Here is a 71,484-nt window from a genome sequence, read left to right as displayed (position 1 = left end):
AAGCATGGGTCATAGTGGAGGGAAAAGAGGAGAATGAGAAGGAGGAGAAGTCCTCAAGGATCACTGGGTCCTTCTTTTCTTTCACATGGGTCCTACCGATCCTATAGATGTCAATAAGGATAGCTCTACATCGTGGTCCTGCCCGTCACTAGTGCCATGCGTAGGTGTCATCTCCCGGCCGTGGCGCTCCACTCTGTCCTGGTGGACATTGTGGTGAACTAACATGCCTATCAGTGCCCGTATGAGGGTTAGGTAGAACAGCACCGGTACGCCCAATGTTGTTCCAGATGTGAATCCCCAGGTATGGCTCATCATGGCCATGGGTTATATCAGGGCATGCCGGTCACCTCCCTAGTGTCAGAGCTTTGACCCAGGCCCATTCATTTGGATCTAGAGTGGTTGGCAGCGGTATGGGTCTCCGTCGGACGAGATGGATCCCTCGGCCTCAGGGTCAGTCAAGATGGAGTCCCCCCTAGATGTTGGCTGAGGTAAAGCACAAACCCAAGGGTCGAGCGAGAAGGAGCCTGCCCCTAGAGGTCGAGCGAGGCAAAGCCCACCCTCAGAGGTCGAGCGAGGCGGAGCCCACCCTCAAAGGTCGGGCGAGGCGGAGTGCAAACCCAAGGGTTGGGCGAGGCGGAGCCTGCCCCTAGAGGTTGAGCAAGGCAGAGCCTGCCCTCAAAGGTTGGGCAAGGCGAAGCACAAACCCAAGGGTCGGGCGAGGCAGAGCCCGCCCTTAGAGGTCGAGCGAGGTGGAGCCCACGGCCTCGGTGTTGGGCGAGGAGGTGTTTATACTAAAATTTGGAAAGAAGAACACAGAAACTTGAAGCTTCCAAGATTATGTCATCAAGGAATCCATTGCATAAAGATTGATATCAGCTGATTCAGATGCAGTACTAGGATCGGCTCTCTTCGGATGACATCAGTAGATAACGTCAATGAGCTACGGTTGGTGTCGGGAAAAACATGTCGGACTGTACAAAAAAGGAAAGATTAGGGTCCAAGTTATCTTAAGTTAGGAATGTTTTCTCTTATACCAAAGGTTGTAATGAGTTATACTTGAGTAGGATTCATGTTTAGGTTCCGGGTATAAATATTGGACCCCAGCTATTGTAAAAAGACATCCAATCAATCAATACCAATTACTTTTTTTGGCTTCATGCCAACCCTTAGGAGTAGAAGTACTATAGATCTCGATGAGTTCTTCAACAAGTAGGGCTGCATCGATCTGGTCGACCTCTAGCTTGTCTATAAGTACTGTCATGGCTTATACTTCTATTTATAAGGCTGTATCGGTTCGGCCGACCTCTTGCGAGCTCTAGTATAAGCTAGTTATCGATCCTTATCTAGTTCAAGTATGGTTGCATCGGTTAAGTTCGACCTCCACTGCTCGAATTAGATTAAGGTCAAGTTATTGGCTCTACCTAAGGGTGTCATCCTTTGGATAGATTCATTAAGTTACCAATCTTGCTGATGTTCTTATTATCATTAGTTTTAGCAATATCAACCTATCCAATCGAGATCGATCTAGATCGACCTCATATCCTTTTTAGTCCATCATTTATTTTGTCACATCACCATAATTCTTACTTTAAGCGATGGATTATGTTTTATCAGTTGTTCTACTTTGATCTTGATCACGCATAGTATGTGGTCAAGGCATGTCTGATCTTGAGAAGGTTTACTAGCTAGTTGAATCTAGTCTATACCTTTCTATTATGGCTGTAATGATCTGGTCGATCCCCACTGTTAGCACTCTGGATCAGAGTATGCTAGCTGGTAGATTTGCTTTCGATCAGGCATGACCTTGGCTGTTTACTATGCCTACATCGGCTAAATAGCCGATCGCCCATACTTTAATGCTTACAGTGTGTCTTCATGATTCTATTAAATATAAATAGATCTGTTTACTTTAAATGTTACATCTGTTATTTTCATCATGGCTGCCATCGATCGGGTCAAACCCCACTGTTCAGTATAACAGGTTAGATTTGATGAGTTTATAGATCTGTCCATGTTAAATAGTCGATTGTTCACGTGTTATAATCTCTTTTCTACCTGAATTGACTATTTTAGCCGATTCGCTTGCACTTTCACAGATATGGCATGCTTTCATAAACCTATTGAAGTATGGTCGGTTCTATGGGTTTTTCGGTTCTAGATTATCATCATCATCATAGCTGCATCGATCCAGTCGAACCTCACTATCGACGGTAATAGGTTAGATCTAGACGGTTCATAGATCTGTTTATATTAAACAGTCGATTGTTTGCGTGGCATATCCCTTTTCACTGGATTCATTGGCTCTACACCACGTATTGATCAAATCCAATTTAGCCAGTGATGCATCTTTGACGCATACATGTTAATAGCTTAAGGGAAAGGATCATTAAAACTGGGTGCATTGTATTCGCTACTATAAAATCAATCATGACCCGCGAGCGTTACAGTTCTTAACAACCAATTTCTTCTCGTATCAGCTATTTAGTCAATTTTCCCATTTGGCTGCTCCCGAAGCGGCACACTTGGAACTGTCCAGGCAAAACTGGCATGTTCCACCCTAAATTATTGATAAACTTTCTCTCCTTGTCAATTGTAGGTCAAATTGACTTGCACGCCTTTGGGAATTCGCAGGATCGGCTAGTCCTGCGTTGAAGCCAAGCGGATCTCTGAGCTTACTCTAAGTAGATCCTTCTAGCTTGCTACGTGTCAGGAACATAGACATGTTTTTTGCACCGATAGGAGGAGCCCGCACTCAGAGGCCGGACAAGGCAGAGCCAGGCCTTAGAGGTCGGGTGAGGTGGAGCCCGTGGCCTCGGTGTTGGGTGTGGTGGAGCCTAGAGGCCGGATGAGGTGGAGCCAACCCTTAGGGTTGGGCAAGGCAGAGCCCATGACCTCAGTGTTGGGCGAGGTGGAGCCCACCCCTAGAGGTTGGGTGAGGCAGAGCCTATCCTTAGAGGCTAGGCTAGGTGGAGCCAGCCCTCAGAGGTCGGGCGAGGTGGAGCCCATGGCCTCGGTGTCGGGCGAGGCAGAGTCAGTCCTTAGAGGTCGGGCGAGGTGGAACCCGCCCCCAGAGGTCGGGCGAGGTGGAGCCTGCCCTCAAAGATAGGGCAATGAGGAGCCAGCGCACCTGGGGGTCAGTTGGAGCTGTAGTCACGCTCTTGACTTCTCGGATGAATCAATGTTGATGGTTATTAGCTCCTCTTCTTTGAGTACCCTAGTATTGGTCCCAGACATGGATTGAAGAGGAATGGAAAAGAATGTCGCCGTCCATGAGCTAGAGCTGTTGCTACTGTTGGTGAGGAAGAGTAGCAGCAAGCTGCGGCATAGCCAAAACGGTGGCGCGGCAGCAAGGAGACGACGATGGCTGGCAGTGCATGCGTGGAGGAGAAAAGAGGTGGTGGACCCTCTCAATCATAAACATGAGATAGGGGGCATAAGGTATCCCCTTTCTCCCATCCTCCATGGCATTCCTCAGCTCATGCCACATGAAGTGAGGGACATTAAACCTATCACCTTCAGGAGAAAATCTAGCAAGCACATTCCTCACAATATCCATTAATATCAGAGGCTGCTCTATCCTTAGGATTGATAGTGTGCCTGATCAAATTATTCAGAATGTAATAATAGCTCTTTAGGCCACTGACCTTCCATCTACTACCCTCCTGTCAATCCACATATATGCAATATCATGAATCTCAGCTCTAGTCTCATCATGAATACAACTGAAGCCCCGCTCCTCCTCTCCAAAACCATGGATCTGGCTGAAAGTCACAAAACCAACTCTATAATGCCGTCCCTCAGTCATCTAGTGAATTTCACCAGTGTAGATGCTATAGAAGAAAGTGGCATGGAACTAAGCTAGCACTTCTTCATTCCAATTATATATGAAGCTCATAATATTAGTGAGGCCAAACAACTCACTAGCCTTGATCACCTTATTGAATTCTGGCTCATTCTTTGCCTTCATCTCCTCCCAATCAACATACTGCATCTTTACAACCTTGGATTTCTTGGAGTTGAAGTTCACAGATACATAGAAGTTGGAATGAAACTCATTCCAAAACCTGTAGTCAATCTCCAAATCCTTTGGCTGCTCATAGGGATTGTTCTCACGTGCTTCCTCCACCATCTTCAGCTTTCCCGCATAGTTGAGCATGGGATGAGAATGTGTGTCAATAGGACGCCTCATGACCACATCATTAGAATACTCTCTGATGGAGCTCCAGTCGAACTCCTCAAAATGAGGTGGAGTATCTGGGCAAGCACCTAGAGGAATAGTGCGGCCAGCCCTCTCCAAGTTCTCCTCGTCCTAGATCATCTAATCTCTCCTCTCCCTGTCTCTGGCAACATCTCTACCTGCTGCACTACTGCTACCCCCTGTGGTCCTGCCACGACCACAACGAGGCATCTGTTTATCTCGAGGCTCGATCATCTTCCTCTTCCCCCTCTGGTCCAAATAAGAAATTGTACATAATGGGTATAGAAGAACACTTGTAAAACATTCTAGATAGATGAGATGATTCAAATCTCAAGTTAGGAAAGCACTTTGAACTAATCAGGTCAGAGGGTGCGGCACTGCCACACCTAGTGCTTCATCTCTCCCACGATTCAATTCTTCTCAACTATTCAGACTATTTCTCAAACATTCTCCTAAACTAATAGTCAATCTCAGAATGAGTAGACCTAAACAAATACATGGAGTTGTCTACAATGTAGGGAAAGTGGCTACATGTTTGAGATAGAAACAAATCTAGTGCACAAATCCAACCAAAACCGAGAGTCATCGATGAAACAATATCTGCATTTACAAGTTCAATCTATTGAGTGCGGCATAGCTGCACCCAACATGCGGCACTGCCGCGGGTACAGATGAGGCTCAACCAACGAATTGTTGTTTTGATTCAATTCATCCATCAAACTAGTTTCTACCCTAATCATCCGGTCACTAGAAACCATCTTCCAACAAATATAGAACTCCATGGCATAGATCGAGATTAGGTTAGGGTTTCATCTTGATTCACATGGATTGAAGAGGAAAGGAAAATAATGTCACCGCCCATGAGCTAGAGCTGTTGCTGCTGTCGGCGAGGAAGAGTAGCAACAGGCCACGGCACAGCCGGAGCGGTGGCGCGGCAGTAAGGAGACGGCGGTGGCTGGCTGTGCGCGTGTGGAGGAGAAATGAGGTGGCGACATCGGCTATTGAGGAAAGAGCTGAGGGGTTACCCTGGGGGCCAGGTAAATAAGAGATAAGATGTGGGCCCCCACGGTAACAACTGATATGGGTTGAATTTCTGGTTGAAATTCAAAGTGCGGCACTGCCGCTCTCCACACGTGGCACTGCCGCAGGGCAGGCGCTGCACAGCCGCACTCCCCAGTACAGCAAATTTAGCTACTAGCTAAATACCTCTATATATATAGGATATGGACATATATCTCAAGCACAATATGATCAACAACAAATAATAAATACAAACAATTATCATAATGCATTTGTTTCTTATGATAAACATTTTTAGGCACAATATTTAAACTTTTGCAATTCATTTCTCCTATCCACGCTAGTTCATCAATCAAGGTGTGCTATAGTTCAAACCACATTATGAGAATCAAGTATATTTAGCTCACTATGCAAAGTACAAAACCTTGACTCATCAAGAGGCTTAGTGAATATATCGGCTAGTTACTTTTCGGTGCTCACATGGCGAATTTCGATATCTCCTTTGGCTTCATGGTCTCTCAAGAAATGATGTCGGATGTCTATGTGCTTAGTTCTTGAGTGTCTTATGAGACTATTGGCTAACTTTATGGTACTTTTGTTGTCACACAAGGTGGGATTTTTGTAAAGTGACATCCTAAATCTTGAAGGGTTTGCCTCATCCAAAGTAGTCGAGCATAACATGCACCAGCTGCAATATACTCGGTCACGACGGTTGAAAGGGCTACACAATTTTGCTTCTTAGAACTCCAAAACACTAGGGATCATCCAAGGAATTGACATGTCCCAGAGGTGTTTTTTTATCTACTTTGCAACCGGCATAATCGAAATCTGAATAGCCAAGTAGATCAAACTTAGAGCCCTTAGGATACCACAAGCCAATGTTAGGAGTATGTGCTAAATATCTCAAGATTCTCTTAATGGTCACTGTCGATACGGGACCCATAGGATACCCCGCAAGGGAAAGAGAAGATCTAGTCTAACTAGGATTCTTCCCATGTAATCTTAGTAGTAGTACTATTCAGTAATCCTACTAGGAACTCTCATTGTAAACCGACTAGGACTCTGGCCTCCTGGCTATATAAAGGAGGGCAGGGCTCCTGGGAAAGGACAGAACAACAATTGTACATGATACTTCATAATCAATCCAACGCAGAGGCTAACGCCGGCTGGACGTAGGGTTGTTACTCGACCATAGTCGAGGGCCTGAACCAGGATAAATCGACTGTCTCTCGCGTTCACCGTCGAGTTCCGCATACGCTGAAGCCCAAACATACTGCCTCGGGTATCCCCGTGGTAGGCTATCGGTGGTGAAACATCGACAGCTGGCGTGCCAGGTAGGGGCTTTCGGCGACTTTGCATCCAAGAGCTCGATGGACCTCGATAACATGATCTTCCCGACGGGATCAATTTTCATCTTCGGCTCATGGATCTGCGAGGCGAACAACTACGGCAAGCTTCAAGGCCATTTCCTCAAAGATCCGGATCATCATGAAGAATTTCCTATTTCGACAACTACGACGGATCAGCTCACCAGAAGATTCGTGCAGCTCATGATATCCGATTCAAATCAGATTTCACGGCTACGCGCATCCAACTCGAATTCAAGTTCCGTGTCTAAGGTGGAGTTTTATTCGAGTTCTTTCAAGAAACCGAGTTCTTCTTTGGCAGGATTCCAGAGCACAACCCAAAACAACTCGGATTACATTCAGAGTTCTTTCAAGAAGTCGAGTTCTTTTCCGTTTGGGCTCGACAACATGGCAAAATCCTATCAGGGACAGTTTGAAAGATCCTTCAATCCAATGCTTGGGATACCACTGACAGGAGCCCAGGAGGGTCTCGTACTAACGATAACATCGCAAGACTGTATCATCCACTGGCCAGGTTCCGTTCCTGAAGATAGCGGAACCCAACTAGTCAGCACAACAACAACAGCTATTCTACCTTACCAAGAAGGAGACTCGATCTGTGACATCGAAGCATCTACTGAAGTCACCAGCAACTCCAACAGTATGAAAACTAACACCAATAACAGAACGACTCATGCACGGGAAGTACTCATGGTTCGACATCCTCGGTCACCATTAAATCCCCTAGAAGCACCCGATGTCAGGTCATCAGATAAATCAGAATCCAACATATCACCCTTTGCCCAGGGCTACGATGGAGAAACCAAGAGTCAGAAACAAGCTAGAGAAAGAAAAAACAAGTTGAAGCAAGGGCGCCAACACCATGCTAGGCAGCACAGGAAAGCCTGGATCAGATATGAGTCAGAGTTGGCTGAATACGACAGAAGAAAATCACAACAAGAAGTCGAAGGAAGATGCACGGCGAATACGCCTTACGATAAGATTCGAGAAGCATTAGAAGAACTCAGGGCAACTTCATATCCCGGTGAGAAGTATGAATAGCTCCAAGACTTGCTCCGGACGACGATCCCGAGAATGCATGAAGAGAGAGCCCAATCAAGACTACCCGCCAGATCAACAACCCACAGGCAAGAAGATTAAAATCAACGGAAGTCCACTTTCGAAAGACTTGGGACAGGTGGAAGCCATAACAGAGAAAGTAGGAAGGAACATAATCAAGGCCACCAATTTGAACAACCAAGAAAGACCAGGAGTAGGGTGCCTACCCAGACAGCCTCGCAGACTTATTCCCATTAAAACAACAGTTGGCCAGAAGGAGGTGCTGAATCCGAATTCAAAGAAGCCAGAACACACGACAGATTCCCCTGTTTTGTGAACAGGCTTGCATCAGTACGATTACCTCATAAGTTCAAACCGTCTAACCACTCCAAGTATGATGGCAAAACTAAACCAAGGCAATGGCTCAGAATATATTCACAATCAATTGAACTAGCCGAAGGAGACGACGATATCAAAACCCTGTTCTTTCCCATGGCACTAGAAACTATGCCCCTCCAATGGTTCGATAAATTGAACCCAGGATCGATCAGAAATTGGGAGGACTTGTAAAGAGCTTTTTGTGAAAATTTCGCGGGTATCATCACACACCCGATCACTCATGCAGAACTGAAAGGACTCAAGCAAAAGGGAGGCGAAAGTCTCAGAAATTACTATCGACGATTCGGCGAACTACGGGCCCAAGTGCATGACATCACCGAACGAGAAGTAATTGAAGCTTTCTCTCACGGAATCATGGCTAGGTGGTAATTTCAAGACTTTTGCAAAGAAAATTCAAGAAATAATGAAGAATTCAGACGAACGGTGGAAAAGATGATTACTGCAGAAGAAAAAAGACGAGAGAGGTTCCCGGATAGAAGCAACCAGGACAACCCAGACAAGCAAAATCATCGAAATAGCAGACATCAAGAAAGAAAACGTAGACCAGACAATACCGTAGCAATGGCCGACAAATCAAAGAAGTTTTCCAAACCCAGAAGATATGATGACATTGAAAACATATGTTGCTCATTGCATCCCAATGGGAGACACACCATCGGAAATTGCTACACTTTCAATGATCGATACACAAGAAAAGATAGTAAGGAGAACACCAAAGAGGACAATCAGAAAAAAGATGAAGACAACCACGAGGACAAAGGATTCCAAAAACCCAGGAGAACGGTAGCAGTGATCTTCTCGGGGGCTCCAGATTGCAGAAGCAAACATCAAGAAAAACTAGCACTACGCACTATCATGACAGCAGAACCGGCTACACCAAGATATCTCAATTGGTCACAATATCCAATCCAATTTTCAAGAGAAGACCAATGGACTAGCGTGGGAAACGTAGGCCATTATCCACTGGTTCTAGATCCAACTATTGCTGGTATGACTGTCACCAAAGTACTAATCGACAGGGGAGCCGGACTCAACATCATCTTTTTAGAAATACTAAGGAAGATGGGGCTACAATTCGCCGGGATGATTACACCAACAAGTACACCTTTTTACGGCATAGTACCAGGCAAGGCAGCCATGCCACTCGGACAAATTACTTTACCCGTTACTTTTGGAACTCCTTCGAACTACCGAACAGAGTTTATCAAATTTGAAGTCGTGGACTTCGATTTGTCATATCATGCAATCCTCGGACGCCCAACACTGGCAAAATTCATGGCAATACCACATTATCCATACTTACTGCTTAAGATGCCAGGACCCAACGGTATCCTTTCTCTTCGAAGTGATTTGAAGCGTGCTTTTGACTGCGACGTTCAGGCGATCCAAATTGCAGCCAAAGCACAAGCCGACAATGGAAGAAAAGAAATAGCCACAATTGCTGCAGAGATGAGCCAAGAAGAATTACAAATACCGGCTAAAAAGCCCGGCATCATCGCACCACCAAAAGAAGCCGACGTCAAGCAAATCGACTTGGGCACTGGCGATACCTCCAAGACAGCAACCATCAGTGCTCACCTCTCGGCAAAATAGGAACTCGCGCTCACCAACTTTCTTCGGGACAATAAAGATGTCTTCGCTTGGAAGCCGGCCGACATGCCAGGTGTCCCAAGAGAGTTGGCTGAGCACAGAATTGATGTTAATGAAAGCTCCAAGCCTGTAAAGCAACGGCTACGATGATTCTCACCCGACAAAAAGGCAGCGATTAAAAAGGAAATCACAAAACTGATAGCAGCCGAATTCATCAGAGAAATCCTTCATCCAGACTGGCTAGCAAACCCGGTCCTTGTGCAGAAGAAGAACACGAACGAGTGGCGCATGTGCGTCGACTACACAGATCTCAACAAACATTGCCCAAAAGATCCGTTCGGGCTACCACGCATTGACCAGATAGTCGACTCAACAGCAGGGTCTGCGCTATTATCCTTTCTCGATTGCTATTCAGGGTACCACCAGATCGCATTAAAAGAACAAGACCAGAGCAAGACGTCTTTCATTACTCCGTTCGGTGCTTACTGTTACAAGACCATGTCATTTGGACTAAAGAACGCTGGCGCCATATACCAAAGAGCTATCCAAACTTGCCTTGGGGATCAAATCGGTGAAAATGTGGAGGCATACGTGGATGATGTAGTGGTGAAAACAAAGAACCCAGACACTCTGATTGAAGATTTAAAGCAAACCTTCGAAAACTTGAAGAGATGGAGATGGAAGTTGAACCCAAATAAATGTGTATTCGGAGTTCCCTCAGGACAACTACTCAGATTTTTGGTCAGTCAGCGCGGGATTGAAGCCAGCACCAAGCAAATTCGAGCTATAACAGAAATGGGCCCACCTAGAAGTATCAAAGATGTGCAGAAACTAACAGGATGCATGGCGGCCCTCAACCATTTCATATCAAGACTCGGCGAAAAGGGATTACCTTTCTTTAAACTACTAAAGAAAACAGACAAGTTTGAGTGGACAAAAGAGGCCGACGAAGCTTTCAAGAAACTTAAGGCATACCTCACATCCTCACCAATTCTCACACCCCCAAGGAAAGATGAAGATATGATGCTATACATTGCGGCGACTACTGCTGTGGTCAGCACGGCAATAGTCGTAGAAAGGGAAGAAGAAGGACGCGTGTATAAAGTACAACGACCCGTATACTACATCAGCGAAGTATTATCTGAATAAAAAATATGGTGCCCGCATGTACAAAAACTACTCTACGCCCTATTGATCACTTCACGCAAGCTTCGCCACTATTTTGAAAGCCACCAGATCACAGTGGTGATAGACTTCCCGCTCGGAGACATCTTACACAACAGAGATGCGACAGGACGTATATCAAAGTAGGTAGTTGAACTCGGAGCTCTTAACATCGATTTCACCCCACGGAAAGCAATCAAATCTCAAGCCCTTGCCGATTTTGTGGCCGAGTGGACAGAGATTCAACAACCTTTATCAGATACAATCCTTGACCACTGGAAGATGTACTTTGATGGGTCACTCAAACTAGGCGGAGCCGGTGCAGGCGTTCTCCTCATTTCTCCAGAAGGAAAACAACTCAAGTACGTCCTTCAGATATTATGGCAAGCTACAAATAACGAAGCAGAATATGAAGCCCTCATCCACAGGCTACGAGTGGCAATTACCCTCGGAATAAAGAGATTACTCGTATACGGCGATTCAGTAGTAGTCATCAACCAAGTCAACAAAGATTGGGATTGCACCAAAGAAAACATGGGTGCTTACTGTGCTGAAATACAGAAACTTGAAAAACATTTCCAAGGATTAGAAATTCTACACGTCCTGCGCGATTCCAACATTGCAGCAGATGTCCTCGCCAAGCTCGGATCAGACAGAGCGAAGGTTCCACCCGGCGTATTCATAGAAGAGCTATCAGTTCCCTCTATCAAACAACTCGGTGAGACAACCCCTGAAATTTAGGCTAAAGGCGTTCAGATCTTGGTAATCAACACTTCATGGAGCCAAGTTTTCATCAACTATATCAAAGAAAATAAATTGCCAGCAGATAAAGCAGAAGCCACCCAAGTTGTTCGCAGAAGCAAAAACTACGTTCTAGTAGGAGATAGACTTTACAGAAGAGCAGCATCATCAGGAGTACTCCTAAAATGTGTCTTATTTGAAGAAGGCAAAGAGATCCTAGACAAAATACACTCAGGTTGCTGTGGAAATCATGCCGCTTCAAGAACACTGGTTGGCAAAGCATTTCGCACCGGATTCTACTAGCCAACCGCTTTGAAAGACGCAGAAGAACTTGTCAGAAAATGCAAAGGTTGCCAAATGTTTGCAAGACAAGCCCATGTACCAGCTCACAATCTTATCTGCATCCCACTCGCTTGGCCTTTTTCCTGCTGGGGGCTGGATCAAGTAGGACCCCTGAAGAAAGCAAAAGGCAGCTTCGAGTACATCTTCGTAGCAATCGACAAGTTCACCAAGTGGATTGAATACAAACCACTCACGAAATACAGCGCAACCAAAGCGGTCGAGTTCATCCAAGACATTATGCACCGCTTCGGCATGCCCAATCGAATCATCATAGATCTAGGCTCCCCCTTCATAGCTACAGAATTCAAAAGCTGGGTACAAGACTGTGGTTTCAGCATAGACTATGCATCTGTTGCACATCCAGAAGCAAACGGACAAGTAGAAAGGGCTAATGGACTCATACTAGCCGGATTAAAACCAAGGTTATACGAAGAACTAGTGGACTATGGGTCCAAATGGATTGAAGAATTACCTAAAGTAGTATGGGGGCTACGAACTCAAGTAAGCAGAGCAACAGGCTACTCACCCTTCTTCCTAGTTTATGGGTCAGAGGCCGTACTGCCTGCCGACTTGATCTGGACATCACCAAAGATAGAACAATACGATGAAGGAGAAGCAGAACACACAAGAAGATTAGAACTCGACAGCTCAGAAGAAGTCAGAGTAAACGCTACCCTCCAATCAGCCAGATACCTACAAGGTTTAAGACAACATTACAACAAGAGTACCCATCCTCGATCATTACAAGTCAGAGACTTAGTGCTAAGAAGGATACAAAAAACTGACGGACGACATAAACTACTCAGTCCATGGGAAGGTCCTTTTATTGTCTCAAAAGTCATCGAACCAGGAATGTACAAGTTAATGACTGAAGATGAGAAAGAAGTCAGTAATACATGGCACATCAGCCAACTGAGAAGATTCTACGCATGAAAACAACTCAAAGGAGAGTACATGTACAAAACACAAGAGATCAACGTTCAAAAAGTGTATTATGGCTTAATCAATAAAGATGGTTTTTTGACAACATATGTCTTATGATGGCTAAACCCCGAGTTGTTTCCAAAAGAGCAAAATGGCTGAAACATGCCTGAGCCTACCGACCGAGAGCAAAATAGCTGAAAAGATGCTTGAGCCCGTCGATGAGGGTAGCTAATAAGCTAACACCCGAACCAAAGAGCAAAATGGCTAAAAACATGCCTGAGCATCCTGGCCGAGAGCAAAATAGCTGAAAAAGACGCTTGAGCCCGCCGATGAGGGTAGCTAAAAGCTAACACCCGAAACAAAAAGCAAAATGGCTGAAAACATGCCTGAGCATCTCGGCCGAGAGCAAAATAGCTGAAAAGACGCTTGAGCCCGCCAATGAGGGTAGCTAAAAGCTAACACCTGAAACAAAAAGCAAAATGGCTGAAAACACGCCTGAGCATCCCGGCCGAGAGCAAAATAGTTGAAAAGACGCTTGAGCCCGCCGATGAGGGTAGCTAAAAGCTAACATCTAAAACTAGTCGACCGAAATTAAGCTTAAAAAGACCCTCCAGCTCTTCGTTCCGAAAAGCAAGAGGCTCAGGGGCTACATCCAGATAGGAATACTTTTTCCTCAGAAAAGCACAAGCGCCACTCAAGAAAGCACTCGGATGCCGAAGTTTGTCAAGTCAACATTCTATGCCGAGTCGTTTTTACATAGTGCAGACGAAAGGAACATTCTATGCCGAGTCGTTTTTACATAGCGCAGATGAAAGGTTGTCAACACAAAGATCTACATCTAACAAGTCATAGCGCGGACAAAGCACTCGACGGATCACAAAAGAGGAAGAAAAGAAAAGTACTCGACAAATCGAGGGATTTCATCAGGATAACGCATAGAGTTGCTTACAGGGCAGAGACAAAAATGGGACAAAGTACTCAGCAAGTCAAGTAACTCTGGCCACACCCGAGCAAAGAATACATCAACGAAAATAAAGAATCTTCATTTGAAGAGGAGTATAATATTACAAGAAGCTGGTCAATTGGATCAGACATTGTCATCAGGAAGGGAAATATCAATATTAAGACTGTCTACAACCCTACTGGCTAAACCTTCGACCTCAGGCTCCATCCTCTCAACGGCACCAAGGTATTCTTGGCTATCAGCTTCCTCTGCTATCTTGGACAGAGGCGCCTCTGGAGCAAGGACCCAGACCTGGGCCAGCACATTCTTGGTACATACTTGAGCGCACTTCTTCGCGAACTCTTGGAAACGAGTCAGAATCCGAGGAATGAACTGAGCCCAAGATTGCCCATCATCCGCTGGAGTCCAGAGAACATCAGCTACTGAACGAAAGGATTTCCACAAAATGTTCCAATTTTCAGTAGCCGTCGCTAGCTTCCCAGACAAGTCTTCAATAGTTTTTTGGGCCTACACAAGATCTCTATCAGCTCCACGCCTGATCAACTTAGCAAGTGCAAGTTCTTCCTCAGCATGAATAATTACCTCCTCAGCCTTGTTATGACTTGTACGAACGAGAGTCTTCATTTCATTAATGCCCTTCGAGAGCTTTTTTCCCTCAACTCGGAGAGCTGGACAAGACACCAAACAACAAGTTAGCAGAAGAGAAAAGTTTGAATACTGAAAGAAACAAAGAGAACCCGGAATACCTTTACATTCTTTCTTCATGGCTTCCAAGCTCTTCATGGCCTCCGAGTTCTTTGAAGCCTCCCGGATAGCAGCATCTTTCTGTTTCTCCAACTCCTGGGCAACAGTGTCTCTCTGTTTCTCTACCTCTACCACCCGGGCACGGAGAGCCTTTTCCTCCTTTTGATGCGACTTACGCTCAATCTCCAACTCGGCCCGGAGGAGGTCAAGGTCAGTCTTCAGAGAACTTACCTCGGAGGACAACTTCTTCTCGGTTTCAGACGAAAAGAAGAAGCCGGTATGGTCACGAGAGAAAGTCTAAACAATTAAAGAAAGAGAAAAATAAGGTGTAAGGACGAAAGCAAAACAAATGGCCTAAGAAAGAATCTCAGAAAAACTTATGTAAAGCTTCTCCCCGAAAGAAGTCGCAGAGGACGCCAAGCTCCCCCAGGCTGCGGTCAGCTCCGATAGCCGATGAGTGGCATCGAATTGTTGCACCACGTCACCGGTAAAAGAGGGATCGTCGGAAGCAAGAGAAGGGGAAGGAGAGGCCAGCTGGGGCGAAGAAGGAACGACCAAAGCAACCTCCCGGGAAGCCGAAGCCAATCCCTCAGAAGGACCCGACGCGACGGCCACAGTCACCTCCGGGGCAGCCAAGTCCGTAACTTCATCAGGTAGCTCTGAAGCCCCCACAACAGCTTCACCAACAGTATGTTGCGAGTCCAGAGGCTCAGAACTCAATGGCACGGCGGAAGGTTGAGAAGAAGTCGATGAAGAAACGAGAGAAGACGGAAGACTGAAAATTGATAAAAGAAATCACCGATGAGAACCAGAAGAAAGAAGACAGAAGCAAAAGGATGAAGCCAGAATCTACTCACCCAGCCACTTTCTTCTTTGCGAAGCCAAAAGAAGGCCTCATAGGGGGGACCACGACGGTGAAAACGTCCCCGCCACCCGACGACGGGAGCGGGATAGCAGATACCGGAGCCACGGAAGAAGCTGGGGCTGGAGCCGCGGAAGAACTCTGCGCTGGAAGAGCGGTAGAGCTCGGTACCGAGGCTACCAAAGAACTCGACACCGGAGCTCCAGAAGAAGTCGGCGCGGGAGCCTTAGAAGAACTCATACCCGACGTCCGGTTACTTCAAAAAGTTCAAGACTAAAAGTCAAGACAAAGAAGAAAAATTCAATGCAACAGGAATATGAAAACAACTCACCGCCGCATGATGAGGGGTACTTCATCATCCTCCTCTCCTTCAGCCAAGGAAACCAGAGCACCTACTGGAAAAAGAATAAAAAGTACTCGGTTCAAGAGAAAAATAGGAAAACAAAGGAACAAAGAGTATTAAATGTGCTCACCTAAGAGCATGCTAGCAACAACTGGAGTACCTAAGAGAGTACTTGGTTTGCGAGGCTTCTTGGAGACAGGCAGGCCAGATGAAGACCCATCTGTTCGCCCCCTCTTCAGGACACTACGAGGACCGCGGAGGACTAGACGAGGAACATATTATTCATATACATCAACAAATCCGGAAGAAACTCCAGGAAGCGCTATGGAGGATGGGGACTTACTAGTTGCAGAAGTTCCAGCAAGTTTATCCCCAGTCTCCGCCACGGCAGGGAGAACATCAAGAGGGATCGGGTCAACAAAGTTCCACCCAAGCTCCTACGAAAAAGGATAAAATAGCAAGACAAGGAAAAGCTAAGCAAAAATGGATGCAGCAAGAGTACATAAAGTATCTAAATGAAGAGATAAACAACTCACAGCTGGGGGCGGGTTGTTGGCAGAGAACTCAGAGACAGCAGGAGGAATAATGCTCACTCCTTTCAGCATCTTCTGGAGATGCTCGAGTACCTCTTCATCGGTCAGCTCAAGAGCTGGGACCATGCGTGAAGGATCCTCGGCCCCAGAATACTCGAAGCCAAGGTGCTCCCGCTCTTTCAAAGGCTGAACCCGGCGACGAAGAAAACTCGAAACAATATCGAAACCGGTTAAACCCTGCTGTTTTAGCATGCTAATCCTATCAAGGAGTGGCTGGATCACTTGAATCTCAGCAGGAGACTCAAGTTTCTTGTCCCATTGGTCATTCACCACAGGACCAGATCCAGAGTGGACGACAAGGGAAGGGATCAAATTGGCAGCATAAAACCACTCGGCATGCCAATCTTTTATAGAATCAACCAGGTCATAGTCAAAGAACTTGCTCTTAAGACCCTGGCGAAACTGAATCTCGCAATCGCCAAGAACGCTGGTTTCTTTGCGGTGGGGTTGAGGTTTCAGACGAAAAAAGTAGCAAAAAAGAGATAGAGAAGGAGAGATTCTAAGGAAAGCTTCACAGAGATGAACGAAAATGGAAAGATGGAGAACGGCATTAGGGGTTAGATGGTTCAGACTAACCCTGAAATAACCAAGAAACTGATGAAGGAAGGTGGAAGCAGGAAGGCAAAGTCCGGCGCGGACAAAGGAAATGAAGAGGACAATCTCACCAGGACCCGGAGCAGGAACCCGATGCTCGCCCGGAACTCTCCATTCAGCGATGACTTTGCTTTAGATCAAGCCGTCACTGACGAGCTCACGCAGCTGATCTTCGCTTGTTGTTGGAGCCGGCCAAACCTTCTGAGCAGCCCTCATGGCCATGAACTCTTGGTTCTCGATCAAAGAAAGGGATGACTCCTCGTCCACGAAGGTCGCCTGGGACTTGCTCGCGGTTTTCTTCTTACCCATGAACTAGTGGAAGCAAAAAGGTACTAGGGAAGATGAAGCTAGATGGCGGCGCTAAGGATGGCGACGGCAATGGCAACGGCGGATGATTAAGAGCTAGGGTTTGAAAGCAAAAGAAAGGCAGTAAAGAAAAAGAGGACGAAGGGTCTATAAATAAGTTTTACAGCGTTAGAAACGGCCCACCAGGCCCGTTAAAACACCGTGTGAGAACGCAACGGTCCATTTACCGACGTAGCTAAAACGACGGGGGGGGGCACAAATCCACACAACGGTAATATCTAATGGGTAGATTTCGGACTTATCCATCCAACACTACTGTGGAGCCATCAGATAACTGCAAGAACAACCCATCCTCAAAGAAGAAAGGGAGGGTAACTTTTGAAGGAACAAAAGAACCCGGTTCTTGATAAAAAGAACTCGAAAATTCCACAAGCAACACAGCAGGAGAAAGCATGGCAACTAAGAAGGCAAGAATCTTTTTTATTACAAATGAAATCAAGAAGTACGAGATTACACATCTTACAAGACCCGACGAACTCAGTACTACAACAAGCAAGGTAGCAAAGAGGAACCCGGACACAGCTAGGCTCTGGAATGACTATGTGTTCCAATTTGCTGCCAGGTAGAACAAACTGCCCTCGGTTACACTGTTTTCTTCAAAGGACGAACACAGTGCATCCAAGATGGAAATCAGCAGCACAGCAGGAAAGCATGGACCAAAGGAGGCTGGTAGGCATCTGTCTACCCAAGCCCGACGTGATACAGGATCAGGTGTTGATCTGCACCGGACAGCCACAGGGCAGACAAAGAGCGCCAGCCAAGAACGGCCGGATGAAGGAACGAAGCCCACATCACAAGACTTCCTCCAACTACCGCCACCAACTTCCTGATGCAATGCCACTGCGGGATTAGTCTACCTCTAACCCCTATCACAAGACTTCCTCCAGCTACGATGAGATACACAACAATTACAAGATACGCCCGGGGGCTGCTCAACTTCACAAACTACCATATCCATGACTACAAAGACTTCAGGCCACACAACAGAATGCTCAATGATTCAAAAACAAGCACCACAGGAGGGTATTTATAGACCAAAAGAGCGGTGCACATGAACCGGGAGCACCAAAGGCAAAGATCTGACAAAGGAAACAGTGAAAAGATAGAACTCAATGAAAAAGGACTCAGGCGTGAAGGAACAGTGACCAAGGACAAGCATATTCGGAAGGATATACCACCACGGTACAACTCGACAACAAACAACATTTACACCCAACCAACTCCACACAACCACATCCGACAACAGAAGACTAGCGGAGAGTATGCCAAGGCCATGTAACCGAGTTCTTTCCGAATAAAAGAACCCGGATGCCGCGAAACTACAAGGATGATGGTTTAATCCAAGACTAAAAGGCTGCTTCGGAAAGATGCCGCAAAACTACTCGAATGATGACATAATCCAAGTCTCGGGGACTACTTCAGAACACAAATTTTCAAACAACATAAAGATTCAAGACCCTCCAACTTTTTGTTCCAAATAGCAAGAGGCTCGGGGGCTACACTCAGTGAGTGCACTTTTTCTTCGAAAAAGCGCACGTCACCAAAAGACTTCCTCAACGCAGACCACTTTAAGACATTACAACAAAAAGAACCTGGAACAAGCCATATTTGAGTTCTTTTTGATAAAACTTCAACGAACAATCAGAGCAACTTCAAGACAAGATCCTCCAGCTCCTTGTTCCAAATAGCAAGAGGCTCGGGGGCTACAACCAGATGGATGTACTTTTTCTTCAAAAAAGCACTCACCACTCGAAGATCCCAAGAAGCGCTACAAGGTTTCACTTCAGAAAGCACTCGGATGACGTTTGTTCCTACTCAACAAGACCTGAAGGAGCAGAACGAGACTTTTAGAGCTCAACCATGAAGTGCTTGGGGGCTTGTCGATATGGGACCCACCGGATACCCCGCAAGGGAAAGAGAAGATCTAGTCTAACTAGGATTCTTCCCATGTAATCTTAGTAGTAGTACTATTCAGTAATCCTACTAGGAACTCTCATTATAAACCGACTAGGACTCTGGCCTCCTAGCTATATAAAGGAGGGCAGGGCTCCTGGGAAAGGACAGAACAACAATTGTACACGATACTTCATAATCAATCCAACGTAGAGGCTAACGCCGGCTGGACGTAGGGTTGTTACTCGACCATAGTCGAGGGCCTGAACCAGGATAAATCGACTGTCTCTCACGTTCACCGTCGAGTTCCGCATACGCTGAAGCCCGAACATACTGCCTTGGGTATCCCCGTGGCAGGCTATCGGTGGTGAAACATCGACAGTCACTAAGTGACACTCTTTTGGATTAGCTTGAAATCTAGCACATATGCACACACTAAGCATAATATCAGGCCTAGATGCACACAAATAAAGTAGAGAGCCAATCATGGAGTGATATACCTTAGTATCCACGGCTTTCCCTTCATCATTGAGATCTAGATATCCATTGGTTGGCATGGGAGTTTTGATAGGCTTGGCATTCACCATGTCAAACTTCTTGAGCATATCATGGGGTGTACTTCGTTTGGCTAATGAAAGTTCCATCCTTCACTTGCTTGATTTGAAATCCAAGGAAGAACTTCAATTCACCCATCATGGACATCTCAAATCTCTTAGTCATGATTCTACTAAATTTCTCACAAAAAGAATGATTAGTACTACCAAATATTATGTCATCGATATATATTTGGCATACAAATATATCTTTGCCAACTTTGTAAGTGAAAAGGGTAGGATCGGCTTTGCCTATTTCAAAGTCTTGTTTAAGCAAGAATTCCTTAAGGCATTCATAACATGCTCTTGGTGCTTGCTTAAGCCCATAGAGCGCCTTTTGGAGTTTGTAGACATGGTTGGGGAACTTGTGATCTTCAAAGCCCGGTGGTTGCTCAACATAGATAAGTTCTTGAATAGGGCCATTGAGAAATGCACTCTTCACATCCATTTGATATAGCTTAAAGTCATGATGGGCGGCATAGGCTAGAAGTATTTGAATTGCTTCAAGTCTTGCCACTGGTGTATATGTTTCTTCAAAGTCCAAGCCCTCTACTTGAGTGAAACCTTGAGCAACCAACCTTGCCTTGTTCCTTGTCACCACTCCATTCTCATCTTGCTTGTTGCGGAAGACCCACTTAGTATCAATGACATTGGTATTGGGTCATTCCACCAAAGTCCACACTTGGTTTCTTTCGAAGTTATTGAGCTCTTCTTGCATGGCCATCACCCAATCTGGGTCTCCAAGTTCTTGTTCTACCTTAAGAGGCTCCAAAGAGGAAACAAACGAGTAATATTAATAAAAGTTTGCTAAATGTGAATGAGTTATTACCCCCTTTCGAAGACTTCCAAGAATGTTATTAACGGGATGATCCTGTTGTATTGTTTGCCTTAGCCTTGGATGTTCAATGGCCTCTTATTCATCTTCTAGATCTTCATCATCATCTTGTTCAAATATGGGTTGTAGATTTTGTCCATGAGTTGGAGTCGAATCAGCAGCTGCTGACTATGTAGGTGCGGCACTATCGCCCTCAAGTGTGGCACTACCATGCTCTAGAGTTGTAGCAGATGCTTGCTGCAGTGTAGCATCAGGTACGTCAGTAGAAATAGGTGCATCAACAACTTGAGGAACCACCACTTCAGTGACTTCATCTTCTTATGGTCTAATATCACCAATAGCCAATTGCTTGATTGCTTCATATGGTGGATCTTCCTTTCCTACAACACTTGAATCAACCTGCTCCACTTAAGAGCTATTAGATTCATCAAATGTCACATCTACTGCAATCTCAACTCTCATGGAGGTTTTGTTGAAGACACGATAGGCATGTTCATTTGATCCATAACCAAGAAGAAAACCTTCACCAACTTTAGGTGCAAACTTAGAGGTTTTGGATTTCTTGTTAAGTATGAAACACTTGCATCCAAATACTCTAAAGTAAGACACCTTAGGCTTGTTACCGGTTAGAAGCTCATATGAAGTTTTCTTCAACTTCTTGTGTAGGTAGAGGCAGTTGATGGCATGTCAAGCGGTGTTGATGGCGTCACACCAAAAGATGTATGGCGTCTTGTACTCATCTAGCATTGTCCTTGCCATATCAATGAGTGTATGGTTCTTCCTCTCTACTACACCATTTTGTTGAGGGATGTATGGAGTTGAAAACTCATGTTTGATGCCCTCTTCATCAAGAAACTCCTCAACTAGAGTATTCTTGAATTCGGTCCCATTGTCACTTCTCACTTTCTTGATGGGAAGACCGAACTCCTTTTGAGCTCTTCTAACAAATATCTTCACCTTCTCTTGAACTTGACACTTGTCATACAAAAAAATACCCAAGTGAAATGAGAATAGTCATCAACAATAACAAGACCATATTTGTTACCCCCGATACTTAGGTAGGCGACCCGTCCAAAGAGATCCATATATATTAGCTCCAATGGTTGTTTGGTGGTCATGATGCTCTTTGGTGGGTGAGGTGCTCCAACTTGCTTTCCTGCTTAATAGGCGCTACAAATCCTATCTTTCTCAAAGTGAACATTTGTTAGTCCAAGGATGTGTTCATCTTTTAGAAGTTTGGCCAAGTTTCTTATCCCAACATGAGCTAGTCGACGATGCCAAAGCCAACCCATGCTAGATTTTGCCACTAAACAAGTCTCAAGCTTAGCTTTACTTTTGTTGAAATCAACTAAGTAAAGCTTATTCTTTAATCGACCCATAAAGACAATAGAGGAATCCTCCCTTCTAAAGACTTCAACACCCTTATCCGTAAAGAGACAATTGTAGCCCATCTCACACAATTGAGAAACGGACAACAAGTTATAACTTAACGAATCAACATGTAATACAACTATAATTGAATGCTCAAGGGTTATAGCAACTTTACCTAGACCAATCACATCCCTCTTTGAATTGTCTCCAAAGACAATATTTTTATTTGAGTGCATCATCGGGAAATATGATGAGAACATACTCCTTTCTTCGGTCATATGATTTGTACATCCGCTATTAAGCACCCAACTTGATCCACCAGAGGAGTATGCCTACAAAATAAGTTTAGTTGCTAGATTTAGGTCCCCAATTAAACTTGGTGCCTTGCATGTTAGTCACAAGAATCTTAGGAACCCAAATAGAGGTATTCCTATATATGTTGGTTTCCTTTCCAATATATTTTGCAACCACTTTCCCACTGCTGTTGTTCCTCAAAACAAAGCATGATGTCAAGCTTTGTCAAGGTGCATAAGTCTTCGGTTGATAGGCATACTTATTCTTGGCGGCCCACACTTATTCCTTAGGCTTCTAGAAAACTTGTTTCTCCTGGTACACCTTCTTCTTGGGCTTAGTTTGATCAGGAACAGAATTGGTAGCCTTCCCATTTTTGTGGGGCGCGAGACTACAGTCCTTCACCATGGCACTGCTCCTGCGCGGCACTATCGCTTGGGGATGCTGCACTGCCATGGTCTATGTAGGCTGATCTGTACCAATTTTTCCCTTCCTCTCAAACTGTACACACTCATAGCCATTCACTATCCTTCTTTCATTTGTCTTGGCTCCTTTTTTGTGTTTAAGCCCATGCTTGATTGAGGGATGCCTTCCTTGCTTGAATTGTTGCCCTTTTGATTCATCATTCTTCTTGTCATTAGATTGGGTCTCACCCATCCACCCTTTTCCAATGATTTCATTGAGCCTAGCAATCTCCTTTCTCATAGCTTCCATGTTTGCAAGGTTAGTGGAATAAACATTCAAGTCAAGATTAAAATATTTTCCACAACCTTAACTAGTAGAGGCAGTAGACGTTTCCTTTGCCTTAGTGAGATGTGAGTTGCTATCCCAAAGAATGCTATATTGCATCTCAAGTTTCTTGTGTTTTTCATCTAAGTCATAATACTTTTTCTTGAGAGCTTTATTTGCTTTCTTTGTGATAGCATGATCCTCTTGCTCTTTGGCTAAGGCCTCGCTCAAGGATTCCATCTCACTTCTCTCTAATATAAGAGCTTCTTTGCTAGCAATATAGAGATCCTCTTGTTGAATAAGAGTCTCTTCTCTAGATTTTAGCTTGGCTTGGACACTATCTAAATCCTCCATTAGCTTAGTGATAAATAATTTGGTCTTCCATCCAAAATTTTAGTTATCATATTTATTTCTTCATCACTAAAGCTATCACTAATATCACTACTAGAGATATCACTAGGAGATGGAGGAGATTTGGCCTTTGATTTAGATTTTATCTTCTTACACTTTGCCATGAGATAAATGTGAGGGGAGTAGTAGTCATCATTAGACATGTTGTTGAAGATCCTTGGTGTAGGAGATGACTTGTGAATAGCAATGGTTGCAACCTTCTCATCCTCTTTACTTGTGCTCTCTTTAGTTGAGTCCCATTCATGCCCAATGTGAGCCTCTCCTATGTTTTTCTTGTTGTTCCTACATTCATCCTTGTACTCTTTCTTGTCCTTCTTGTATTTATTGTCCTTGATCTCATATGGATAATTGTAGCATGTCCTCTTTTTCTTGTTTGGAAAGCTTCTCTTCACTACCTTGTATCCTTGCTTCTTTAGCCCCTTGTGAAACCTCCTCATAAAGAGAGCAACATCATCAATCTTCTCATATTGATCATCATCATTTTCACTTTCACTTGAAGATGATGTGGTCTCTACTCTTTCTTGAACTTGCTTGCTTGCTTTGGGCTTGCTAGTTGAAGCTTGTTGGTTGATCTTGGACTTGCTTGTAGAGCCTTGTTTGCTTGATTTGTTGGCCTTGAGAGCTACATCTTTGATCTTGATGCCATCTAACTTTGTTTGTAATTCTCCAAGTTTCTTCCTCTTATTTGCTTCTTCTCTTTGCATGTCAAAGGTCAAGATATTTCCAAGTACATCTGGTGTGAAGTACTCAAACTTCTTGTATCTAATTAGAGTGACTACGGTCTCATTTCTAGTAGAATAAGCTTCCACCATAATCTTAACAACTTTGTGATTATCTAACTCATCACAACCATAGCATCTAATCTTGCCCACCATTGTCATCAACCTATCAAACATCTCTTGTGGCCCCTATCCATCCAAAATCACAAACCGATTGAGCTTTGACATCAACAAATCAATTCTTACCTTTCTCACTTTGTCAACCCCTTCATGTGCTAGGTGCAAAGTGTCCTATATTTGCTTGACAATATTAACTCCAATCACTCTATTGTACTCATCACCATCTAAGGCACTAAGCAACACACTTGTGGCTTGACCATTGAGGTGAATGATTCTCATCTCTTCTAGTGTTGGGTTCTTGGGATCAACCGATGGCTTAAATCTATTGCAAATAATCTCCTAAATGTTGGGGTAAAGACCTATAAGATAGGCTCTCATCAAGTGCTTCCACTTGGCAAAGTTAGTCCCATTGAAATGAGGTAACTTATCCGAGGGCACATTAATGAAAGACCTCCGATCATGGTTAGTCATAGGAATAGAATAATAGTTAAAGGATACAACGTCATATTTGTTGTTGTCGGCCTTGCCCTTTCCTTTCTTCTCCTTCTTGTTCCCATTCGACACTTGGTATGACTCATCATCATCTCCATCTTTAGAACTACTTGATATGCTTGACGATGTACTTGTTGCCTTCTCTTCTTCTTCCTTCTTCTTCCTAGCTTCTCTTCTTTTTCTTCTTGCTTCTCGCTTGACCCTTCTTTCTTCTTTTCTTTGCTTCTTGTCCCTTGACCGTTATTCCTCCTTCTCTCTTGCTTCTCTTTTAACTTTCTTGCCTCCTTCCTTCTTCTTCTCTCATTCTCATTGAGAGCCCCTTCGGTATCGGTAGCCTCAAGATGTGATAGCGTGGTGTTGCTTCTTGTCAACACGCTCAGCTCGCTGCTGTCCGTATCGACATCCACCTGCTTCACGCTATTAGTTTCTCCTCCGGGCTCCATACCTCATGCGGTGAAGCATATATGAGGTAACATGCTCTGATACCACTTGTAGGATCTCTAGTTGGCCTAAGGGGGATGAATAGGCCTGTCAAAACAAACACTCAAACTTTTATCAAATTTACCTTGCAGCACTGTCGCTCAGGAGGGCGGTACTGCCGGACCAGAATCAGTGAACGGGAACTTAAATCGAAGAAATTTCTCAGCATACTACAGGAATGATAGTCACAGATCAAAAGCTAGAAGTTGTAGGAACACCACACACAAGTAGATCGACTAGAAACCCTAGAAATCACTTCAATCAACAATATGAAATGCAAGTAATGTAAATCAAGCGCAAGTGACACAATGATTTATCCCGTGGTTCGTCTCGCCACCAAGGCTTGCCTACCTCTACGTTGTTGAGGTTAGCCACTAAGGCTTAGGGCTTTCCAACCCTTCCTCATTCTCAAGTCAAGAGACTTAACTCTTGAGATGAGGGGTGAGTATTCTAGCTTCAAGAGATGGTTACAAACCTTCTGGGGCTGCCACACAAGTTGGCAAGCTCCACGGGCGACTCTCTAGCCGGCTAGGAGCCAAACTCCAAGAGTAACAAATACAACCGCCGACCAAAACGTGAACCAAGTGCTCTTTTGAGTTGGGGAATCAATGGAGCTGCTCTCTAATCGAGTTTTGGACCCTTTTCTCTCAAGGATTGATGGAGAAATCAATGAATTTGCTTGAGGGCTCATGGTGGAGAGAGAGAAAGAGGCTCCTTTCTATTTTAGACGAGCTGGAGTGAGGAAGAAGAGACAAAGAGCCATTGGAGAGGAAAAGGAAGGGTATAAATACCCCCCAAACCCTAACAGTCACTTAAGTCACGACAGTGTCGTAGCTCAAGTGCAACAGTGCCGCACTACGGCAGTGCCTCTCTCTTCAAGTGCAGCAGTGCCGCACCACGCAAGACAGCACGGGTAAGAGTAGTGTAGACTATCTTGGTTGTGAATCTGAGGATGCATATGTATGTTTGAGCACTTGGTAGCATATATTAGCTTAAACATTGTGCCCCCATTATAGTATGGCTTTTCCTATACTCAAATTCAAAATATAAAAGAATTTAAATATCCTTTGAGTTTGAAGCCATCTATATTTGTAATTGGGGGCTCATCCGTTTCGTGTAGCATCATCGAACATGAATTCCCTGCTTGTCATCTCGATAAATCTCATTAGTTCTCTAATTACGTGATCATTATCATCAAAACCCACAATTAGAGCTTGATTGCACTTTCACTGAATCTCGAAAAAATTTCGAGAGTCCGATTTACCCCCTCAATCTGAAAACTGCATTTTTAAACTTCATTAACTTGTGAACCGGCCAATTTACATCTTTGAGTGGTTTTAAAAGCAAATTTAGCTAATGTGGATTGTGGTGCTATACCAGCCATCATCAGCCTGTTTAGTTGGCTGATTTGTATCGTTGCTGGTTCGTGAAGAAGTACTGCTGGCTGATTTGTGTGAGAGAAAAATACTGTTCCGGCTAAAAATTTGCGATCGTTTACGACAAGCCACAACCAAACGAACAGGCTGCATATGTGGTGCCACGTCAAACACAAGGGAGATAAATCAAACTACGCTGATATTTAATGGAGGTCATTAGGCTATCAAAAACTTATACAAATAACTTTTCAAAATGGAAATATTTTTTTGGAAAAATATTCAACTAATAGTATTAGAACATTCATAGAATTGAGTTTTTTAGCATCGAAAAATATGAAATCATATTTAAGTTTTTTTAAAAAAATCACGCTCTATGATTTTTCAATCTAGGTACCATTTGGATAGTAACCGTAAAAACTTGAATTTAGTTTGGGTAGTTCGAGTAATGTTCTATAGTATCGGAACTTACAGAATTACCTGAAATATTTCAAATCTTTGCTCTTTTATGTCTAATATGAAGATTTATCCTAGCTTGATAATTGATTTGTTGTTAATTGATACAAAGACATGAAGTGATTTTGAACGACTATTGTTTTTCATTTTAAAATGCTATTGACATTATGTCAAATTCGTTGGTTTTGTCAATTTTGGATATATTGGATAGAATCCAAACTCAAACTCAAATCATCGAATACCGAAAATTTTGGATAATACTTTTTCGAGGCTAATATTGGATAGTAAACACCTGGATGCCCGCTCCTCCGGAAGAACAAAGGCAACGATTAAAGATGGCAATGGGTTTGTACCCGATGGGTATTGCCCAACCACACCCGTGCACATTAGGATAAATCATACCCATTAAGAAACCCGTGCCCATGCATGGGTACAACTTTGTGCCCATGCGAGTATCGGATACCCATGGGTTACCCATACCTGAGAAAACATATGTAAGATTGCATGGTATTATTAATCCCTAGTCATTTCATGAAAATGAGCGTATCACAAATTTGTAGGTATATAAGAGATGTAGTCATATGCAAAACATACGTCCATGGGTTTACAGAACATATACAAACTTGTAGAGATGTAAATATATGCGTATCACATTTAGGGTACATATGTCTGAATCTCAGACACAAGGGTATACATATGCCCATGAATTTGGTGATATAATACCACGCCCATACCGACATGTCCGATGGTCATGGATTTTTGCCCGTTAGTATGCCCGTACGGATTTTAATTCAATACATATAGATTAGGCCTTGTTTAGATCACTCCAAAATTCCAAGTTTTTTCACTTTCTTCATCACATCAATTTTTGAATGCATGCATGGAGCATTAAATGTAGGTAAAAAAAAATAACTAATTGTACAGTTTAGTTGGAAATCACGAGATAAATCTTTTGAGCTTAGTTGGTCCACGATTGGACAATATTTACCAAATAAGACAAAAGTATTACTATTCATCGGTTTGAAATTTTTTTTAATCTAAACAATGCCCTAATGGTGTAAAAACTCATTGGTTTTCATGTCCCGGTACCCATTGCCATCTTTAGCAACCATCGGCTGTCATCCCTTGTCTGTCTCCGATGGCCCCGCTTAGCCCGATGGCCAGCGTTTTGCTTCTCCGTCGTTGCATGCTTGCGGCGCGTGCGCGTCGCCGAAGCATCCAAACCTTGCCGCGCTGCGCGCACCCGCCCGCATTCTCGAGGGGCGGCGGCCGAGTTCCTTAGCCGTCGGTTTCCTCTCTTCCCGGCGACCAATCCGAAACCCCACGCGCCGCTGCTCCGCCCGACATCGTCGCCCCTTCCATCAATTCAGGTGACCTACCACCACGCGCGGCTCTTCCCATCCCTCGGTCTCGAATTTCCTGTGCGCCCATCTCGAATCGTTGAAATGCTCTGTGGACAACTCTCGTTTGTTGATTGGTACGGTCTGTTTTTGGTAATTTTGGAGATTTTTTCCCCTCCCAACTGCACTTGATTCGCATCGTATTCCGGAGAAGCAAGTCCAAGGCGGTTACGGAACGTACGTTTTGGTATTGGTCTTATCAGGGTTTTTCCCCTGGTCACTACTTATGGTCTGGTCAGGCATTGAGATGTTTGCTGGTTTGTCCTGCTACGGCTGGCTTAATCTGCTCTGTCTTTGGTCCCGTTTCACACACTGATTTTACGGCCGCCCCCATCGAATTTTCATTATCTTAAACGTTGCTTATTATATGATTGAAATGCCAATGGTTGGGCACTTGGGAGCACACACTAGCCTTTTGTATGGTGAGAGTGGCGTCATGGGCTCATGGTTTAGTATGTAATAAAGCTACTAAGCTAGTGGATATGCTTTATCCTCTCTCTTCACGCCAAGTAGTAGTTCCACCCTACTAATCATTTTTTTCCGGAAACATACGGAAAATACACTAAAAACTGGAAACTGAAGCCAAAATGATGACTGAAATGTTTTATGTGTGAATTCTGTCTGCGGTCCCTTATATATTGACCTTCCTGTGTGACTGTATATTCATGTGCTCATCCCTAAATTGTGGTGTTATTGTTGGATATTTCATACGGATTTACATTGTCCTGACAAAATGATCTGTAGACTGTAGTGGTGTACTGGTGTGTGCATACTAATGTGTAACCCCCACCCCCTTTCTGCTTAAGTCGTAAGATGTTTATTTTTTTTCCATTCATGATTGAGGTAGAAATATTGGTTTTCCTTTGTAATAACGGCATGGACAAATCTGAGACCAGCTATTACTAAGACACCTGCTCTGCATCGGCAAACTCTTTGAAGTGCTTAGTTTGAAATTTGAAATTCCATTGGTGCAAAAAAAGGGGAGCAAGAGTAGGGCATGAGATGTCCTCCCTAACAAGACCTTTTTAGATTTTGTTGACAATCAAACCCCGACAGGCTGCAGAAACATGGTCCTTTCCAGATATTTCATCTCAGGGCATTCCTCATAGTTCCAAATCCCAAGCTTTCATTGTTATGTCATGATAATGCATTAGTGATGAATTCCCATTACTGTTGTTTTTTACAGTCCCACCTTTATTAAGTTCGTTTTGAGGAGATTCCATTATTTTATCTAGAGCTTATTATCAAATAGAGAGAAAAAAAAACCAGGAAATCGCTTCTGGCATGACATTTGCATGAGACAGCAGCTTGTGCAATAATAGATATTTACATAATGTCAGAAATGACCAGAACAATTTGTAAAAAGGTCTTCCTCTTCGTATCTCCACTTGCATATCCCGATGTACAGTCTGCTGTTTTTGCCAGATTGGAGGACTTAAAGCCTTTATTGTTACATTAGGTTAGGTCGATGTTGTTCTGGTTCTACATCTGAAGAAGGAATAGGTGGTCACCATCTCGAATAACACTAATGTCATCTATCTCAGCATAGTCTCTACTGACCAATTTTTTAGGGTGGAAACCTGGAAACTTCTGACCTGCAAATGTTAGAAAAACTATTATAAATTTCTGTGTGCAACTCCTATCTGCATGCTATCAAATACGCTCCATAACCAAATCATAATTAAAATCTTGAAACTTTTGCTTACTTCCAATTTCGAAAATCTCCTCCAGTGAACCAGGCAGATTGATAAGTTTCCCATTCTGTACTAAAGAACCTGTTGCATTATGAGGATATGTGTGAATTGTAACTCTTTTGTTGGAGGATTTTATGTTACTACTATCTTGATTTTCTCTTGTAGTTATGCCATCCAATGTATTGTGGGAAGACACCAGCTTCATAGTTTCATGGTTTGTTTGCCAATAGCTTGCTGCATCACAATCTTCAGATTTTATCTGAATGCAGAACTCTTTGGTTCCTTTTTTGGTCTCACAGTTTATGTGAACCTCATTACGTTCGTCTTCTTCGCCTGCCATCCCATCTGTCTCCCCACAATTGCCATGGTCATGACTGTTTCCTTGCCGTGGCATCCTCAATTGGATTGTTTTTGCTGCTAGTTTTGTTGAACCATGATCTCCACCAAAGGTTGGGACCTTCTTAGTAATGTCTTCAAATTTGTGCTCTGTGTATTGTAGGTAAGGCTGAGGTAACAACCATGCTTCTCGAGGAGCATGGAATAGCTCATACTTGTGCATGAATCTTCGATCTAGTTGATCTAATTCTGGTAAATTTTCCTGCAGCTTTAGCTTCTGTGCATGGAAATAAAGAGTTATGAACTTCAATTTAGCTGAAATTAGCTTCTGTATATTTAACTTCCATAAGACAATGAAGCTGTACCTGAAATAGATTATTCATTAGAATATTGCTGTCTTCCCTGTGTTCTTGCATGATCTCTGTTAGTCTTATCTTCCTTATTCTCAAGAGCTGTGATAGGGTAGTGGTGCGGCAAGTAAATGGCTGGGGTATGTCACACAGAGCACCAACCTCTCCGAACATGTCTCCCTCTTCAACTTTTTCGTACACCTGCTTTCAGATAACGGATCATTGTTATTAATCTGCTGAAACCTTAGTGATATGTGATATCATTGCAATATAAGATGAGGAAACCTGAAACCTTTACCTGTTCGTTACCATTTATTGTTGTTATCAAATTCTACAGATAAGGCAACAAGAAAAGTGTAATTAGATTGCTGAACAAACCTGTACAAATATGTTTTCAGAACACAGTCAGAGATAAAAAATCTAACCACTACTCCTGAAACTATTATGTAAATATCTGCCGCCCCCTCATTTTGCAACATTATGTCTTCCTTTGGTGGGAAATACTTAGCCTGTACTTCCATTACCTGATGCCAAAGAAGTTTAACCTGTTAAGACAGTGGAGCGTATAATCATTTTGAAACAGTAACAAAAATATAGATTACATTACCAGTTCTGCAATGAAATTATTAGATACTCCATGAAAGAGGTAGGCTTGTCGTATGATTGTAAAGAATAAGTTGTATGCTATGCTTGAACGAATTCCTTTTGGGAGACAATTTAGCATAGCTTGCTGGCTGAGCCCCTGTGTCTTGAACTGTAGGCAGAAGTGAGACAACATTTGCTGCTTTATCTTCTCGGGCAACTGATTTCTTGCCGCAAATTCCGATGCCGATTGGATTGAGTCCCTCTACATCATTTGCAAAGTTAACAATATGGAACAAGTAAGCTAACTGCTTTTGTAAAGGGTTTGGTCTGTTTACAATTGCTTTGACATTTTTTTTTTATTGCTAGCCTTGAATTTTATTTTTCTTTGTTGGTGCTGTTGTTATAAGAATGTTTAAACGACTAAAGGATGCAACAACTTGGGGCTTACAGCACATACGATGAATGACTATCAAGAATTGGGTTCCATTCATTGATTGCCTTGACTGATTTTCTTGATTGGAATCCTACTGCTTGGGGTTTGTGTAAGAACTTATTAGGATGGTCTGGTCAAAACTGTTTGACCTTTGCAGTATAGGATCACTGAAGCTAAACTATTCACTGAAGCTAAACTATGTCTCTGATTTCCTCAGTTTAGTAGATGTCATAGTGTGTAAAGTTTTGTCCCCTTGAATTCTTAATATTAATCCATGGCGTGGTAGAAGATAGACAATGCATATGTAACTTCATAAACACACTTTGAATAGGCATTGTCTGTATAAAGATGCTCATTTTATTTCCCCAATAAGTCACCATGACTAAAGAAGCTATGTTGTTCCTATAATGGCATGGTATTTGTTGTCTCAATTAAGCTGTTGTCCCTTATGCATGTACTTCATATTTAAAATCTGTGTCCCTGAATGATTGTTAGTGAGGCAGAAGAACCGAGTTCAGGATTAATGGATTTTGCCAATAAGTTGAGAAACATACAAAATTCTGGGTGCGGCTGGTCCCATGAACAACCAGGTTGGTCATATTACCAATAAGATAAGCTGTCAGGCCCAGATTAAACAGCATATAGCAGATATCAAACAGCATCTCTCTTGGGTTCTCAGCATGTAGGTCCCCATAACCTGTTGTTGTCAGTGTTGTAATCGACCAGTAAAGGGCAGTTACATATCTAGTCCATAAGCTCTCCGATCTGAATGTAGGCATAACAGCACCTATCCATGTTTTCTCTGGATCAGGATATCTATCGGCAATCATATAGTTGAAGCACCCCGCACAATGCACCGCAAACAGAGTAACCTGCATTTTGTTATCACAGAATTTTCACATTATTATCAAAAGGTTTCTCCCATTGAGCAAACGTAGACACTTTGCAAGCTTGACAATTTTTATGGAGAACGTGGAAGTAAGTCCTATTTTATGTTTCTGAATTTCTGAAAGACTTACAGAAATAAGTTTTGAGCACCTAGTCCAGAAATAGTTGAATCTTATATCCTTCTCCAGTCTGGTAAAAGAAAGGTGATCAGATTGGTGCCATTTGTCATTCATCATCAAAATATTGAGAAGCTGGATTGGAGTTGAACCTTGCAAACAGCGAGCTGACTCGGTGAAGACGCCATAGCCTCAACATATTGAGTATCTTAAAAGCAAGGTCATTCCCCTTGTGTGTAAAAAGAAGGCTGATTGGCTGAAATGGAGCTGTTGAACATACATCAAAGATGAACCAGGTTGATAGGTACCTGTGGAGGATCATTACTTGTTAGTTCCATAACAGAAATGCATGGCCTTTCCCAAATTCAATGTGGAGTTTTGGATAATAAAGCGGTTATGAACCAGGTGCAGACCTTACTGCAATTCTCTTTCGATCATCCACAAGAAGATGTGTTTTGCTGTCGACATAAGCTACAAAGAATGTCAAAACAATATCAATAGCGAAGAAGCTATTGACAATGTTCTCAACTAGCAGAAGCTTAGGGGACAAATCCCTCAAAAATGCTAGTTCAAACGGGCAAATCCAGGCGGAGTAAATGACTAGGACTATAAGGAACAACTCCCAGTATCTGAGAGACACAAAGGCAAAGCAGAGGAAATCATGTCAGCTCCTGCTGTTTGGTTATATTTCAACATGACAAGGTACATGCAGAGTGCAGGGAGACCTCACCTATAACGGGGATCGTAGGGAGATATGATGAACTTCTGCAACTTGTTAGATTGATTTATTGTTGCACCAAGAGATGGCAGGAGCTCAATGGTGAAGCTGCCACTGTTCCTCTTAACTTGAACTCTATCCGAAAATTGTTGGAAGCATGACTTTGAATGAGCTTGAGTCATGCTTACTTTTCTGTTCTTTGCCTCTCAACTCTGTATGCAGATGGTGTGGAGGCTGGCTCTATATATATATATATATATGCTGCAGGTGACGAACATCCAGCGCTGTGGGTCAAACTGAACGGATCTTGGAAGCAAACAAAGAGCTGGTTATATTTGTACCTTACGAGGAAAACAACAGGGCGTGTTTCCTATGGTGTTGTGGGACACTGTTAGCTGAGCCTAGTTGGCAAAGTTAGGAAGTGCTTTTGGCTAGTTGTTGATAAGTTACAGTTGGACCACTAAAGAAAATTTCCAGGTATTCTGTAATGTTGAAACTTTTGGAATGGAGCAAGCACCCCCAGATTCTTCTCAACCATTTACTCTGATGTGTACAGACCCTTCCTATGGACTGGTTTTATCCACTTCATCCAAGAACAATCTGTGGTTTGTGTTAATTTGTTGGTTTGTTGTACATCCTGTCCTTAGTTTGAAATGTTGTGATTTGTACTAGATTGCTAAAAAACTTTGTTCCTTTTTTCCTTCCTGATTATAGGTTTCGTAGTCAAAACATAGAAAAAAGGTGTCAATGTCATAAGGAAATAATACAGTTAGCTAGTTTAGTTTCCAAATTAACTCCTGAAGTAGGTGTGTCTTAATGCTGCCCACATGTTTGTGCAAATGTGAACAGCATAGCTGGAACCATTAATGTCGCATCTAGAGGTAATCTGTGATGTAATTATCAGGTCAGGGTATATTCTTTTAGTTGTTGAGTTCAAGTAAGATTTGTTGTAATGGCATGTGGAGGATCCAACCCCTTGGTAATCTCAGCTAATTAATGCAGATTTGATGGTCTGTAAACTCCAAGATATCTTGTCAAGTCTAAGGCCATGTTTGGATCGACTAAAATAAGTTGCTAGCTGCTAAAAAATGCTCTAGCTGATCCAAACAGCCAAGCTTATTGCCCAGCTTATAACTCATTTTGAACTATTCAATCACTCAGCTTATACAACGCTATTAGCTGTCTCCCTCCAGCTGTTGCAGCTTATAAAAAGTTTAGCTGATCCAAATAGGGCCTAATCCTCCCCTGTGCTCTGATGTCTAGCATTTACATCCACCAGGCTTTATCTTTTAGCCAGTGCACTCATTGGGTTCCCTGTCTTCTTGGGACCAGAGAGACTGAACAGACTGTGTCTCCATTATTGTGATTTCTGTCTGAAGTTTTAGCTGTATACAATCTTATTTGAAGTTGTCTTTTTTTCATTTCTTGCTGAATCAGCCGTTTTGTTCAGAGGGTACCCACTTGATATCTCGTGAAGGTGGACCCAGATCTAGATTACAGGCAGAGGAAACAAACCTTTTCAGTACATTAATTGATGTTCTTTTCCATTTTCTAACTAAATAATTGATCTATCATTTACTTTTCTTATGATTGTGCTGCTTGGGTAGTGTTTACTTTTTGGAAGATGCTCACTGCCCACATCACATGCCATGCAGGTTATTATAATTGCTGCAAAAAAGAGTATTTAAGTGTGTGACATGAGTAAGTGGTGCTTATATTGGTGGTAGGATATGCTGCTAATCTGTAACTGATAATAATGCATCTTATTTTGTTTATCTTCTGCAAGATTGATCAGTTTTTTTTAACACTTGGTTATTCAGTTTTTATTTACTACTTGTCAGTTCTGTGGTCTGAAACTTCAATCTTGATGTCCTGTACCTTTTCTCTTGAGATTTTAGTTTTGACAGAAGGTAAGGTGTATCTTTGTCTAGAATCCTAGATCATATTCTGTTCAAGTCTTTTCTCTGGAGTCTAGAACCAGAGTATATGTGTGAAAATCTCCTTAACTCCTTTTCCAGAAAATAAAAGTTGTTCTGAACTTATCTATAATTAGGAAACATTAGCAGATAAAATTGTTAATTTAATATCCGAATTTGCCACTTTTCCATCATTAGGAAACTGCATGTGTTTTTTTTTTTTCCTGAAAGAGATAGGCATTAGACATTCATTAGCTATTTGCTTGTTACTTTTCGTGGACCTGGTGATAGTCACCAGGCTAACCATACAAGTCTCTGTCTGCTTAGTTCTCCATATATTGAAATGGGTTGGATTCCATCTAGGTCGTTATTGGTTCATCATCTACCTGGGATGTCAACATTCCCCTTGCTCCTCTTCTTTTTAGTTTGTGATATATTTCTAGTTGATTTCTTTGTATTGCCCCTTCCCTAATATCTTCGCTTACAAACTTGTTTGAGTCTACTATACGAATTGTTGAATTCATTGTGATTATTTTTTGACGATTTCATATCAAGAAAGCTCAATTGCACTATGCATCGACTTGCTCAACACTGTTTTTTTTAATAAAAAAGAACTCTTCTATAATAAACTAGTAGATTGCAATCAGGCCATGGACAGGCTTTTGCATAGGCGATTTTGTGCACAATGTAGTCTTAATAAATTTTGCACAGATGGTACTACACCTTTTCAGTACTTTGGTATCCCAAACTGGCCGCTTTTCTGGACAATTGAAACCATCGCAGGACCAAAGTTTAGCTCTATCCTTGTGTTGTATTGTGTTTCCAACATCTTTCTGTTGGAATGTACCCTGCATTATCACTGGTAACCATGTGAGGGTGGGGAGCTATGAAGTGGCGGTCCTTGCATGCATGTGCATGCATGTGTCTATTATCTCCTTTCTTGTTGCATCTTTCAAATAGGTATGATGTATCTTGCTTCTTTCTTCTTGTTGGAGACCTTTAGAGAGAGCTCACTCTCATAATGGGCTAGTGGCAACGTTATTGCATTTATGCTCAAATGTCACTGGGAACTGTCTCACATGGGTAGTATCACTGTGACGTAGAACATTCTGGTCCGTTCCAAATTACAATTCGTTTGACTTTTTTACCCCAAGTTTGACCACTTGTCTTATTCAAAAAATTTGTTCTAACATAGTCAAATTTAAGTCATTCTTGAAGAACTTTTGTTAATAAAGCAAGCCATAGAAAAAGAAGTGATATTTTTCACAAATTTTTGAATAAGACAAATGGTCAAACTTGAGGTAAAAAAAGTCAAACGAATTATAATTTGGACTGGATTTAGTACATCCCAATGGACGCTGATTGTAGTTTAGATTCAACTTGTTAGTTGATGAACTACCTATTTAGTGTTTAACCGCTGCTAATTCCAGGTAAAGTGAAAGTTACTTCTGAAACTTAAAACGTTGAGGGTTAAATTCCTGTAGAGTGGTCAGTTTCGATGTTCAAATCATAAGTGCATCAGTTCCATTCTGGCTAGTTATTTTCGGTGAGCTCTTCTCTCTCTTAAGATTCTGTACTTTTGCTTGGTCTTATCTAATTCTGTTGCTTGTTTGCTATTTTTTGTAGCTTATCAGGAACTCCGCCCGTGTTGTCTCAACATAGCAGGTCTCAAGCCCTGGTAAAGGAGGAGGGTTGTGATAGGCGTGGTGAGCCAACGTTAAATCTAGCTATTCTAATAGAGATGAAACCCGAAAGAAAACCGTTGGGGCGTAACCCTCTTAGCGACGTGCCATATCAGAACCCGGGTATGGTGTTAAATGGGCAAGGGCCGGGTCGGCACCCCCTTGGTGATGCGTCGTGTTGCGATCTGGGCATGGTGTCAAGTGAGCAAGGATCGGGTCGTCGCTTCCTTAGTGGCGCGCTACATCGGCGCCCGGGTGTAGTGAAAAATGAGCAAATGTCTTCACATCTGAGTCGACGGGTGCAAAGGGTAAGGAAGCTAGTCGAACCAACTAGGATCCGTTTAGGTAGTTGGAATATAGGGTTGCTTACAGGTAAGTTAAGAGAATTAGTTGATACCGCGACTAGCAGACGTGTAAATATATTATGCGTTCAAGAGACTAAATGAAAGGGTCAGAAGGCGAAGGAGGTGGACAATACATGTTTCAAGCTTTGGTACACAGGGACAGTCACGAACAGAAATAGAGTAGGAATTTTGATTGATAAGAGCCTCAAGAATGGTGTGGTGGGAGTGAGAAGGCAACGAGATAGAATTATCTTAGTCAAGCTTGTCGTTGGTGATATGGTCTTGAACGTAATTAGTGCGTATGCCCCCCAAGTAGGCCTCGACGAGAGTGCTAAGAGGCAGTTCTGAGAAGACTTAGATGGCCTGATTAGAGCTGTACCTAGTAGTAAGAATCTTTTTATAGGAGATCTTAATGGGCATGTAGGTACTACAAGCGTAGGTTTTGATGCAGTTCATGGAGGTTTTGGGTATAGTAGTAGGAATCAGGAGGGAGAGGAAGTTCTGGACTTCACGGTAGTTTTTGACCTGATGATAGCCAACACTTTCTTTAGAAAAGAGAGAATCTCATCTGACGACCTTCAGTAGCGGACAACATATTGACTTTGTTCTCGCAAGAAGAAAGGACAAATGAGCATGCTTGGGTTGCAAGGTGATACCAGGTGAGTGTGTTGTTTCTCAACATAAGCTTTTAGTGGCAGACTTTCATTTTTAGGTGCGTGCCCATAGGGATAAACAAGCTAAGATTGAAAGAACAAAGTGGTAGAAACTGAAAGGGCAGACGTCAGAGGTATTCGGGGAAAGGGTTATCAAAGAGGGCTCTTGGAAGGAAGAAAATAACATAAACAACATGTGAGAGAAGATGGCAACCAACATTCGGAAGGTGGCCTCAGAGATGTGTGGAGTAACCAAAGGAAGTGGAGGCGAGGCTAAATATACTTGGTGGTGGAACGAGAAAGTCCAAAGGACTATTAAGGAGAAGAAAGAATGCTATAGACGCTTATACCATGACATGAGTGTGGACAACATAGAGAAGTATAATGTGGGGAAAGAAGACTGCAAAGTGAGCTGTAAATGCGGCAAAGGGTAGAGCGTACGAGGATCTTTACCAACATTTGAGTACGAAGGAAGAAGAGAAGGATATTTATATGATGGCTAGGGTTCGTGAGAGAAAGACAAGGGACTTCAACCAAGTTAAGTGCATTAAGGATGAAAGGGAGCATCTTTTGGTGAAGGAGGATGAGATCTGACATCGATGGCAAGAGTATTTTGACAAATTGTTCAATGGTGAGAATACAGACACAACCTTTCAGTTGGATGACTCTTTTGATGACACCAATAGGCGCTTTGTGCGGAGAATCCAAGAATCTAAGGTCAGAGAGGTGTTGAAAAAGATAAAAGGAGGTAAGGCGATGGGATCGGATGATAACCCAATCGAGGTGTGGAGATGCCTCGGGGATATAACCATAGTATGGCTAACCAAGCTGTCCAACCATATTTTTCGATCAAACAAGATGTCCGACGAGTGGAGGAGAAGTATATTGGTACCGATCTACAAGAATAAAGGGGATATTCAAAGTTGTACTAATTACCGGGGAATTAAGTTGATGAGCCATACTATGAAGCTATGGGAGAGAGTTATCGAGCATCGCTTGAGAGCAATAACGCGTGTCTCTATGAACCAATTTGGTTTCATGCCTGAAAGGTCAACCATGGAAGCCATTTTCTTAATAAGATAAGTTATGGAGCGGTATAGGGAGATGAAGAAGGACATACGCATGGTTTTTATTGACTTGGAGAAGGCTTATGATAAAATACCAAGAAATGTTATGTGGTGGGCTTTGGACAAACATAAAGTCCCAACAAAGTACGTCGGGCTCATTAATGACATGTACAACAATATTGTGACTAGTGTTCGAACAAGTGATGGAGACACGGATGACTTCCCGATTAGGACAGGACTACATTAAGGGTCAGCTTTGAGCTCTTATCTGTTTGCCTTAGTGATGGATGAGGTCACAAGGGACATACAAGGGGACATCCCTTGGTGTATGCTTTTCGCGGACGATGTAGTGCTAGTTGATGAAAGCCGGACATGAGTGAATCAGAAACTGGAGTTATGGCGGGAGACTTTGGAGTCCAAAGGTTTTAGATTCAGTAGAACTAAAACTGAGTATATAAGATGTGACTTCGGCACTAATACTCAGGAGGAGGAATATATTAGTTTGGAAGGTCAAGTAGTGCCTATGAAGGATAACTTTCGATATTTAGGATCAATGCTACAGAGAGATTGGGATATTGATGAAGATGTTAGCCATAGAATCAAAGCATGGTGGATGAAGTGGCGCCAAGCATCTGGTATCCTATATGACAAAAGGGTATCACAGAAGCTAAAAGGTAAGTTTTATAGGACAGCGATTAGACCTGCTATGTTGTATGGTGCAGAATGTTGGCCTACGAAAAGACGACATGTTTAACAGATAAGTGTCGCGGAAATGCGTATGTTGCATCGGATTTGCGGTCATACAAGAAGGGATCGAGTTCGAAACGATGATATACGTGATAGATTATGGGTATCACCAATTGAAGAAAAACTTATCCAACACCGATTGAGATGGTTTGGACATGTCCAACGGAGACCTCCAGAGACACCGGTGCGTAGTGTAATTCTAAGCTAGGATAGTAACGTGAAGAGAGCCAGAGGAAAACCGAAGTTGACTTGGGTAGAGGCAATAAAAGGAGACTTAAAATGATGGAATATACCCAAAGACTTAGCCTTAGATAGGAGTGCTTGAAAAACAGCTATTCACGTGTCTGAACCTTGATTGCTTCTGCTGGGTTTCAATTCTAGCCTATCACAACTTGTTTGGGACTTAAAGTCTTGTTGTTGTTGTTATATATGATCTGCTCTCATGGCACTGTTGTTCCATCATCAGCATTCTGGAATTGTTTGTTTGCCCATAAAGGTACAATTTTTATGTTCCCTTTATGGTACCATGATTCTATTTGAAGACCATTATATTTGATATATTTTTAATATGATGAATATTCGCAGTGGCTTCTAGTAATTGTACCCCCTGCTATTCTGCAACATTCTTCCGTATAAGGCGTATATTTTGACGATCTAAATTCGAGTTTGATCAAAAACTAATATAAGAATATATGAGTTATTTGACATGAAACTGATATCATTGGATTCATTTTCAAGAGTACTTTCTTACAATTGTGATTAAAGTATTACTCCATAAGAGAAATCTCTGGTCGAATGTCACATTTAGACAGTCAGAACACACCTTATATTTCTGGGGTAGGGAGTATTTTCATTGTTTGACAGAAATTGCAAGGTTCGAAGAGCCGCATATTTGCATATCTTGCGATGCTAAAGTTCTGGCTACGAGCTGTAACTTGTATATAACTCTTCTGTCTTTGTCAACACATGAACTGTCACACGTCAATTCACGATGGATGGGCACCGATCATGGTTGGTTTATTAGTAACTGCGGTTCCATGCCCAACAGGTCCCATTCAAAGTACAGGTTCTTCAAGCAGACGAAGCGTAATTCGCAAAGGTGACACCGCAGAAAAACGAACCGATGTGGATGAATATTTCGGGAGCACGGTATAAATGAAATGGAGGGCTTAATTTCAGCGATAAGTATCCCCACGATAAGTTCCCCCACAGGTACGTGGATTCGTTCACTCTTTTTCCTGTGGCCAGGAAGGCTACGGCGATGCTTATTTTTCTGTGGTTATAAAATGATCACATTGTGGACGGCATTTCAAACACGTTACTGTCTGAGCCAACCTCATCGCTTATGTATCACATGTACTCCCTCCGTTCCAAATTATAGGACGTTTTGGCTTTTCTAGGTATATTGTTTTCACTATGCATTTAGACATATTGTATATCTAAGTGCGTAGCAAATGTTATGAATCTAGAAAAGCTATAACGTCTTATAGTTTGAAACGGATCGAGTAGTACTGAAGGGCACCGTGTTGGAAGTTAGAGCCAGCAAGTGGCGGACTTTAAAGGCCCAATAGGCCAATAGGGACCCTTAGCTGATGACGTGCCTCAGTTTACTGCACAGTGCACACCAAATTGGAGGGTCTCGCATCTTGGTCGGCATAGGTTAACTTTGCCGAACTCCATAAACCTGTTGCCATTTCGCCATTGATGCTATCTTTCCTCAGGATGTGGAGTTAGGAGTAGGTGCTAGATGTGACTGAAAGCATTTATATATATATGCTGGAGAAGGATGATCTGGGAGGTTGACCAATGGTAAACTTGCATGCAGTTAGCCCGTGGCCGTGAGCCCGTGAGTGGGTCGGCAACTCTAGGAGTACGAGGGGATCATGCCATATCTTCTGGTGGGGGAGCCCCCTTGAAAACGACCCCCACCGGCCATATCTCATCGTTGCAGTTGATGTTGCAGGTGCAGGTGCGGGTGCGGCTCGGCGGCTCTTCTCCTGATTTGGATTCGCCCAAAGGCCAAAGAGGAGAAGGCAGGCAGGCAGCAATGGACAAGTGGAGGTCCACGGAGCCTTCAGGTAGCGCCTCCGTGCTCGGCTCGCGAGGACCACAATTCACGAGTGCGGCTGTGAGTGTTGGTACGAAACAATGGCGCCAGCTTAGCATACGTACTGCCAGCGGCATATCGGGTCCATAAGCTCAATGATCAATTGTAGATGTCTGGAAGTTGGATTAGCGATTTGTTTACTTGTTTAATGAGTTAAATGCACCAAAGGTCCATTAACTTGTGACGAGGTTTCGGTTAGGTCCATCAACTTCAAAAGTGGCTTTTTGGGTCCATAAACTTTGTATGCCGTATCACTTAGGTCCATATCCCGCCACGCGAGCTTCTCATGCTGACGTGGTCTGCTGACATGTCCTTCTGGATCCAGGTGGACGCCGCACACACGCATGCATGTGCATGCATGCATGCACGTCGGTGGCGTGCTCTTCTATGCCCTGTGCTGGAGCGCCTGCACCAGCGCGTACACGTCTCGTGGCGTCACGTCGCGGTGCTGGAGCGCCTGCACCAGCGCGTACACCAGCCACGCCAGCGACGACACGCCGCAGCCACTGTGCACTCCGCCTAGAGACTGCAGGATCGCGGTCACTCCGGTCTTGACGACGACTGGCACCCACGGCCGGCCGAAGAGCGCGACGGCGAGCCAGAACACGACCCGGAGCACCGCCTCGGAGCGGCACAGCGTCAGCGCCAGAATGTTGCCCATGGCGAAGACGGCGGCATGCGCCCTGGCGTAAGGAAAGTGTCCCGTCGCGGCGAGCACGAGGCTCACCGCGTTCAGCGCGACGCACAGGACGAAGAGGCGCTTGTACACGGTGAACAAGCCCTGGTCGAGCAGTATGACACCCAGCCTCGAGCGCGCGGACGATGTCGCCAGCTTTGCCGGCGCCGGAGCGTTCGCCTTCTTTCTCGGTTGCACATCATCGACAGCCACATGTACTAGTCACTCAAAAAATACTCGTTCGTCATGCGAGATGAATTTTCTTTCCACTGCAGTGCAGCACAAACCAACTCAAACACAGGCTCATAGTCCCCGGTCCTTGGCCAGAGCCTCGGCCGCCCTCCTTCCGGACACGAGCGCGCCGTCGAACGTGGCCGAGCACCAGTGGTCGCCGCACACGTACAATCCTTCACCCACTCTCGGTCCCTCCCCGCCGGTGTCGTGGGCGGCGTTTGGTCCGGCTGCGCGAACCCGATGCGATACGTCCTCAAGTGCGTCCACGACGCGACCTCTCCAGGGCTGAACCACCCGCCGAGCTCACGGATCACTTCGTCGGCCAGATCGGCGTCCTCCCTGTCGACGAACGAGCCGACGAGGGACACGGACACCAGCACCTTGCTCGCCGGCGCGTACGACGGCGCCACGTTGGTGGCGAAGAACATATTGTTCACGATCCCGTTGCCCGAGCCGTTGAGCAGCAGAATGGGGTCCTGGACCGGCGCCCGGTAGGTGGAGAAATAGAGGCACACGGTGCTCCTCTCTGATTTCTTGGCCTTTTCTCGAGTCGATAGCTGCGGCAGGAGCTTCTCGGCCTGTGGCTGCTTGACAGCGACGATGACGCCGAGGTCGCCGGGGATGGTTTCGCCGGTGTCCAGCGTCACACCGGACTGGTCGATGGCGACGGCGCGGGTGTTGAGGCGGACGGAGCCTGCGGGGAGGCGAGCCGCGAGCTGCTCCGTGATGGCGCCCATACCGTCCTCCGGCAGGGCGTTGTCGCCAAGGGCGAGGCGCTTGAACACGAGCTCGAAGAGGCGGGACGACGTGTCGAGCGCCGGGTCGAAGAATATCCCGGCGAGGAACGGCCGCAGGAACCGCTCCACGATGAAGGACGAGAACCCGAGCTGCGTCAGGTGCTCCCCCGTGGTCGTCTCCGGCGCCGAGAGGATGACGTCGTCCGGGGTGGCGGCCGCGTGGAGGCGCGCGAGCCCGACGAGGACCTTGTCGGAGAGGGTGCCCACGGGGGAGAACACCGCGGAGAGGGAACGCATCGGGAGGCGGAACGGGTCGGAGAGCAGGTAGAACGGCTCCCCGGCGCCGACGAAGACGAGCGCACCGGGATAGAACGGCCGGAGCCTGAGCGCCGGGAAGTCGAGGAGGCGCCGGCACTCCGGGTACGCGGTGAGGAAGATCTGGAAGCCCCTGTCGAGGCGGTACCCGTCCACCACGTCGGTGGCGACGCGGCCGCCGAAGCGGTCCGAGGCCTCGACGAGCGTGAACGACACGGAGAGCGACGTCAGGTGCGTCGCCGCGGCGAGGCCCGCGAGCCCGCCGCCGACAATGACGGCCCTGCGGGCGGCCGTGGGGCTCGCCGGCGCGGCGGACGCGGACATGGTGAAGCGGAGCGCGGCATGGTAGTGCGGCTTGGGCGTCGCGGGGAGGAGGTGGGGCGCGGGGACGTGCATGGACGTTGCGCTTGCAGCGACTAGCGGCGGGAAGAGGCCGGCCGTGCGGTTGGTCCAATTGGGTGGTCTACTGGGAGCTTGTCCATGGGCTTGTGGATATGGTGGATTAGTGCATGGACTTGGCGTTTGTGTGGAGACCGTGTCTGAGATCCCAAATCCAATCCCACGGTCGTTCACCAATTTCCTGTTAGGCGAACGATCTGACATGCGAGTGCAGGCTGACCTCCTCGGTGGCGCTCCAGCTGATCCTCGGCAGCCGCATGTGCCGCCGGGACGACCGGGACCGGGAGGAGGAGGAGGACACGCCGCCGCCCCTCCGCCTGCTGACGATGACGGACCGCGCGCTCGCAGGATGACCGCGCGGCCATGGCCGAGGCCGCCGCCTCATCCGCGCCGCAGGAGCGCAGGTGCCGCGGGGAGGAGTCGGTGGATGGGGGCAGCCGCCCGCTCGCACGCCCGTGTGGCCGCGGCACCTGCTTGCGTGCGTGTTTGACGAAACGAACGGTCAACAGTCGCTTCTGAACGACAAGTCAGCAGGCCACGTCAGCACGAGAAGTCTACGTGGAGAGATGTGGATCTAAGTGATACAACATTAAAGTTTATGGACCCAAAAAGTCACTTTGAAAGTTGATGGACCTAACTGAAACATCCTCACAAGTTAATGGATCTCTGGTGCATTTAACTCTTGTTTAATTTAGGAACGCTTGCACGTGTACTCCACAAAAGCTGGTGCTAATTATTATTTATTCATACAGGACGGTTTGGTCCCCCATGGTCTCGGCCAAATGGAGGAACTTCCATTGGTGCCAAAGGTCAGTGTTCAAAAGCTTCCCTTTGCCTGTGCTGGTTAGATACTACAGTTGTGATTAGCTTTCTAAGAACTATCTCGAAAAGTGAGTGAGTTGTGTATGCCCATGCATGGCCATGGTTTGACGAGGAGGGATCACGCAACGCTGCACCGGTACGCCCATGCCCAGATCGCTACGTTCGGCTGAGAAGCTAGCTACGGCGGCCGGCCGGCAGCACATATATATATTTTTTTTTGAGGGGAGGGGAGAAAAAGCTGGAGGATGGAATGAAGCATAAGATATGGTGAACGCTACTTTTAATTGAGAAGGGGTTTCGATTTTGATTCCCGAAATTAGCGGTGGTCATGCAAAACTGTAGCATCACCATGCTGCGACGACGACCGAATGGACGGAAGCACGGAAGCCATCGATGCGGTGCAGGCGTGTTTGCGTGTATTTGGATTCCCCTCCCTCGGTGTGCCAGCATATGGTATTTTTTTCCGAGGGAATTCCTCGTGTCATTAAAAAAGATCGTAATTCCATACGAGCCACTGGAAAAGTTCAGCGGACTTAAGCGTTACTGCTCTAAATTTTTTTTTATCCTCCATGCCACTGCCATCAGATTAGTCTCTAACGGTGTCAAACTACAGGTGTGAAAAGTAAAAAATACCCTTAGATCTAAATATGTCATTAATTTTTTTAGTATCTTAACGACTTCAAATGGAAAAACTTAAAACTAGAAAGTTGTAGATCTCGTCGAGATCTATAATTTTTATATAAAAATTATCTTCATTTAATACCGCAAAAAGATATGATTTTTTCTAAGATATATTAATCATATCAAATCATGTCTTTTTTGCGGAATTAAATGAAGATAATTTTTATATGAAAATTATAGATCTCGACGAGATCTACAACTTTCTAGTTTTGAATTTTTTCATTTGAAGTCGTTAAGATGCTAAAAAAATTAATGGCATATTTAGATCTAAGGGTATTTTTAACTTTTCACACCTACAGTTTGACACCATTAGAGGCCAATCTGACGGCAGTGGCATGGAGGGAAAAAAAATTAGAGCAGTGACGCTGAAATCTGCCGAACTTTTTCAGTGGCTCACAAGGAATTGCAATCTTTTATAATGGCTCAGAAGAAATTTCCCCTATTTTTTTGGCCTCCCTTTTGGGATTATTATTCGTCCCATTTCCCTGCTGAAACAATGAATGAATAAATGCCGGGGATTTATCTTCGAAAAAGGGAGGTGAACGCGGGGAAGCAAGGAAGGTATTCTTGAAAGACACACAACGTGAGGAAAGAAGGTGCCTTTTTGTTTGCATCTTCATGGCCATGGCCAATCCAATCATCTCAAAGTTCGGCGGGCACCATGCATTCTGCTGCGTCTCCACTCATCCCCATCCTATCCCTTTGCGTATATGGGATGAGCCTACAAGTTGCGACTTGGAGCTTTCCTAGGCTGACCTCGCACAGTGGCGATATACTTTGGTTTATTATAATCACTTCAACGATTGGCGGAAAAACATTTGTTAGACTTCCTTCAACCAACCTTTTTTTAGCAATCAAGGGAGGGAATGGGAATCCATTCGATTTCGTGTTGCAACAACTGTCAACTGCAATCAACACGGGATCATCTTATCTTCTCGGGATTTTTTTTGTTTTTTGAAACGTTCTCGGGAATTCGTTCAGTTGAGACTTGGAGCCCAGAGAGAACCCATCCTGACCTCACTGCAAAAGGATATATGTAGTGGGCCGAGATGAAATCCACACGGGCCAATAATCTTCCTGAGTGGCAGCCCACGAGAAGCAATCTCACTTGCCTTTCTGGCCCCATGAAAGCCCATTCGCACCCCGGCCCATGTAAAGAAATCAATGGTTACAGGCATAGGCGTAGAAAGCCCACCAAACCCGCATCTACGTCCTACTCCTCCCACTACCCGAAGCCGGCGGCGAGCTGCGGCGGCGGCGGAGGAAGCAGCCAGGCCATGGCGTCGTCGTCGACCCCGGCCGCCGTCCGCGAGATGCAGAAGGATCTCGAGGTGCAGGCCAACGCCCTCAGCAAGATCCAGAAAGGCACGCGCTCTCCCCAATCCCTCGCCGCCGCCTCCGAACCCTATCTACCTCTCTCTCCTCTGACTTCCGCTGCTCCTTCCTTTCGCAGACATCGCCAAGAACCACCAGGTCCGCAAGCAGTACACCATCCAGGTCGGCGAGAACGAGCTCGTCCTCAAGGCACGCACCGCACCCCGCGCAGCTTCCTCGCCTCTTAATAACTCTCAAGGTTTTGGTGATTTCTTCGCCGTGAGTGGTTTACTCGATTCGCGGCTGTGGCTGCTTGCTTGCAGGAGCTGGAGCTGCTCAGTGACGGGGCCAACGTGTACAAGCTCATCGGACCGGTCCTGGTCAAGCAGGACCTCGCGGAGGCCAAGGCCAACGTCAAGAAGCGCATCGAGTACATCTCCGCAGAGCTGTGAGTCGCTTTCAGCTGGCCTCATTTGTGGTTTCATCAGCTCACAGTGCCTTCATGTTGTTGTGCTGAGCTTGTGGGACTGGCTATTTTGCAGGAAGCGGATGGATCGGGCGCTCAAAGACTTGGAGGAAAAGCAAAACAGCAAGAAGGAATCGGTATGTTATTGCACCTTTATCTTTACTGTAACTTTTATGAGGTGCTATACAAAAATTGGTATCTGCAAATAATTGTTGTGCAAATCTTTTGAATTTGATTCGAGTTCAGTAGCTGAGAAGCATGATATGATATGCCATCTGTGTGATTTTGTGATCCACTAGAATATCTGTTTATCCAGAACATTCCAGATGTTTACCCTTTTTTAGAATCAGAATTGCCAGTGCCATTTCAGTTGTATCCTTAGTGTGAAAATTAAAGCATGCTCCCTAGTCCCTAAAATCTCCATTATGAGTCCAGTTGGCCTTGGGCATAAGAATTAAGTTGAGTGGTACAATGACTATATTGCACATCTATCTTTGCTATAGTTAAGATAAGTGGAAAGTGTGTTGCATGGATTAGTATGCATTTTAAGTAGTGGTAGACATGGAAGATGAAGCTAGGAGGTGCACTAGAGTTATCATGGACTCCTGGTGCATTTGGAAGAATGTTAAATGTACTTAAATTTGGGATCGGACTATCGGAGGGAGTATTTAATTAGATGTGCAACAATTGTGATAAACATTAACTATGTACACAAACAAGTCTGGCAAAGAATAGTTCACCGTGAAAGGATCTGGATAACATGGCGTAGTGCTAGTGCTGTAGTATGATAAAATGCTAGTGCTAGGGCTTATTAGATCTCCATTTGCCATGCAAAACTGGTAAGTTCAATGAGTTTGGTTTGACTGCCACACAACACAGGAGGTCGAAAATCATTCTGTTTTTGTGTTAGACAGTGTCCAAGTATCATTCTGTATCTGTGCAACATATGTGCAACATTGGTGTTGTCTTATAGGCCATGTAATATTGAGTCTACTTATCAGACAACCTGTACAATGAGCTGTGTTTTGGGCTGTCTTATAGGAACTCACAATTTCTTAATTTGTGCATAGAACAAAAAGGAATGTATAGTTCCTTATTCTTTGCTTAGTCAAATGAAGATTCCCTATGTCTTAACTTGAGATCTGTCCAATAGCAACATTGGGCTGCCAGACATAAGCCGTGTGATGACTTCATTTATCTCCTGCTCAGTCCATTCTCTTTGCAAGAAGAGGAAGCAGCAGCACCTTGACTAAACAAAACATGCGATGACTTCATCTCAGAATACAGCTTGAAGTACAGAAATACTGATAAGCATGCTGGTCAGATTTATTGCCTTGACTTTGGAGCAGATACTATGGCTCTGGAGAATGATTCAGTTGTGAGAAACCACTATTGAAAGCAATGTTAGGTTAGCAGTTGCCTAAGCAGTATGCTATTGGCAACCGAGGGAGCTGCATCCTGCTAGATAATAAACTTTTGGCAAGCTGCAGCACCGAGGCACTTATCTGCTATTCTTCTTAGGCAATATGATATGTTTGTATGTATTGTGCTGACCAATCATACGAGTAAAATACACAGACAAGCCTAATAGCCTATACGCTCAACCTGATCGGCTGCAGCCGGAAAGAGTGCAGCCAATCAGGCCCACTGTAGCTAGAGTTCTTAAGAGATTAATCTAGTATTGGTTAACTTGCATGGATCGGATAATTGAATTGAAATAGGATCATTAGTTGTGGCTCGAAGAGTGAATCCTCAATAAACTTCATTTAGGATGACAAAACCATCTCCGGCTCATTTTAGGTTTCTGCTTTTGCCTTGTATTACATTCCATAGCTTGATCCTTTACTCTAATTTGATCGGTAGCTGTTCAGTTTGGTTGGTGACCCTAGTGAGCCAGCCAAGTTTTCTGCCAAATTTCGGCTGTGCCCAGAAAAGTTGGCGTCCATTAGTTTGAGGTCAAAATTTGGCCATGACCCTTAAAATATGTCTGGTCAAATTTTTTTCTGTAGCTAAGTTGGGCAGAACTTGAGTGGCCAAAATGGAAGCCGTAATTGTGGACAGTTAAATTTTGGTTTGTTCATGAACGAAAAACTATTTTGCTTGCCCTGATTTTGGCACTGGCTTCCAGGGTCACAAACCACACTGCTGAAGTTACTGCTGCTGCTTTTCTTTTGGAGGATGTGGCAGGATGATAGGATTGAACTGCATGCCCAAAAATTTTCAGCTGGTTTCTTTTATGTGAAGACCTGAAAAATAGTGTGTAATTTGTATTATGGATACATATATTTTACTGGTGGTGTCGTAGGACGTCCAAAGATTTAGGAGCCATACTTTTCAATTAAAGTTTTTTTTGGGTGCATATTCTTTTAGTAGGTTCAGTTATTACACTTGTGTGCAAGTGTTGAACGTGATTTGGTTAGGTTAAATCGAGTAGTATTATTTGGTATCTTTAGGGCATTTCTCTGATTCGTCTTCTTATCTTTTGCTTTTCAGATATTCAAGTTGCAACAGAGGATGCAGGCTGTACAAGCTAAGGCTTAAGACATTTTTTTTTTGGTTGCAACTAGTCCAAGGCCATACTGCATTTCACCCCAATACCCTCCAGGTTTTGTCGTGGGGAGGAATCAGGTGTCTGATGTTCTTGTCTCCACAAAGAAAAACAAAGAAACGGTTCCTAGTAAATTACTACGCTATTGTGTATGCTCTAATGTAAAAGTGTGCCTCTAGTAGAACTGTAGAAGATGTAGTTATCAGTGTCTCGATTGCATTTTGCCCCATGTTTACTTCTCAATCGAATATTTTTGCGATGTCAACATTGTTTCAGCTCTTTCCGCAATTCAATTGGCACAACCTTTTACTCCTAGGCATAATCGTGTTTAACTGCCTTTGGCTTCATCTTCGATTTATGACTTGATTTTCATTGCTTGAGTGGGCCCATGACGATCAGACACTGTAACGCATCGCTAATAAGGTTTTTAGTTCGTCTAGTGACTAGTGTTGTCTTATGGTTATGGACTTTATGGCCTCTCTGAATTTTGTACGGATTACGTCAGACAAAGGAGCAGTCCCGTCTGAAAGAGAAAGAGTTGCTCCGCTTCCATTTCCCATTGGCGGCTGATGGCCTCCAGTGTGCACGGTGGAGACAGCCGGAAGCCCATGAGGAGATATGCAAGAGGAGCGTGCTGCGTGCCCCATTTGATTTGGTCGGCAACCTCGCGCACATGTCACATGGCACCAGTTACATCACAGAAAGGCAATCATCCGACAATTTTATGGCATACATGTCAGCTTCCCATAACGAACTCAGCGAGCCCGCCAAAAAGAAAGAAAGAAAGAAAAACTCTCTTGCAGCAAGAATTGCGAAACCACATGACCCCCAAAACAGTTTGTGACGCTTGCTTTCAGGGTTGCAAAAGAAAGGATTGAGCAACTCCAACAGTTTCCCATCCCTCCTCCCCATCCTTCATTTTTTGGCAAATTAAGAAAAAACAACCTCCAACAGTTTCCCATCCCTCCTCCCCATCTTTGGCAAGTTCGGAAAAACGCCTCCCCAGCGCGCATATATGCGCGCGGGATACGACTTCGCATCCGAAGCTCTTCGTTTCTTAGCGGGGCTCTTCGTTCGCTTAGCGGGGCTCTTCGTTCGCTTAGCGGGTCTCTTCGTTTTGTTAACGGGTTTTTTTATTTTACCAAGTCAAAAATGCCAAACTCTTGGAGATGGATTGTTTTTTTACTTGGCATATAATTTTAGGAGTTGGCAAATCACAAGATTTGCCAAATAAAATTTGACAAACTCTTGGAGATGCTCAGTTTTCGTTTTTGCGAATAGAAAAAAGATTTTTATCTTAGACAAGAGGGCCATTCATCATATTAAACATATGGGTGTGTCTCCATGGCATGTGCCTGAAGTTTTCGCTTTCCGTCAGTCATCTTCAACCTCCAGCTCGCCTCCGCCAGCCTCCTCGCTCCCCACCCGCGCCTTCTTCCTCCTCGCGCCCACCCCCCGCCTGCCTTGCCAGCGGCCGCGCCCTCCTCCTCGCCCTCGGCTGCGGAGCTCGGGAGAAACCCTAGCGCGTCCGCGGTAGCCGTCGTCTTCCCCTCCCCCTCCTTCTTCCGTGGCGAGTTTTGGACATGGACGCCCCCACTCCGACCTAGCCCAGCCGCCTACGCCGCCGCCAGGACCCTAAGCCGCCCTCCCGCCACCCCACCGCCTGACTGCCCTCCGAGCCCTTCTCTTCTAAGTCCATCGGAGTTGGGGAAGAAGAGAGGGAAAGTCGGAGAGAGAGAGGGCGTTGCCACCGCCAAAACCCTAACGCCACCGCCATCTTCGTCGTCGTCTTCGGCGTGGCCGCGTGGGGAGGTGGCTAACTGATGCAATTGCAAAATTTCAGGTGACCGCAAAGGAGTAAATCTGTAAACATATACTACTTAAAAACTAGTGCGAACCACCCAGCCTAGATAGAGCGCAAGGTATCCAATAGCCTAATACTACCTATCATCTGACAAAATTAGGACCGCCTTTCAAGTACTCCATCCATACTGATAATTCAAGTCGTTTTGGACAAGGCTTGGATCAAACATTGGGAACATAAATCACGAATAACTTTTAAGTCGTTGAGCTTAAAATTGTGAAAACCATATGAAAAGATTTATCTTGAAAAGTATTTTCATAAAAATATACATATATCACTTTTCAATAAATATTTTTATAAAAATAAAAAGTCAAAGTTATGTTTTAGAGACCGTATCGCTGTCAAAACGACTTGAATTATCAATATGGAGGGAGAAGTATTTTCCATCCCAGTAGCGTTTAACCTAATTTAAGGGTTGCGTTGAGTGTGTCGGCTGATTTAAAAGGGACTACTGACGCATACTGTACGTAATTAGCACCGCAAATTGGTCGGCCGGCAACTGGCCAACTGCAGCAGGATTCTTTGCCCGGCCGCTTGACGCGGAGACAAGGGTGCAGTGAGAGTTTGGACAAGTGGATCTTCTCCAAGAAGGCAGTTTGGACAAACTCGATCATGATTGACACTCATTGTACTTGATGCGTGCGTGCGAAGGTTTCGCATGCAGCTACTGGCCTGTTCGGGAGGCAGTAAATGATCGTGGATTATTTACTGCTGGCTGGTTTGGTGTGAGAGAAAAACACTGTTTCTGGCTGAAAATTTACGATCGTTTACGAGCAAGCGAACAGGCTACATAAGTCAGCTTTATTAATGGTTTATTTAAGGTTATGGTTATTTTTTTCTCTAGAACTTATTCGTTGATTTGACATGGGTGCTTATAATTTTTGCATTTATTCTAGAAATCTGAAGGCATTTTTTTTCTATTGACTTTATCATTTCTTTTATTTCATCAATTTCACGATCTGTCAGCTTAATCTTAAGGGTAAAATTGGCATGGATCCAACAGCTCCGACTCCTAATACAAAACGTTGTTCAAACACGGTTCATAGGAGCTGATTTTCTCTCTCCTCTCTCTTCCTCTCACATAGCCACCGGGAATCGGTAGAGCTGAAAAACATGGCTTCACCAGTTCACCAGCTCCTGGTGACTCTTGTGAGAGGGAGAGAGGAGAGAGAAAATCAGCTCCCGTGAACAATGTTGCTACAGTACAGAGGCTGGTATTTTCAACCGTTTCTAAAAACACCCCCTATCTTTAGAGTCGGCCGGATCTTAAGCAATATCTAGAAATCAATTGGTAGAGGCGGTTGTATCTAGAGCTTTCTCTAAAAATAGGTGTAGCATAGTAAAACTCATCTAGGGTGTTCGGCTGATCCAGTTTGGAAGATGTGGACGGTTGATTTCGGCTGATTCAATAGTGTTATGTGAGAGAATAAGCTGAAATAAGTTGAGACTAGACAAGGAGAACAGGCCCATCAACTTTTCAAATGAAGTTGTGTGAAGATAAACCTTATATCAAAGTTGTATATCACGACTATTTCATTTGAAATTGTGTAGATCCCTCAAATTATGTTTGAAGTTTTCACAGTTATGTTTGAAGTTCTCACAATTTTGTTCTTCCAACTTTTTGAAACTTTTAAAACAACTTGATGTAGAAATGACCAAAACCAGAGTTAAGATCTCGAACAGATCTAAAACATTGTTGTTGATAATCTTTTCATTTGAAATAATATATGGTCCCAAAATTCAATTTGAGTCTTAGATTTTGATATTCAAAATTTTAAAAGGACCTCGAATGGAGAAACAGTGCAAACCAAAGTTGTGGTACTCGACGATATCTATAACTTTCCAGTTGAAACCTTTTTTTCATTAAATTCATTTAGAGCTCAGAATATTCATTTCAAAATTTTGAAAAACTATTTCTATGGACGGCTAGATTTCAAGGCATCTCTAGAAAACGGTTTGTAGAGGCAGCTCGTGTTTCCAACCACCTCTATAAATCAATTTTTAGAGCCGTCTCTATTTGTAAATGGAAAGGTAGAGGCGGTTGGGCATGCTGCTCACTACCGGCCTCTAGAAATCCTTTAGGGAGCAATGCTCGCTAGTATCTATGTCTCTATACCTAATACATAATGTTAAATGGCCAAAATTTCTTCTTCCATCTTTTTTACTTTCCAAAATGCTCTCATGTTCCCTATGTATGCGCTCAGTGTCCCGCATAGGATCTGGACTCACAACCCTCATTCAAATGAGTAAAAACAACTCGTTCTAACAAACTTCAAAATCCAAATCTAAAATGCACTCATTCTGTTCTAAATTATAAGTCGCCTTAATTTTTTGGTACATCAATTTTTACTATGTATCTACATATAACGTATAACTAGATACATAGCACAATCTATGTATAAAAATCAAAATGACTTAAGGTTTTGTGCAACACATGGACACATGAGAATTTTTTTTGCGAGAATGGATATGTGAGAAGTTTACAACGGAGACCAGCAAACTGCAAACGACAGTGCTAGCGCCTGGACGTCTGGACGGACGCCCGTGCGCTGCACTCTGTTTCACGCGCTCCACGAGGGGCCCGCGCTGCCCGAGCAACAAGAGGGGAAGGGGTGGTGCCTCCGATTCAGAAGGACCCGACCACGGCGTCGTATGGATGCCCTACCGACGTCAATAGGAGGACACACTGAGACGATGTAACAGAAGGCGAGGAGGAGAGATGTAACACCCGATCTGCTTTTAAAACATCCAAATACAATAGTTGCAACATACGTCTAAAGGTAGATGAAATACTTAAAACATGCTTTCGAAACAAAAACACCTGAAAACACTTGAAAACCATTACAACCATACGCAACATCTAGATGAAACACCGCAACGTATGTGTGAAACATATGCAACATCCAAATAAACACACTTGCAACATGCGTCTAGAAAACACAGGTGAAACATTTGTAACAGACCTTTGCAACATACGTGTACAACCATTGCAACATATGCAACATCCCGAACTACTTTTGCAACATCCATCTCAAACACTTGCAACATCTGAAACACTCTAAACATACGCTTTTAGCAAAACATGGCAGTCAGGCGAGCGGAGCATGGCACAACTGGATTCCGGCTGTGTGGTCGTGGTAGAGAAGGAGGATGACAGCGGGCGGGCGGCTATGCTGCCCCTGGTGATAGGGTGCACGCGATGCCTGCGGTGGAGGCGACAACAACAGTTGGGTGATGCGGCCTCACGCGGCGAGCACGCTGCGATGCGGTCGGTGCGGGCGTGACGGAGGTGGAGAGGAAGACCGACAAGAGGCACGGTAGAGAGGGAGGAGTGCAGGAACCGCGGCGGAGCCCGTCGCGGAACGGATGCATGTTTTAATCTGCGGTGACCAGAGGGGAGTGGAGGGAGCAGATAGAAACAACAGACGTCGGGTCCACCGATAGGGCGGACGGAGGTCTTAGTCCTAGCATTATAGTTGGCCATGCAGCCCGAGCCCGTCGGCCCGGCCCAAGCACGGCCCGGCACAGAGGCTAGCGGGCCCGGGCTGGCCTGGCCTAGAGCAGCAGGCCATGCCTAGGCCTGACCCTAGGCACGTGGGCCGGCATGGCACGGCCTGCTGCAGAGCAGCCGGCCCGATGACGGCCTGGCCTGCCAGCGCCCCCCCGCCGCCGCGCGCCACGCAGCCCGTGTCCCGCCCCTGCATATAAACGACTCCCCAGTCCCCCCATCGCCCGTCGCCTCACCTCCTCAGTCCTCACCTCTCCACTCTCCCTCCTCGCCTGCTCCGTAGTCAGCAGTCGCCTCGCCTCCTCGTCCGCTCCGCTCTCCGCTCCAAACCCTAACCCTAATCCCCAGTTCCCCACTCGCTGGCCGCGGCGTAGCCGAGCCCCGCTCGCCCAGTCGCCTCGGCCTCACCGGCGGCCGACTCCGCAGTCCGCTCCCAACCCTAACCCTAATCCCCACTCGCTCACCGGCTCGCTGTGGCGCAATCTCTGCTCCCTCTCTCGCCCGCATCGGCCGCATCCACGATCTAGTGAATCTGAGCTCTCTCTCGTGATCTACTGATCTCGTTCGTCGTCCTTGACTCCGGTGACCTCAATCCGCCTCTCCTCTCTTCTCCCTCTCTCCTCCCTTCTCCCTCTCTCTTCTCTCGCTCTCGGTGAACTATGTGAGTTTGTGATCGTGTTCCCATCTATCCCTCCTCCATCGTTCGTCATCGTTTCTAATCGGTCTATCTCCTCTGGGTGGCCCTCGTCATCTCCGGCACTGGGCTCCGGTTGCGCAGGTACTCCGCTAACCCTAACCCTAACCCTAGATCTGTCTTCTCCACTTCTTGTGTCTCTTCCACTAACTCTGGATCTGTGCCTCTATGGCTCTATCTCCCTGACTCTGTTTTTCTCCTCTGTGTAGGTCGGTTGCTGATGCCTCATCGTCCTCTTCCTGTGGCATAGACCGGGCATGGCGACTGCGCGCACCGTTGAGGAACGGTGCTGGAGATAAGCCATCCGCTGTCAAGGTCGCCATGGCGGATGACGATGATGTCGTCTATCCACTCACTGGCAACGATGACCTAATCACGGCAGGGCTGCTCCCAGAGGATGACGACAACATCCGTGACGATGCTGCTGCGTTGTTGGGTATCGATGTCGGTTGTGGCTCTGCTCCGATCGATTTGGACGGTGGCGATGGTGGTTGAGGGGCGAAGCCGGCACCGTCGGCGACGGCGATAGGGACACCGATCGTCTCCAACAGCACATATGGTACCTCATGCCTTGGTAAGCGTAAATCTGGTGCCTAGGTTGATTTTGATGAGATCTATGAGACTGAATGGTCAAAAGGTTCGAACTGCTGCTATCTGTAAAATGTGTAAGAGCAGATTGTCTGCTAGATCTTCTGCTAGCGCTGGCCATTTGATTAGGCATCAGAAATCTTATAGGAAAAAGGTTGATCATGCTGCTAGGGTTCAGTCTAGGCTTTCTTACAATCCTGATGGATCTGTGCATAACTGGGACTACAATCCTGTTGTTGCTCGCTCTGAGCTGTGTAGGTTGATTGCTAGGCTTGATCTTCCATTAGGTATAGGTGAGTCACAGTCATGGGAGAATTACATTGTTCTTGCTCATAACCCTATGTTTGCCAAGGTTTCTAGACAGACCACCACTAGAGATCTTGATAAGTTGTTTACTGAACATCGTGATAAGCTTAAGAATTTTATGTTGCCTGCTGCTTCTTTTGTTGCTTTGACTTCAGACATTTGGTCTGGTAATGTTAAGAAGGACTATATTAGTATTGTTGCTCACTATGTGAATGTTGATTGGGAGTTACAGAAAAGGGTTATTGGTCTTAGGCTGATTGAGGTTAAACATTATGGTGAAAACATTGCTGAAAGAATTGCTGTTGTGGTTGAGGAGTATTGTCTGATTGACAAGATTTTCTCTGTCACTCTAGACAATGCTTCTTCTAATGCTAGGGCTATGAATACTTTGACACCTCTATTTGCTTGTTACTTGGGTCCTGATCCTTCACCTAATCCTTTAGATCCTAGTAACCGTAAGTATAGTCTTGTACATCAACGTTATACTTGTCATATCATTAATCTCATTGTAAAATCTAGATTAAAGAGGTTAAAACATTACACTGAAGATTTTAGAACTGCAATTAACTTCTTAAATTCCTCTAATCAAAGAATTGCATTGTTCAAGGAATACTGTAATACTAAGGGTGTTAGACCTAGAAAGTTTAACTTAGATATGGATGTTAGATGGAATTCTACTTACCTGATGCTTAAATACTTGGTTCTATACAAGAATATCTTTTCTATGTTCATTAATTCCCATTATGGTTCATAATTGTTGACTACAAATCATTGGTATTTTACTGAGAAGTTACTAGAGTTCCTAGAACTCTCCTATGACTCCACTGTTGTACTGTCTGGTGTTTATTATCCTACAAGTCCACTTGTTCTGCACCATATCCTAAAGATTGCTTTTCATTTGCATGCATGTGAAAAAGAGCATAATCTAAGAGCTATTGTATTACCTATGAAGCTTAAGTTCCTTAAATATTGGCAGGACATACCTCTGTTATATTCATATGCATTCATTCTTGATCCTAGAGCTAAGATGAGAGGTTTCTTTAATGTGCTGCAATTACTTGGTGAATACACTAGTTCTGAGTACAGTTCATACTATGCTGATGTCAAAACTGAATTGTATAAACTGTTTAACAAATATGAGAGCAAGTTTGGTGCAGCTAGGTCTCAAAGGGTTGCACAACCATCACATCATACAGGTAAGAAAAAGTAGGCCTGGGGAAGAATCTTTGACCGTGGATCAGGTGTTGTTGGTCCTTTCCCTCTCCCTGCCACTTCATCTTCATCTACTTCTGTTGTTTCTGAGCTATCAACTTACTTAGACGGTGACAATGTCACTTCTTATGAGGATGATTTTGACCTACTTTTATGGTGGCGTGACCACAAGCTAACCTTTCCAATCCTGTCTATAATGGCTAGATATATCCTATCAGTTCTTGTATCTACTGTATCTTCGGAGTCTTTTTTTAGTTTGACAGGTAGATAATTGAGGAACGGCGGCGGCGCTTGTCACCAGAGACTGTGGAGATGCTGACCTGCTTAAAGGACTGGGAGTTAGGAGAAAAAAGGAAACAACATGTTGTTGACAACCAAGAACTTGAAGACTCATTTCAGAACTTGTACCTTGATAAAGATGGACCTGCTGGTGGTGCTCCTGGTGCTTAGTGAGGTACTGAGGTTGAGACTTGCCTCCTGAGTGTGTGTGTGATCTGTGACTGTGAAAGGGTGTGTGTGACTCTGTGACTGTAAAAGACTTGTCTATCATTTGAACAATGGTTAATTAAGAGCTGGCTGCACTCTTTTTTTCTTTCTAGGGTTTCTCACAGAAGTGAGTTTTACCTAGAAAGATTTTTAATGGGGCAGCATTGCACTAAACAGCTTATTTTGGTTATTTCTGTTGTCTGTCGGCTTTGGACTTTGATTCTGTGAATCAGTGAATGTATGAAACTGTGATCTGTGAATGTATCGGACATTTCGACTTTGATTCTGTGAATGCATGAAAATATGACTGTATCGGACAAGTTTTGGACTTTGATTCTGTGAATGTAAGAAACTGTGATGATGCATTGATGTGAACTGTGAATGTATGAATTATGAAACTGTGAACTATTATCTGTTTGTAAAATTATGAATGCAAAAGGCAACAGGTCGTGGGCTGGCACGACCCATGATTCTGGCCATGCTTCGCGGGCCAGCCCGGCACGGAAATTGACCCATAGGACCATGTCTGGGCCGAAGGCCAGGCCCGTAGACCTATGAGGCACGACTCGTGAGGCACGGCGTGCCGTGCTGACCCGTTGGCTATCGGGCCGTGCTGGCACGGCCGCCCTGGAGTTTTAATACAGAGGGGCCGTGAGAACGGCGTGGCATCCGATCGATCGCCTGAAGAACAAAATCTGTAGGAATTATTATATATATGGATCGCGATCACACCACACGGCAGTCCGAGTCGGCAGGCACATCGATCAGCGTCATCACACACATATAATAATCCGCAATCCGGTACACGCACCGCACGCTGGCTGCAAACGTCGACGAGAGCACAAGATATCAATAATGCCGGCCCTGCCGGATCTTGTCCACCGCTGGCCGCCCAATAATATCAATATGCATGCATCCCATCCATCATGCACTGCACCGTCGCTTTCTCCCACCTCAGGCTCAGAAACCGGCCTTTACCTGTTCCGCCGCCGGCCGGCCACCGGTTTCCATTCGCATTCGCATGCTTGATTTGCTCTGCTTGCATTGCCTGGAAAACAGGTACAGCCGCCTCCACTTGTCCAATACTCTATTCTTCTTCTAGCTATATATAGTAGTACTAAATCGAAGATTGTTCAGCAACTAATCGATTGCTCCTAGTAGAAGCCTACTCAGTCACCCAACAATTCCCTTCCAACTGCTGCACTGCACATTGGAAGCAAACTGCTGGCGCCTGATTTATATTAATTACTACTTTATTTTTTATTGTATTTGCACTTCCGGTTCCAGAAACTGGCCTATATAAGCGTCCGCCTCCCTGCACCATTTCCAAACCACTTGCAAATTGCAATCGTGTGCACTACTGCTATCTAGCTGTTCCATTTCTTTCCCCGCTTGCATTGGCTGCCTGCTAGTCGTATTATACGTGTATGGAGCAGCCGTGGAAGCAGCCGTGTATGGAGCAGAGAGAGGGCGGCGGCTTCGCCATTGCAGAGAGCTACCACGCCGACCTCGATCAGGCCGTGACAGGCGTGTGCGAGGTCGACGGGGCGCTCCTGATGGAGGACCTGCCCGCCTCCTCTGATTTGCTGCTCGATGGCGACGTTGATCATCGCCAGCTGAGCCATGTCATTCGGTCCCTCGAGGCGGAGATCGGCGGCGACGAGCCGGCGGTGATGATGGCCGATGATGGTGGTGAGGGTCTGGAAAGGATTGAGGATGTGTTCTCGGACGACATGGATGGCTACGACTACGAGGGTGCATCATCGTTCTTCGCTGGGCATGATGAGGCAGAGGGTTGGTGTGTGTACACTAATAATGGGTACGAGGGTGGTGGCGTTCTGGGGTGTGACACGACGGTTGATCACCAGTGCTACTACTATTGCTGCGCGGAAGGTTCTGCTGACCACATGTATCTCCCCTTGTGGGAATGATGGTAAAGTATATATATAGCGCGACATGTCTATAGATACATACGGAGTACATAATAGTGTGTACAAGTATATAGTTAGCGGTTGGACAGTATCAAGGCCTTCTTCGCTGAGCCGTGTCGCCCTCCAAGCTGGAGGCCCTGCAGGCGCTCTTCGCTCCAGATTTCGATCCGGTGGCCATGGAGCTCAACCTCACTGGCTTCGAGCAGGACGCTTTTTAGCCGCTGGGTTCAGGGCCTGCTGTGTTTGTTTATCCCTTTGCTCTATGTAGTTTTTTTTGTAATCACAACTGTGTGAGCTCTGTCGATGTTTGGTTCGGTAACCACAAATTACCGTCCCAATTTTAGTAATTTATAAAACTCTCCTTCTGCTTAATGAATATTGTGCCAATGGTACGTTAGCGGATGAGATTATATTGAGTGACAAGGCGCCGATCCAAGATGATATATATGTATATATATATATATATATATATACATATATATGTATATATATATATATGTATATATACATATGTATGTATATACATATGTATGTATATATACATATGTATGTATATATACATATGTATGTATATATACATATGTATATATACATATGTATATATATATATATATATATATATATATATATATATATATATATAGTTTTTTTTTAAAAAGATAGCCACCAATGTCCAATGATTTCCTTCTCTTAGCTAGCTAGCGAAGACGACGCACATCTCAGTTTGCTGTCGTGGCCATGATTTGGCTATGATTACTTCCTCCGATTGTCACACGTAGGGGCATGCTGTGTGGACCCTAACATTGGTTCGTTTCAATACTTCTCTAAGAAAAATGGGCAAACTACTCCTGCAAACAGATCTCTCGTCGTCTATCGACTCTGATGTGCTTCATGAAGTTTGAAGCTATGTTCAGTTCAGCTTCTATATATAATAAAGTGTTTATGCTACCAAAAAATAGAACACCACAAAATAGGTGAAATTTAACACTACTTTCTTAGAAGCAGTTGCTTTCGACGTAGTATAATTTTCGCAACATCTTGGATCCTGCTATTGGCTCTTAGCCTTTTTCTTTTCCAAATGAGTGGAAATAGAGACCTTTCGCAACCATTAATTTCAAGCAATATGGAAAGGGTAGGTTTCATAGTTATTTTAACCAAATTGCTTATAACTTTTCACGGCACATAGGTCACAATAATTTTTTTTCATAGCTCACAGCTCTGGTGGACCCAGGGTACGGCGACCCTGGGCTACCACCCAGGCTCATCAGCCTCAGTTCTCCTATATACTTAAGAGATTACATTTAACCTCATACTTAGCCATTAGATCTGCTCGGGCTTATATAAAGCTCTGGGTCCGCTTCTGCTCACAGCTGAACCAAACAGAACCTATGCACTGTCAAAATCATTTCAAAGCCTGTTCTCGCATATATATGCTTGCTATTGAGCAAACCGTGCATGGAAGCACGTGAAGAGTCGACACGACAGTAGACTTATGGGGTTGTTTGGTGCAACTCCTAGTATCTCCGGCTGTGCAGCTGTACTCCCTCTGTTCCAAATTATAAGTTGCTTTGACTTTTTTTTGTACATCTATTTTGCTATGCATCTAGATATTATAATATATCTAGATACATAGTAAAATGGATGAATCAAAAAAGTCAAAGTAACTTATAACTTCAAACGGATGGAGTATAATGCACGTAATATGGAACGACGGAAGCAGAGCTGATGGAGCTCAAAATCAAAATCGTTGCTTTGTCCACTTCAGCCTTCTCGCGGTTCATTTCCACCTCAAAACCTGGAACAGCTCCGCTGTACAATTCCAAACAATAATGTTGTAGTGTTTGTTAGAAGGATTTAAAGCTATCAGAAACTGTACTAAACATTGCCTTAATTATTACTCCCTCCGTTCCAAATTATAAGTCGCTTTAACCAAAAAGTCAAAATGACTTATAATTTAGAACGGAGGGGGTATCTTTTTTTCTGCATTATTGTTATCAATTCTGAGTTCCCAAGCATTCTCTGCGACACATAGCTGGCTGGGTTACATCTCAACGCCCACCAGTTCAAGGAACAAATTAAGTTGAGCGACCATCAACTCATTTGTACTATGGTACTACACTCACTCCGTTCTAAATTATGAGACATTCTGTATTTTCTAGGCGCATAAGTTCTAATATGTAACTAAATATAGGTTATGTCTAGGTGTATGATAAAATTCACCGAAAAAATCAAAACATCTTATAATTTGAAATGGAGATAGTATTAAACAATAATGTATACTTCTCCTTACAAAAGCGTTACCCAATCTTTTTATTTGATGCAGAATCAATGAATCAAACATGCATGATTGCTAAAAAACAGTGAACGATTTCTAAGAAAGCAAACCAACCATGTTATGTTACTTAGGGAAAGAAGGTCGATGAGTGCCGTGTTGGCCGACATGAGCTGACGTGTTTGGGCCAAAGAAAGGCAAAAGGCCACAGTCGTGGTACGTGGACATCTTGGGCCAATATTTGCAATAACTGCTGGCCCTAGAAGCCCAATTTTGTACACGGTGTAGTGGGCTAAAACATACTACGGTCCAGTTTGCTTGGGTTTCCACTGGCTTCTGCACTATTTTAAAGCAGTGGAAATCAATAAAAAAGGATTGCTTTTAATAAGTAAATTTTAAAGATTATCCATTTATTATTTTTAAAAACAAACTGCTTTAAAAATTGGTTTCTCGTAAGCAAACCGTTGCGAATGCTCCGGTGAGAAACCAGTTCTTGCGGTTCCTCACACACGGGTTATCAACTATCAAGTGACTAGTCACGCTCCCACGTGCCCATCTGCCGTCGCCTCCCATTCTCCCGTCACCGCCCATGGCCGCTGGCGGGGGCCAACCTGCTGCAAAGGGTTTAGACAGCAAAACCTTAACCAGCCTCTGGTGGAGGTGAGTGACGCCGGGGCGGTGTGCGGTCTGGCGAGTGCGCGACTGTCACGTATTAGAGTTTGCACTTAATTAAACTAGCATCCAGCACAAAGTAAGTACGGGCGATGATTTACCTTTTCTTTTTGAGTGTATGATGACCTACTTGTGCAAGTGAAATCCTTCGACGTTGCTGTTCCACAAAGCAATCGGCCAATGTAAACACGACTAGGGTCTATTTATTTAGATTCTTAATGCTAATAGCTAATATGCTAGAATTAGTAAGGATGAATCCGAACAGGGGACAGGGCAATAATAGCTTACGTTTTCACCTATATTCATCTGTTAGCATATCGCAATTGATACGAGCATTCGAACAGCATTAATGCAATATGGCGGGGCTCGAATAGCCCAATAACCTTCCATATCTCCACCCACTCCCAATCTCCACACCTTTTAAAAAAAATACTCCCAATCTTCACATTAGTCATTCGTATGTGCTCTTTCTCGTTATTTGCCGAACGCAGCTCGAGCTCGAGTTCTAGCCTCATCGTCCACCCGGTGCCCTCCACCCCTGGCCTCGAGTTCTAGCCTCATCGTCCACCCGGTGCCCTCCACCCCCGGCCGTTTTGCTCCATCTCCGACCGGGAGCGACAAGCAATTAACATCCCTTCTCTCTCTCTGCCCCACTCTGCCTAGCTGCTCCTTCCACCAGATCCACTGCGCAGTGGGTGGTGATGGGGACAGCGGCGCTGGCTGCAGGGGCTGCGTGTCCTGCATGGAGTACAGGCTACCAGCGACCACGAAGGGGTCTCTGCCGGCCTTGTGGTCGGCAGAGTTGATTTGGTCGATGGTGGCGATGGCGCGGCTACCTCCGGTGAACTCCACACGCCCACGAGCTTCTATTTCGTAAGAAGCAAGTAGATGTTGCGCTTGAAAGCGCATGTTACAAGTGTCTATTTCAAGTGTTGCAGATGTTTCAGAGGTGTGTTGTAAGTGTTTCATACGAATAATGTTGTAAAAATAGATCGAGATGTTGTATATGTTGTAATGGTTGTACATGTATGTTACAAACGCGTCTGTTCCCAGTGTTTCATCTATTTTTTTCAGACGCATGTTGCAAGAGTGTTTATTTGGATGTTACATATGTTTTACACATATGTTGTAAGTGTTTTATCTGGATGTTACGTATATCTGCAATAGCTTCAATTGTTCTTTTAGGTGTTTTTGCAAGTGTTTCAGATGCATGTTTTAAGTGTTTCATCTATCTTCGTACGTGTGTTGTAAGTGTTGTATTTGGATGTTTCAAAACTAGATCGGGTGTTGCATCTTCCTCCTCGCCTTGTGCTGCCTCATCTTGGTGTCTCCTCCTCTCCTTCAGCTGCCTTGCATCATTCTCAGACTGTGAAGGGGGCACGGCGGGGGCCGGTGGAGGGGTGCGCCGGGAGATGGCGGCGCGGACGTGAGCGCACTCTCTCCCCTTCTCTGTTATGCAGGCAGGACAGGGATACCGTTTCGTTGTTTTGTTACTGTGAGCAGCCTGAGATCGGACTCCTGCCGTTAGTGTGCCACGACGCCAGCCTACGGTTGATGGAATCATCATTTAATAGTTGGCTGGTGGGAGCTGCGTCCAGACGCATCCTGGGCTCCGGTGGATGCTAGCATCTCCCTAGCATATAATATCAGCAAGGTAAACGTTGCTAATAGTTACTAGTAAAAATCAGCATGCTTGAAGCGTAGAACTAATAAAATATCCAAACAGGCCAATGCGTTCTCCACGGTTTTACTTTACCGTCGTCAACAAGCTGCCCAACGGAAGCAAGCTGAAAAGCCTCTCGGTTGCAGTGCACAAGTGGTGCTCGTCTCATCATCACTCATCAGCCGGCCTTTTCTGCCCTTTGCAATCCAGCCGGTGGATCGTCAGTTAGAGCTTGCCCAACGCTCGTGCTGCCCTACCATCCACGTCTGCACTAGATGTCCATGTCACATCGATTTGTAGCCCTATAATTAAAAGCCCTAGTTTGGTTTTATGAAATCTAGGACTTTGATCTGATAAGTGTGTGAATTAGATAAGGTAGTCCAATCCAAGTGGTGGAGCAAGTTAGAGGTCCATGGTGATGAAGGTGGACATGAAATGAAGATGATCAAGCTCCAACTTAGAAAAGAAGAAAGAGAAAAAAAACCGAGAAGATCAAGGCAAAGGTATAAGATAAATTTTTTGTTTTGTACTCAAGATTTTTGGTGATTACAACATAGAAGGAAATGAGAAGGAGAAATCATTATCCTAGTCTGTTTGTATGTGGGAGCTCTATATTGTAATCACCAATATTCAGAGAAATAAATAATAGTCTCCCTATCTCTTGTGTCTATGTGTTCTACTTTCATCTACTATGTTGACAGGGGCGGATTTAGGTCCCGGGCTGCAGCCCGAGGCGAGGCCCAAGAGCAATGGGAAGTTCCTTCATAAAAATGGCATAAAAAGGCTGCCTGACCCATTAGCCCAACCCGAGGAGAAGTCAGCCCAGCAACTGGCCGTCGCCCTAGGCCGGCTCCCGTTCGCACAATCGCACTCGGCCGGCTCCCGTCCGCCTCCACCCTGGCCGCCTCCCTTCTCGTTCGCCTTCAGCCTCGCCCTCCCGTCCGCCTTCAGCCTCGCCCTCCCGTCCCGACTCTTGACCGCCCTAAGCCCCTAGCTCCCCGTCGGCCGTGCGCCGCGCCCCTGTCGGCCGCGCGCCGCCATCCGCGGCCCCACGCCCCTGCCGGCCCCGCGCCAGGTCGCCGCCTACCCACCTCACCGTCAACCCCTCGCTGGCTCACCCCCCCCGCCCCGCCGGTCATGCACGGCGCGCCCACGCCCCCACGCCGGCCCCTGCTAAAATTGCTTCGCCACTGCAGCAGGTCAGATGACAGATGCCATTTCTTTTTGAAATTGCTCCATGATTGCTACCTTTTACATTGCAAAATAATGAATATTTCATTTCATTGAGCAGGACTATCATTGAGTATTTGAGTCTTAGTTTGCAATTGCAACATTTCATACCTTATAATGGAGAAATACTATGCTAAAAAGAGTAGTGCCGAAACTATAGAGAGACTGGTTGAGCAAAAAAGACCACGGATTGAACTTGATATGAGAGATATAGTTGTTGATCCAAGAGACAGGAAGCCAATTCATGATTTCCATCATGACATTAGGGATGAAGCAAGGAGAGCATATCTACAAATAGGTCCATATAGGCCAGCTGGTCATAAGTTTCCAAAAACGAAAAAGATGGTAAATGCCAATCAAGAGGATTTGTTGGATCATGGTTTGATCAATTTGATTAGTTAGAGTACAGTATAGCCAAGGATGTAACTTATTGCTTTTATTGCTATATCTTTAAGCCACAACAAGCTGGGTTTCATAGTAATGATACATTCACCAAAGTTGGGTTTAGAAATTGGAAGAATGCAAAGGATTCTTTCAAGGAGCATGCTCAATCAATTGATGGCTTTCATAGTAATGCAAGAAAGCGTGCACTTGATTTCAAAAATCAGAGGTAAAGTGTTGAACATGTGTGGACTGTTACAAGTGCAGCAGAAGAGGAGGCATATAAAGCTCGTTTAACTATCATGTTAGGCATTGCTAGATTTCTCCTTTTGCAAGCTCTAGCCTTTCGTGGATATGATGAGTCTAAAACATGAAGAAATAAAGGGAACTTTATGGAGATGCTTGAATGGTACAGAAAGAAGGATCCTAAGGCTGCACTTGTGACCGGTGAAAATGCTCTAGGGAATAATCAAATGAGTAGTCCAATGGTTTAGAAAGATTTGGCTAGGGCTTGTGCAAAGGAGACAAGTGAGTTAATTAAAAGTGAAATAGGAGATCGTTGGTTTGCGATGCTTGTTGATGAGGCTCGTGATGCATCTATTAAGGAACAAATGGCTGTGGTTGTGAGGTATATACCTCCTCTCCATTTAGTTATTTCGTTGGTTTTGTTTTGTTGCTTTCAAGTAACACTATTTTCTCTTTTCTCTTGTAGGTTTGTCAATAATAAAGGAAGTGTGATTGAGAGGTTTCTTGGCATTGAATATGTTTCTGACACCACATCACCTTCACTGAAAGAAGCATTGGATACTATGCTTAGAAGATATGGTCTATCTATTTTCAAGATTAGAGGGCAAGGATATGATGTAGCTTCAAATATGAGAGGACAATTTCATGGGTTACAAAGACTAGTATTGAATGAAAACCCATATGCCTTTTACATCCACTATTTTGCTTATCAATTGTAGCTTGTGGTAGTTTCTGTAGCCAAGTGTTGCGGCTCAACTTTTGATTTCTTCAATTATGTCACTTCAATCGTCAATGTTGTTAGTGCTTCTTGCAAGAGGAAAGATCAACTCCTTCAAAGTCACCATGATAAGCTTGTTGAGCAGTTAGATAGTGGTGCTATTTTTTCTGGGAGAGGGAAAAACCAAGAAACTAGTCTTGCTAGGCCTGGCGATACATGGTGGGGTACACATCACAAAACATTGACACATCTTATGATCATGTGGTCCTCTGTACTGGAGGTGTTAGAGAATATTAATGAAGATAGAACTGATGGGGAAAATAAATCTACAGCCTCTGGATTTATTCAAAGAATAGAGTCATTTTAATTTGTGTTCATATTACATCTTATGATCAGAGTATTGGGAATGACTCAAGACCTGTCACAATGTTTGCAAAAAAAATCAAAACATTGTTCGTGCAATAGGATTAATTGGCTCTATGACGAGAAATATGAATGAAATGAGGGAAAATGGTTGGGATGCTCTTTTTGAAGAGGTAAAGGAGTTTTTGCCTCCTCAACAACATAGACATTCCTAATATGGAAAGATATGATACCAGTTACAGGTCGTTCGAGATGTCGTGGTGCTAAATTAGTGAGTTACTACCATCATTTTCATCATGGAATTTTCAATGTTGTGATTGATCAAGTTTATTGTGAGTTAAACAATCGATTTCTATAAAGATCAACTCAACTCTTGAGATGTGTTGCTTGTCTTGATCCGAGGGATTCTTTTGCCAACTAGGTACAGAAGTTAGTTGAGCTTGCTAAGATTTATAAAGATGACTTCTGTGATTATGGCTGCATAAAGCTTGCGGGCGACCTTCGTATATTCATTGATGAAGTCAGAAATGATAATAATTTTGACACTTGTACTGATCTTGGTAACCTTGCTGAGAAGATGGTTCAGACTAAAAGACATAACTTTTCCTTTGGTGTATCGTCTCATTGAACTTGCATTGATTTTGTCGGTGGCAACATCAACAATTGAAAGAGCCTTCTCTGCTATGAATATTATCAAGACCGAACGAAGAAATAAAATGAATGATGATTGGCTGAATAATAGCATGATGTGCTATATTGAACGGGATTTGTTTGCGTCGATTGAAGATGAAATAATTCTAAAACGCTTTCAAGGCTTAAGAAACCGTAAGATGAATTTGCCAAACAAGGGCTCAAGGTGCGTGTCGTTTACTTGTATTAGTCTATTTCAACACATAATGTTATCTTGCTTTATAAATGGCTGAGATGTTGAAATTTTTTATGTAGAATTAAGGATGTCGGTACAAGTGAAAGTGGTGTTAAATCATGAAAACATGTATGGTTCTTTTTTTTTGTCATGGAAGACTCTTGATTTGGTACTTTTCTACCTTCAATGTTCTACGTATTGTTTGAGTCTAGGGATTTATATAATTATTTATGTTCTTTGAAAAACATGTTATATCTAATAGTGTATGGCTAGTAAGATTTTAAGCCTTATATTAGTTAGCCCGGGGCGGAGCCCGTTTCTGGATCCGCTACTGTATGTTGATCATGAGATACGGAGAGGAAAATGTCTTAACCACTGCCAACATACTCCCTCCGTTCATTAATATAAGCCATATAGATTTCTAAAGAAAATTTTAAAATATAGGTACGTATCAGCTCCCACGTCGATTAGTTTGGAAATCTTCCCACCGTACATAGCACATGCCCTAACCAATCCTTTAGATTTAGTAAGCAATCTGATTGGAAGAGAGAAGATGTCCTAATTTTCTTTTTTTTTCTTGGTCTCACATCCTTTCCCAAGTCGTGCGTTAATATTGGTGCTAAAAACTATATGGCTTATATTAAGAAACGGAGGAAAATATTTTATAACACCGTTTACAGGTGCGACTCGCAAATCGCAAGAGTTGGAAGTGAAAACGCCGTGAAAAAGAGAAAAATAGCCCCCAGTCAGTAACAAACAGAACATTTGGTCGGAATGATGGACAAAAAAAGGAACATGCCACTATTCATTTATAGCCCCTCATCCATCATCATTATGTGATGATGAACCTTAGCTTTAACAACGAGCATGCATGTATACAGTATTTTACTCCCTTTACGAAAATGCTTGTTTTGAGCATAATTACAACAAACTAATAATTAGTACTTTATTTTCTGTAACTAATAATGACCTCGTTCTAAACGTTATATACTCCATTAAATCTAAATTATAAGTTATTTTAGCTTTTCTAGGTATATTGTTTTTCACCACCTAGATATACATTATGCATAATCTATATAATAAATTATTAGATAATCATGCACAACATAATTTACCCCGGTAACTCTACATTTAAAATCTTGTCAAGGTGATCAGGAAACGGCCATGCACAACATTTAAAATATAACCTGCATTTTGATTTTTGAAACAGAGGAAGGATAACGTATACAGGGAAGGTGGATGTATACGTTAACTTTTCCGAATCCCTATTCCAGCCGATAAAATCATCGTTCTGATTAAACAATCATCAAACTAAGTCACCATCATCACTCTGATCTAATCAAAGGAAAACGATAATGATAGGTTGACGACCGTCCGCACCTGTAACTATACGGTCCGCACGTGTGCCTTGAAAAATATTAGCCACCACTCCTCTCTCTCTCGTGCCTCTCTGCCTCCGCTTTCTCTCTCTCACGTGCCTCCAGCGCTACTCCATCCATCTCTCTCGCCGCGGTGCAGGCGAGCATCTCAGCGTGGTGGCACAGCGGCCGCGGCGTGGCCTCAACATGATCGGGCCACGACATGGAGGCCCGAGCGGCCCTTGACACGGCGGCGCAACGGCGCCGATGGTCCCAGTCATGGGCAGACCAGCGTGGCAGGCCCGGCACAAGAGCTCCACACGCCGACGAGCTTCCATTCTCCCAAGCAGCAAGGATATGTTGCGTTGCGCTGAAAGTGTATGTTGCAAGCGTACGTTTTAAGTGTTTCAGATGTTTTAGAGTATGTTGCAAGTGCTTCATACGAATATTGCAAAAGTAGATCGGGATATTGCACATGTTGCAAGTATTTCAGATGAATGTTGCAAGCGTTTGTGCAAAATATTTCATCTGTTTTAGACGTATGTTGCAAACGTTTTGATCTGGATGTTTTATATGTTTCACACGTATGTTGCAAGAGTATGTTCCAAATGTTTTTATATTGCAAGTGTTTTATCTGGATGTTGCATGTGTTGAAGTGGCTACACACATATGTTGCAAATGTATGTTCCAAATGTTTCATTTGTTTTAGACGTATGTTACAAGTGTTTATCTGGATGTTGCATATATTGCAGTGGCTATACACATATGTTACAAGCTTATGTTTCAATTGTTTCACCTGTTTCAGACGTATTTTGGAGCAAATGCTTCATGTTGCAGAAGTTTTCATTAGCATGCGAGGGAGGCAAGCGCAGGCGGAGGAGGTCCCC

At 44.3% G+C, this 71,484-nt stretch overlaps 4 protein-coding genes, 1 long non-coding RNA gene and 1 pseudogene across 5 annotated transcripts; 3 read left to right on the top strand and 3 right to left on the bottom strand.

Annotated features, from left to right (window-relative positions):
• The first annotated feature begins 28,137 nt into the window (after positions 1-28,137).
• LOC136476192 (uncharacterized) lies at positions 28,138-32,736 on the top strand. Its single transcript, XR_010763446.1, has 4 exons — positions 28,138-28,382; positions 30,606-30,694; positions 31,553-31,673; positions 32,622-32,736. It is a non-coding gene; the product is annotated as an uncharacterized lncRNA (long non-coding RNA).
• Positions 29,559-33,897, bottom strand: LOC136476191 (potassium channel KAT1-like). The gene is made up of 11 exons (XM_066473939.1): positions 33,545-33,897; positions 33,228-33,443; positions 32,967-33,122; positions 32,830-32,887; positions 32,365-32,682; positions 31,400-31,639; positions 31,218-31,316; positions 31,091-31,123; positions 30,808-30,993; positions 30,119-30,719; positions 29,559-30,007 (listed from the first exon to the last, which is right to left on the bottom strand). Exons 1-11 carry the CDS (start codon positions 33,712-33,714, stop codon positions 29,895-29,897), a joined length of 2,190 nt encoding a protein of 729 aa, XP_066330036.1. The 5' UTR covers positions 33,715-33,897; the 3' UTR covers positions 29,559-29,894.
• An 8,202-nt stretch (positions 33,898-42,099) lies between these two features.
• LOC136468892 (adenylate-forming reductase 06235-like) lies at positions 42,100-42,972 on the bottom strand. The gene is made up of 2 exons (XM_066467297.1): positions 42,962-42,972; positions 42,100-42,911 (listed from the first exon to the last, which is right to left on the bottom strand). The coding sequence occupies exons 1-2, from the start codon at positions 42,970-42,972 to the stop codon at positions 42,434-42,436; spliced, it is 489 nt and encodes a 162-aa protein (XP_066323394.1). The 3' UTR covers positions 42,100-42,433.
• Positions 42,973-43,027: 55 nt separating this feature from the next.
• On the bottom strand, positions 43,028-45,083 carry LOC136471668 (uncharacterized; annotated as a pseudogene).
• A 1,938-nt stretch (positions 45,084-47,021) lies between these two features.
• On the top strand, positions 47,022-50,555 carry LOC136471667 (prefoldin subunit 6-like). Its single transcript, XM_066469411.1, has 5 exons — positions 47,022-47,277; positions 47,366-47,436; positions 47,550-47,674; positions 47,769-47,829; positions 50,186-50,555. Exons 1-5 carry the CDS (start codon positions 47,037-47,039, stop codon positions 50,231-50,233), a joined length of 546 nt encoding a protein of 181 aa, XP_066325508.1. The 5' UTR covers positions 47,022-47,036; the 3' UTR covers positions 50,234-50,555.
• A 9,512-nt stretch (positions 50,556-60,067) lies between these two features.
• LOC136471666 (uncharacterized) lies at positions 60,068-61,125 on the top strand. Its single transcript, XM_066469410.1, has one exon. The coding sequence runs from the start codon at positions 60,326-60,328 to the stop codon at positions 60,827-60,829; it is 504 nt and encodes a 167-aa protein (XP_066325507.1). The 5' UTR covers positions 60,068-60,325; the 3' UTR covers positions 60,830-61,125.
• The last annotated feature ends 10,359 nt before the right edge of the window (positions 61,126-71,484 follow it).

This window comes from Miscanthus floridulus, chromosome 8, assembly GCF_019320115.1.
Source record: "Miscanthus floridulus cultivar M001 chromosome 8, ASM1932011v1, whole genome shotgun sequence".
NCBI lineage: Eukaryota > Viridiplantae > Streptophyta > Magnoliopsida > Poales > Poaceae > Miscanthus > Miscanthus floridulus.
The sequence above is the reverse complement of the archived record's forward strand: the minus strand, read 5'-3'. Positions and strand labels throughout refer to the sequence as shown.

Excerpts from the sequence above, each read along its gene's own strand:
- LOC136471667 (XM_066469411.1), top strand. The coding sequence starts at position 47,037 with ATGAAAGCCCATTCGCACCCCGGCCCATGTAAAGAAATCAATGGTTAC. Across the intron at positions 47,437-47,549 it reads AGAACGAGCTCGTCCTCAAG|GAGCTGGAGCTGCTCAGTGA; the intron begins GCACGCACCGCA and ends GCTTGCTTGCAG. Across the intron at positions 47,830-50,185 it reads AAAACAGCAAGAAGGAATCG|ATATTCAAGTTGCAACAGAG; the intron begins GTATGTTATTGC and ends TTTGCTTTTCAG.
- LOC136476191 (XM_066473939.1), bottom strand. The coding sequence starts at position 33,714 with ATGACTCAAGCTCATTCAAAGTCATGCTTCCAACAATTTTCGGATAGA. Across the intron at positions 32,888-32,966 it reads GTCAGCTCGCTGTTTGCAAG|ACTGGAGAAGGATATAAGAT; the intron begins GTTCAACTCCAA and ends TTCTTTTACCAG. Across the intron at positions 30,008-30,118 it reads GGAGATTTTCGAAATTGGAA|GTCAGAAGTTTCCAGGTTTC; the intron begins GTAAGCAAAAGT and ends TAACATTTGCAG.
- LOC136471666 (XM_066469410.1), top strand. The coding sequence starts at position 60,326 with ATGGAGCAGCCGTGGAAGCAGCCGTGTATGGAGCAGAGAGAGGGCGGC.